Here is a 64843-nt window from a genome sequence, read left to right on the forward strand (position 1 = left end):
ATGATCCATGATCTGCAATGAGTTCATGTACTGCACCATAAATTAGGGCTGTGCACAAGATTTGGACAAATCTGAAATTCTGGACCACCGCCGCCTGATTCAGATGGATTTGCTCCTGGTTCAGCTTGGAGTGGAATGGCCAGATTTAGTCCTGGAAGAAAAGAAAGATAATTAATCAATTAAATCGGGAACAAAAAACCAGACGGACTCAAATTGTGTTAGGCTGCTGCTTTCTTGCTTTTGAGTTTAAGCAGATTTTAAAAGCACCCGGCATGCAAAACTTTGAGGAAATCTGACATTCTGCAGGTTTGGTCCCCTCTTTATCTTCTGGACATGATATGCATCATTGCTATACCACAAAAGTTATGCCCATATTGGTTTTCCAATATAGATCAATGGGAAGCTTGGCTATGTACCATCGAATTGAAACTGATGTATAGCAACTGTAAGAAGGCTTTTAAGATAAGTGAGATATTTAAGGAGGAGCTTTACCAGTTCCACTCCCCCGATGATTTTCCATGGCCGAGTGGGGATTTGAACCCTGATCTCCAGAGTCCTAGTCCATCACTCTATCCACTACATCACACTGGGCAGAATGGGAAGCTAGCGATCTGAATTTACCAGTTGGCTCACACTAGTGACAGAGCCAGATACCAAACTCGCTAAGTTATCCAGCTAGCTTTCTTCTGGGAAGACTCCCTAGCTTCCAGATCTGGCAACAACTCAACCAAACCTCTCCATCTTTTGGGATTCACTTTCAGTGGATTAGCCCTCGCCCAGCCCATCATAAGGCTGAAATGCCTGTCTAGATCATCTACAGCCACTCTGGATTCAGATGAATTGGAACGATAGAGACGAGCTGTTAATTAGTACTGGGAAGAAGATAATGTATTTAAATACATTGATAACTAAAGTGTATGGGGGAATGCATCCTTGATGAATCATGAGGACCTTTTCAATCAATTAAAACTAGATTCATCTAGTGACTGATTGACTGAAACATTTTTCTGAGTCAATTTTCTATGATTCTACCAAGTTGCTATACAAATATCTCTTTCCGCCACCTCTAGCATATATCCATTAACTCCATGGAGAGAATTATTGAAAAATCTAATTGCTTGGGTCTCAGCTGAAATACATCCCTATTTACTGGAGGGCCTGGTCCTTGTTTTCATTCCACCGCAAGCCAACGTATTTTTCCCTGCAACTCCACCATGAACTGTTTCAATATCCAGGACTACAACTGACACCGAAACAAGAGAGCTGACAGATGTAGCAAGGTTGATAGGATGGAGCAATTCTAACAACATCACCATGATCATCGCAAGAAGACAGCACAGCATAAATATTTTACTCTTCTGCAGGCCAAGATGCTACTTTCTTTACTGAGGATGGCAAACTTGGGAAGAAAATGTGATAAGCTAGGGAAAAAAAAATAGATTTTTTTACAGACTTGTATGAGGCCTGCAAATAAAATGTTCTAGCGTATTCTAGCTGACAGTCTGTCGCCAATCTCTTAGTGTCTTATCAATTCAGTCCTAAAACCATCCAATCTTTATCAGTTTGTGACAAAAACAAATCAGATTCATTTTTTTGTATGCAGCTTTACTCTTTATATTTAACTTTCCTAAGCTGGTTTCCATGCAGTATACCTTCTGTTTCCTTCAGAAAGGACTGCATTCTTGCAATCAGTTTTCCCAAATACAGACATTCTTGTACGCAGTGTTCTCTAGTGTACCTATTACTGTACACATTTTTTTGTATTGTGAACTGCATCCCAAAATTCAAGGAAGCGAGCAGAATGAAGGGTAATTGTGTTCCAGGAAATGTGAATTCAGTTTGCTAAAGAGTAAACACTAAAGATTCTCCAACATACCTCATAGAGCTATTTGAGGATGATGAAGAAAAAAATTCAGCACAATCTGAAAGAAGATGATGTATTTTTGCCCTGAAATATTTTTCTACTGTGCTGTATGATGCTACTATTCAGAGTTAACAGACTGATCCAGTCCTCAATATATTTATTGATATGAAACAGAGGAGTGGGTCATGCAACCCATGAGATGTATAAGACCCCCACCCCCAAGATCCTTTTTCAGGGAAACAGTGAAGGCTTGTGACTCCTGTTCCTCAAAAGTGGTGAGTCCTCTCTGGGTTTTAAGCTGAACTCTATAGGAGTGGTCCACGTTTGTGAAACACAACCCCCATACATTCAGTACCTTGGATAGCTCCTGGAAAGTTCAGGTTAATTTTGGCACAGATTTATCTCAACCTATGAAATAGGAGTTAACAGCTACTGCTGCATCAGAAGCCTCAAGCATTCCACTCCCTCTGTTCTGGAGATTACAAAAGGTGAGTTGATTCTTACAGAAGTCTCTGGGAACAGAGATTCTCCTTTAGAACAAGGCATGCCCTCCACCTTGTTCTAGCAGAAAAAGTTAAAAACGTAGGGGGAAGCCCACCAAACTGGTAATGGCATTATATCTGTGAAGATTCCCAGTCATCCAGGTGAGATTATCTGGAAGTTCAGTCATGGCAACTGGATGTCTTTCTTGTTAGGTTGAAACATTTCGCTCCTCATTCAAGTAGCTTCTTCAGTCTTCTTCCAAATGATAATGACATTCTGTTCAGATCTAGTTCTCTGTGGGGACGCCAGTGAAATCTCGGGAGAGTCCTAAGCAGAAAGTCTTCATAGACAACCAAAACTTGCTGGCCTCATTGTCAGTACTGAGGAATTTTTTTAAAGGTGGCATTGCCTTGTGGCAGTGAGCAGGGATTTGAATCCTTTCCCCCCCCCTCTCTCTTTTTTCTTTTACACAACTGCTCAGATTGGCAGAAGTGGTAACTGTGCTGTTTTGCCAGGTCACCATTTCATGTGGGGTCCAGTCCCCAGGATTCACATTGTTAAGGGGCATGGTGAGAGGAAAATGATGGCCACTACTTTTTTTAAAAAAAGGAAAATATAGGGAGAATGTTGAGCAGAGTCATCTTCTTTTTGAGGGGGGAAAAGATGGGAAAGAAAAATCTCCAAAGTCTCTGAAAAATGTATTTGGAGATATTTCGTCTTAGTAGCAATATGCACAACCCAACTAAATTTGCCAGCCAAAACTCTATCAGCCTAAGAGCTGATGCAAAAAATAAACCAAGCTCTCTTGATTTCCCTTTTTAATTTGGAAGAGATATCCACAATTTCCCATGCTGTCCTCATCTTTATTACATTCACTGAGTACAGCTACTTGTCATACCTTTAAGGGAGGTTACATGTGAATTTGTACATTAATAGATCCAATTATGTTGCAGAATCCGCCATCCTGTTTAGCTTGATTTTGCCCCAGATATGCAGGCCCGGATTCACCTCAGTTTGGCCCTGGGTGGGGGGGACCAAGAGGAACAAAATGTTGTGGGCACCACCAGAGGAACTGTGCAGCATCAGTCTCCTAACATCCTGAAACACAAGATCTTTTAACCTTGTCTGAAAGGTTATAACAAATATTTTCAGATTTTCTCATTCTTGATGGATCTAAATGTCGGAAATGGTTGACTGCCACACTGTGAGATTTCCCTACCTTTTTTTCCTCTTGGGCTCCCACCCAAGAGGAAAAAAAAGACCCATGCTATTTTTGACAGCAGCAGCAACTGCACTAGCAAAAGAACACCTGTGTTTTGTACCCCCAAAAACCACCAAACCAAACAAAAAATTGCTTGAAATTTTTGGGTGGTGTGGTGTTTTATTTTGTTTCATTTGCATGAAATACAAGATTTCCTGCACCAAAAAAAATGCTCCCACATTTTTTTAGCAGGAAATCTGCAAAATGTAAAATTTTACAGTAGCTCCCATGATTTTAATGTTAAGTGAAAAATTTCAACAGGTTTCAGGGAGAAACCAGTTGAAATTTTTCACTTAACATTTGCATTGCTAGTCAACTTAGTTAGTTAGTTAGTTAGTTAGTTAGTTAGTTAGTTAGTTAGTTAGTTAGTTAGTTAGTTAGTTAGTTAGTTTGTTTGTTTGTTTGTTTGTTTGTTTGTTTGTTTGTTTGTTTGTTTGAGACTTTTTGTACCACTCCATTTAGTGAAAATCCACTGTTCTGGGTGGTCATACAAACAGAAACCATTCCCTCACTACCCACACCCACCCTCAAGAAATAAAGAATAAAGGAAACCAAACAGGTAATGAAAACTCAAGCTAATGACTAAATGATGGTGATTATCTTCTAAGATCCATGTCGTGGGTCAAATGGGCCCCGGCTCTCCTGCCTGGAGGCCCAGTAGGGAATCAAACTCCCAAACTCTGGCTCTTCAACCAGATCCCTAAACCACTGATCTACAAAACACCTCACTAAAACTATTGGATTGTGGGGGATATATTTCCAGTTCTCGTTCCTATCTGCAAAAATCCACCTAGTATGTTAAATGACCAATTTCCAGCCCAAATGTTAATCCACATTCAAAATACCTGTTCTGTTCCTTACAAACCACTATGCCACTATAAATCACATTCCCCTTTCTTTATCTTAGTGTCTGATTATCCAGACATTTTGAATGCCATATCACATTTTCCTAGGTACAAATTATTGCTCTTTTCAACGCTTAGAAAATTTGGTGTCAACTCTAATGTGAACAATTATGATGCAGGCTTCTTTTCCTGTAATGACTTTAACCTGTCAAATCACTTTTCCTTGGCAGGAATAAAAGCTTGACTGTACTATGTATGTTTACAACTGGAAAACTGAAAAGCATCACTCCCTTCGTGTCTGTGTGACAGTAGCTTGACAGTAAAGCATCTTTTTTTATATAGGATCATACATCGTGCACAAATAGCTACCTGTCTCACACTGTAAATACTGCCGTTATAAAGCCAGCTGTAAAACCCAACTATTGTAGATATTGAAAAGCCAAGTCCTCTTTCCTTTCCACATGTGTTTCAATTTGAAAATTCATCTCTGGAAAAGCACCAGGAAGGGAATGGAATCCGTTGTGACCAAAGTGAAGCACTCATGTGTCAATGTTGACTATATCTGCCCCAGTTGTTGCAAGGTTCCTTCTTTTCCATCTGAGTTCACATCCCTTGGATGTGATCCAGTAGGCCTGGGATAAGAAACCTTAGGCCCTCCCAGAGTCTTATTGTAATCCATTTGAGTTTCCCCTGAACATCATCATTTTGTAGTTTCCTAGGTTTTGTATAGGCTTACCTCTTCTTCTAAGGTCTGCAGAGTCAAAGCTATGGTTTTTCCAGTAGTGATCAATGGAAGTGAGAGCTGGAACCATAAAGAAGGCTGGCCAGTAAAGAATTGATGCCTTTGAATTGTGGTGCTGGAGGAGGCTCTTGAGAGTCCCCTGGACTTCAAGGAGAACAAACCTCTCCATTCTGAAGGAAATCAACCCTGAGTGCTCCCTGGAAGGACAGATCCTGAAGCTGAGGCTCCAATCCTTTAGCCATCTCATGAGAAGAGAAGACTCCCTGGAAAAGACCCTGGTGTTGGGAAAGTGCGACGGCAAGAGGAGAAGGGGACGACAGAGGACGAGATGGTCGGACAGTGTCAATGAAGCGACCAACATGAATTTGACCCAACTCCGGGAGGCAGTGGAAGACAGGAGGGCCTGGGGTGCTGTGGTCCATGGGGTCACAAAGAGTCGGACATGACTTAACGACTAAACAACAACACCTCTTCTAAAAGATGGAGATGCCTCTCCAAAGAGTCATTAGAGAAAGAGCATTATGCTAAAATACAGTGGTGTTCCTGGCTGAATATCTCGTGGTTGGCCCCTCTTGCCATGGGAACACAGCATCAAAACTTGAAACAAAAGCCTTCCTGCAGAGACTCCTACCTGGCCAGCCAAAGTCTAGCCATGATTTCTCTGCACGGTGGAAGTAGAGCAATAAATGCTAAGAACAGGACATTTAACATGAATTTGTAACATCCCCATGCAGCCATGCATTAATATAGCCAAAATACACCCACACATCTACACCACATAAAATAGGGAGGAATCAACCCTCTCGTGGGAAGTTATAAAATTTGCTGATGTACAAAGCAAATTGCTAAAATAGTGACGGTGCAACTTGCCCAGTTGATGACTGAGCGATAGTTATGGTTATGCAATGCCGAGGGTCTCTTCTAAACAACAGGGAAGAGACCTTGAAAACTGAAAGGGAGAGAATGAAGAGAACATGGCTCAGTGAAAGCCTAAACAGAAGCTCTCCAAATGGCAAATTTTTGCTGCAGTTGTATTTAATTACAATAGGAACTAAGGACATGGTGGCGCTGTGGGTTAAACCACAGAAGCCTCCATGCTGCAAGGTCAGAAGACCAGCTATTGTAAGATCGAATCCACGGGATGGAGTGAGCTCCCGTCTCTTGTCTCAGTTCCTGCCAACCTAGCAGTTCGAAAGCATGTAAAAATGCAAGTAGATAAATAGGTACCACCACGGTGGGAAGGTCACAGCATTCCATGTCTAGTTGTGGTGGCCACATGACCACGAAAACTGTCTTCGGACAAACGCTGGTTCTACGGCTTGGAAACAGGGATGAGCACTGCGCCCTAGATTTGGACATGACTGAACTAAATGTCAAGGGGAACCTTTACCTTTACCTTACAATAGGAACTAACATTTTATTCTGCTCTAATGAAGTCATTGAGAATCTTTCATAACTATACTATATGCCTGTTTCCAAATATCACACATCCTCAAAGACCCCATCAAGGGTGTCCCCATCATTCATGACATCACAAGTCAACATCCCCATGTAAACGGCTGTGTTGTCACAGAACACAGGCTTATAGAATGAGGAAGAGATGTCCAGCTTTTTTGGGGGGGGAGAGAGGGGGGAGAATAAAAGCTATTTGCAGCATAAATATCTTGGCAATCCATTAGGTTGAGAAAAGAAATAACAGAAAAAACTTTATGACAGTTTAATGAGGTTTTCGGGCAACACGTAGTTTTTCAATGGCGTTTGAATGACATTGTGATTCTCGGTGTGTGCGTGTGGTTGATTTTTTTTCCAAGGGAGGAAAAATATAACCCTCTGAATTCCCTTAATTTAATCGTCTTTAAAAGTCTGCATCTGTTTTGCTCAGCACAGCAATCTGAAAGTTCACATGTCTGATTTTATAATTGAACATGTAGAGCAAACGGCATCTCAACACCTGTCCTGGAAACTGCCTTTTATAAAGACACGTCTACGGAGATACGCCTGGAATTTTAAAATCTCAAAGCTTCCCCCGACACACACACACATGCATGCAGACACACATACACCTTTAATCTTTTATTAATGGCTTGTGTTCCCACTACTCCAGTTGAGAATCACATTACAAGGAGAGGAAGTGCTGCTCACGGTGTACAATCACTCGCACTTATTTGAAAATCAGGGCTTTGGGTTGATTAAAACTGGCACATCAGACCCTGGGGCTGGTGATGGACATTTTGTTATGGAAAAGCAGTGCCATCACTTTGACAGCTGCAGGATGGGTGGCAACGCATGGAGCTACAAGCAAGAGAGTATCTTCTTTCTGTTTCCATGCATCAATCAAGAGAAGATTTTTCAGACCAAACTGTCATTTCACCACACTTTACCAAGTGTGGACAAGCCAGCCTTCCCCGGCCTGATGTCATACAGATGTGTTGGGTCAGATCTCCCATCATCTTGTGGGACACCGTCGCTCATATTGTCCAAGAAACTTTCTAAATGAGGCGTAAGAGGCTTGCAAAATTGACGATTAGCCATGGAGAATGAAGAAGCTGGCAAAATGATGAAACTGAGGCTGTCGCACTTTGGGCACACCATGAGAAGGTAAGACTCTCCAGAAGAGACAATACAATTAAGAAAAGGTGAAGGAAGCAGGAAAAGGGGGAATCCAAATGTTAGAAAAGGGGGAATCCAAATGTTAGAAAAGGGGGAATCCAAATGTTATTCACAACCTTGAGTTTACAAGAGCTGAGCAGGCCATTCTTTTGTAGGGTTGCCATACGTTGGAGGCAACTTGACGGCAGGTCACAACCATGGAGAAGCTCATCAAGCACATCACTGTCAGGCAGGACATGTCTGAAAGCACAGGGTGCCTTTTCCAGGCACCATGAGACAACTTACCACCCCCACCCCACATGAAGACTACACCACACCAAAAAGTGGATCGTAGTGAAAAATGACTCTATGTTTTGTTTTGTTTTCATTTTTTAAAAGTTTAAAAGGGGGGCTGCAACTGTTTAAGAAATGAACTGCCTTTCCTAGAAGCCTCCAGAACTACACTGGAATGGAACACTGCCTTAGCAACTGTAGACCAAAACTCAAAGAACCATCTTCCCATAGAGGGACCCAGGGATGTTGGGAACGAGATGGGAACCAGTCCCAAGTCCAACTTTGAGTCTTTGGTACCAAGTCCCAAGTCCAAATCTTGGGTACCAAGTCCCGAGTCCCAAGCCCGAAGTCCGAGTCCCTATTAAAAGCAAGCTTTTATTCCCCAGGAAATACAGAGAGGTGGGCGGGTTCCGAGTTGCAAGTTGAGTCCAAGTCAACATAGTGATAAAGTGATATAGCGCTATACTCTGCCTTTTTAAAATATGCTTCTGGGTCACATTTTCCTACCACCAAGCTCATTCTGCCTGGGTCCTGTAGGTGTTCAGAGGGTGGTTAAAAAAAAGTGAGACAGACATAATTCAAAGCTGACCTAATCAGTGAACCGTGAACTGCTACTATACCAATACACAGACATGAACCTCTTCATATCTTTAATACTACTTGTGGGTCTTTAAGACTACTTACATTTACCAGCTCTCAGAGTGGTATGTCTTTGTTCCTTTTAATATTTATACACATGCTGTTTTTGTTTTGATATTGTCTTCTAATGATGTAAGCTGCTTCTTTATCCTCATGGTTCTTAGCTTTAAATATTGTCTTTTCATGATATAAACTGCCACCGTATATTTGTTTTCAGCTTTAAATGTTGTCTTTCAAGGATGTAAGCTGCCTTGGGTCCTTTTTATGGAGAAAGGCGGAGTAAAAATATTTTAAATAAGTAGATATTTGAAAACAGAAATATGCTTTAAAAAAAAAAACCTACGACAGAGCAAAAATTTAATGGCCAGAATGCTATGGACAGTATAAGGTTGCTTAAAGGAAATGTGTACGTCTGGCCAGCAAATTGCCATGCTTCGCATGGCGTTGAATGCTTTACCCAGTGCCCACCTGATCGTGTTCAGAATCACAACTGGGCACATGACCAGGAACACAACCAGCACTTCATTTATTCATGGCAATTTGCCACGAAGGCTGACATGCTTCCCTTAGTAATTAGTAACAGGATTCTGGCCAATGACTGAATGTGCTTGTTGGTTTGTTTTGATGTTGGTTGTTGGCACAGCCCTGGTGACATGTTATGTATATTGTTAGAGCATCTCTCTTTAAGATCTTCCACCTTGTTCTTCCCTGGATTCATTTTTGCAGGTGGCCACCCCAAGGGAGGCCCCGAAAAAACAACTGCTAAGAACAGGGCCTTCTCAGTGGTGGCTTCAAGACTTTGGAACTCATTGCTTGTGGATTTTCTCCAACCTTCCTCCTTTCTGACCTGAGGAACTGAGTTAAATCTGAGCTATTTAAAGAGGCTTTCAGGAACATCCTCCTTTCATAAGAGATTTATCAACCCACTACATGGAAACATTATGTTTAAGCTATCACCTTGGAAGCAGGGGGGTTGTCAATATTTCTTCTCCTTAGTTCAGTGGGTGGGTGTGAACTTTTAACTGTTCTAAGCCACGTAGGCTAGTCGTGGCTTGCCACAAGATGGGTGGTATCTAAATGCAATGGATCAATCAAATATACTGACAGGAATGGGTGTGGGTCCAGATCAGCTTTCCTCATCCCGTAGCAGAACAGCCCACCCTTCTCCCAGTGGTAAGCTTGGGGATAAGTGCTTACTGCTCTGCCTCAGGCAGCAGTATTTCTTGGGCCAGCTCTGAGTGAGGCAGTAAAGAGCAATATACTCCACCAAAGCAGAGTTATGAGGTTTTGAGCAGCCTATCAGATGGATTAAAGACATTTTAATGAGAGATTTGGCCTCCTTCGCACAGACTATAAACTACAGAATATAAACTCAAGGTATATTATATCATCTCCTGTAACTCCTCTGTCATCCTCTGTTTATATTTTACTACATGTATTTATTACCCCTGCACACGTATCCGTGATAGTCGTGCTTTTCACTATGTACTCCGAAGAAATGATGATAAATAGTATGATTAGATGAAGTTGGTATGACTCCTGAAACAAATGTTTGGAGATTAGCTATTGCCTTCTATTTTTCTAGCATCTGTCTCCTTTTTTTCCCTTTTTCTTTCTTTCTTTTTTCCCCCTTTTTCTTTTTGAGTTACAGCCCATAAGTGAAAAACGGAAGTGTCAAAACGAAGTAATGTAGCAGCAACATGATGTTCTAATACTCACTGGAAGGACTCTGTACGATGGCGCAACCAACAAATGATTTATTAAACACTACAATATAGATACTTGATAAAGTCTTAACACTGCGAGGAAAAAAATGACATATGCACAGCATGAGGAAATCAAAATGATTAATTGAAGAACGAGCATGTTGCAGTAAAAAAAAAGAAGAAGAAGAAAACGGGGGGGGGGGGAGAAAGACCGGTACTTTGCAAGGGATAAATAAAGCAACGGAGACAAATCATTTCTAGGCTCTCAGGCATTGGAGTCCCCAAGCGTGGTTAAAAAGCACATTTCTAATAAAAGTCCCTTAAAAGCAGCTTGGCCCAGAGCATTGTTTGGGTCTACAATAAACCAAAGGTGTTCCTATTTTTTCCCCTCTCTGTCAGTACACAGATCAGTTATTTATTTATTTATTTATTCAATTTATATGCCGCCCACACTACCCAGAGGTTATGGTTGTTGTTTAGAAGTGAATGCTATTTAATGAAGTAGGGAATCAGCTCTGTGTGTCTCCATACATACGCTTGTGTGTGTGTGTGTGTGCGTGTGTGTGTGTGTGTGTGTGTGTGTGTGCGTCCGTGTGTGTGTGTGTGTGTGTGTGTGTGTGTGTGTGTGTGTGTGTGTGTGTGTGTGTGTGTGTGTGTGCGCATGTGTGTGTGTTGCATTGTGATTTGGATCCAGTGGGTGAGTGTTATGAAATTGAGGATGCGGGTGTACATTCCAAACATGAGTTTAGCCCTCAATGCTGCCTGCCCTCCCGCCCGGCTGGACAGCTGGTACTGTTTTGGTTTGTTTTTAGTACGAGTCTTCTTAATGGATCCTGTAAATCTTTGTCAGTCGCAGGGGCTGGACTCCATTTGAATAGCCTAGGCTTCTCAATAATGGCCAGAAGATTAGTTTATCCTGCTGCCATCTGAAGGTCCAAAAAAGAGAGAGAGAGAGAGAGAGAGAAGAGAAGAAAAATAAACATTTCATTTATGGGTTACCAGAAGAGACAAATAAGTGGATTCTAGATTAAGCCAAGACTGAGATTCAGAAGGGCAACTAAGAAAGAGCTGGAAAGATCCTGGAGTGTAAGGATGTGTCCATGAAGATTTAAATGATCGATACTAGGATAGTCCCAATAAATATGTAGAGATAGTAATGCTTGACAATGAAGTGAGCCAATTGGATGGGGGAAATGTTACATTCGAGGTGAGGCTCAGTAGGAGAACTTTACAAATCCTGTGGACTACCAGAAAGGCAACTACAGTGGTGCCTCGCTTAACGATTGCTTCGTTAAACGACAAAACCACTATATGATGAACAGCGATCGCAAAACGATGTTCTAATAGGAAAAATTCACTTTGCGATGATCAGTTCCCTGCTTCGGGAACCCGATTCTTCGCATTACAACAATTTTAAAACAGCTGATCAGCGGCTTCAAAATGGCCACCGACTGTGTAAAATGGCTCCCTGCTGTGTTTTTGGACGGATTTCTCGCTTTACAGGCAGCGAAAATGGCCTCCCCTATGGATGATCTTTGCTGGATGGTGAGTTTTCAGCCCATTGGAACGCATTAACCAGGTTTTAATGCGTTTCAATGGGCTTTTTATTTTCGCTTCATGAGGGTTTCGCTCTACAGCAATTTCAGTGGAATGGATTATCCTTGTTAAGCGAGGCACCACTGTATGTGGATTTCTGTTTAAATCAAACCAATTCCAATCCAGGAACCAGATCAACTAATTGCACTCAGAGATGAAACTGAGCAATGCAGACAAGATGGTGCCAGCCATGGAAGATAATCCTTTTTCTAGTAATCATCGTGCTCTCAACCATTTTTAGTTTCAGATATGTGGCACAGTGGTTAAACTGCAGCACTGCATCCAAAAGCCTTTGCTGTTTTTGCTGTAATAGACTAGCAGGGCTATTCCCCTGAATATTATTGCCACATCCCAGTTGCATATAGGTTTGTGGGTACAGATGGGCATGAATTGCCAGTTCAGCAGTTCCCGCTGGTTCGTTTGCCTGCCAAACAGGTGTCCAGCAGTTCCTAGACCCACCTCCTCTGGCAGGTGGCCACTTGGAGGCAGCAGCATCCAGACTTCCCTGCCCTGCCTCCCCCGGGCACTGCCTCTTAATGGCCACCCCTCCCAGGTGGACTTTTTTTCCTGCATTTTCCCCAGTGTATAAATTTTAAAATGTATCTAATAGATAACAGACATCTGTGCTCATTTTTCAAGCATGTTTTTTTCAGTGTGCCTTTTTTTTTCAAACCAAAAAAAAATTCAAATACTCAGGACTTGTGTACAAAGTCCAAAAGCACAGGTGAATAATACCTGAACAACACCTCTGGAGCATGAAAAACCAAGTGTGCTTTTTGAGTCTGTCCGCTCCACTGCGCCCAGCCCGAAAGATCGTCTTGCTAGACTCAAAACTCTTCGCCGGACTTTGGATATTTTCACAGGAAAAATGCAAACCAAGGGTTCTTCCCTCCCACCTCTACGATCGGCAGAGATAGAAATTTTATTGCCTTTGCTCCATTGTTCATGAGACGTTTGACTCTCCATGGAATCATTGAGTACATCAAGCTGCCCCTCAGCGCATGTACCAAAGTGACCGCTTGTATGTGGAAGCAGGATTCAGCTAGCTTATAATCTGCAAACTTTCTCTCGTCTTCGCAGAGATTTTTGCACCTACAAAACCCCTGTGTCTCCAGGGGATCTGAGCCTGTTGTCCCCTCTGGGTCCGAGGGCCTCAGTCTGTCTGTGATTATGGATGGGTTTCCCTGCCTGCTTTTTACTTAATTAACTATTACCCCACACTCTCATATTTCTGAATCTAGCTAATTATCTGAGTAGACCTTCGCTGACCCAAAATGATCTTAGGCATTTTGGGATATTAATTGGAAATCAAATGCTGCCATCTGGTGGTCTCCTTTCAATTTTTTTAATATAAAAAAAAATCAAACTCCCACCTATTTCAACATTCCTTAACACTGCTCAAAACTGCTGAAAAATTAAGTATCTGCTCCACAGCTTAATATTAAGATGTACTTAACCACTTTGTTTATTCCTTTAGGCATTTTAGGATCTTCTTTTACAGTTTCTCATGTCTTATTTAGATGAATAACGTCCCCCACATCTGAAGGTAAGTAGGATGGTTTCCTCAAATGCTTTTTGTTTAAGGGATTTTTCCAAACTCTCAGAAAGTTTTCAGGGGTTCTTTAAGGGGGGAAAAATCACTAACACCTGACAAAGATCTTCAAAAGACCCCTGGCTTGACTTCGGTGCTTTAGGTTGAATATCAGGAAAAACTTCTTAACTGTTAAAGCAGTTAGAAAAATGCACATTTCCTGAAAACTCCCCAAGAATCCCAGAATCATGGAGTCGGAAGGGACCTCTAAGGCCATCGAGTCCAATCATCTGCTCAATACAGGAATCCAAGTCAAAGCTGATCGGACAGGTGGTGGTCCAATTTTCTCTTGAACGCCTCCAGTGTTGGAGCGCTCATCGCCTCCCACGGTCATGAAACGTGCATTTTTCTAAGCAACTACATAGAGATATAAGATTCCCAGTCAGGTGTAGTTGACAGAGTGACAGACTAGGACTCTGATGAGGATGGTTCAAATCGCCGCTCAGACATGGAAATTCACTGAGCGAGTGGAACTGGTCAAACCGCTCCTCTTCTATATCTTATTTTACCTTGAAAGCCCTATTTGGGCCACTATAAGTTGGTTCTGACTTGATGACACAGAACACACAGAGACACACATATAAAAAATATAAGAAAAGAGCATGATTCTATTATGGCTCCTTGGAGATTTGTTTCAATGTGCACTTCCACAGGTTAGAATCCAAGTTTTTCAGAAATGATAGTTGAAAGTGGATTGTAATCTACAAAAGTTTGTGTTGAAATATATCTGCTAATCTTTGGGGTGTCACAATAATTCTTTTCCTTTCTTTTTCTTTTTCCGAAACCTGCCAAAACAGACGAAGGCTACAACAATACTGGCAAGCCAAATCAGAGTGATTTGGGTTTGCTCAGACTTGATTCGCAGCCTATTTTATGCTTCTGTTCGGATTAGATGATCCTCTGGAGACTGTGGGTTGTTTCAGTGCCAGAGTCCACCTTGGCCCCTCAGTCTGATTTTCACACCACAGCCTATAACCCTCCTTCTTTTGATCCTGCCCTCTGGCAATCCCTGGCTTCTCTTTCATAGTTCATTATAAAGCCAGTAGGGTGTCTAAAGTTTTTCGAAGTTCCCCATAATGTGCAAACGCATACACATATACAGCAGAAACATAATTGCTGCAGTTTGTTAGAGTTGTTACTATGTCACATCAATCAATTTTTTCTACCCTCCATGCAGAGGTGGTCTACTGCTAAACTAGTACAGTGATGCCTCACTAGACAGTTACCCCACATGACAGTTTTTTTCGTTAGACATTGACTTTTTGCAATCGCTATAGCGATTCGCAGAACAGTGATTCCTATAGGGGAATTTCGCTGGACAATGTTTGGTCCATGCTTCACAAACCAATTTTCGCTAGACAACAATTTTGACAGCTCCCTCCGTGCTCACAAAACAGGTGTTTTCGGGACCTAAGCTTCACAAGACAGCGATTTAAACAGCTGATCGGTGGTTCGCAAAGCGGCTTTCCTATGGCCGATCTTCGCTAGACAACGACAATTCTTCCCCATTGGAATGCATTAAACAGGTTTCAGTGAATTCCAATGGGGAAATGCTTTTCGCTAGACAATGATTTCGCTAAACAGCGATTTCAGTGGAACGGATTATCATCGTCTAACGAGGCACCACTGTATATCAGTGTAGTGAGAAGGTGATTTAGTGCTATACTCTGCTTTTAAAAAAAACATTAAAAATACTTCTGGGACACATTTTTCTACCACCAAGCTTATGCAGTCTTGGTCCTGTGGCTGGTGGAAGAGTGATAGCACAACTGAGACGGAAATACATCACAGCTGATATAATAAGTGCTGTGAACTGCTACTATACCAGTAACACAGCCATCAGCTTCTCCATATTGTCTAACATTTGTTTTGTCCAGAGTATACACCCTACTGTGGTGAAAGTAAGGAAACTGCAAAATAACAAGGAAGCAGTTACGGATTCCTCAACGTTCATTAAAGCAAGCCATCAGCATCCATCTCCGAGAAGTTCTCATTCGAATTCTAACTCTTCTATCAAGCCTGGTTCTCTTGATAGAAGTACCCTTAGAGCTAAACCTTCTTAAGCACTGACATGGAGGATGACAGGCTCAGGAGAATATATCTGGAGAGGCATTACGTTTACGAGATCCATTTCATCGCTTTCCCAGACACAAGTGCACAGGTTACGAACAGGCCTGCCTTAGGAATTTTTTGACCTATTTTTGAACTTTGAAATGGACTCGAAGGCTATTGTTGAGAAAGTGTCCAATGGGACAAATGCTCTCTGTCAGGAGAGAGCTCGACGGATTTGATGGAAGGTTGAGCTTGTCCAGCTAAATCAGTACAAAAGTCTCTCAGGCTGCTAATGACAAAAGCAAGTAACCTGAAAAGTGATGATGGCAGAAGTGATTGGCCTCCCACTTGCAGCTACAGCTGGATCAGTTGTTGTTCCGGCTGAAGGCTACATGGAGTTGTTTGAACCACTTGCAGCAAAGTAGAGAACACTGAAGTTTGAAGAAAATGGATGTATCACCAGGACAAGCCTAAGGCATTGTTCTGCTTGAAGTAGGACAACAGGGTTATCAAAGTTGTTTGGGTCACCAAACACATCTAAAGCCAGATTGAAATAGGTCTGACTTATTATCTCGAGAAATATCCAAAGCTGTTCCATCACCATACTGACCACTGTCCTGACCAAGAAAGGAGTATTTGGAATGGAAGGGAAGAGTCCTCTTCAGGAGAGGGTACACCACAAGCCCTCCAAATGTGGTAGATACTTCTCCACTCCCCCAACGTAGTGAGACATATATCTAATTGAAGCAGTTCAATTGAATTGGATTTGGACATCTCTAAATGGCCAACTTTTGCTTTAGAATGTGGAAATTATAGATCCAAAGCAGCAGCCGGTGCCTCAGATGATTCAAGGGTGACTGGCAGCTGGCCAACAGTGCCTAGTGAATGCAGGATGGATTCATGGAAGGGTGGGAACTGGGCAAGGAGTAAACTGCTCAAATTCTAGTGGAGGGAGGGAGGAAAGGACGGAGATTTACCTGCACATTGCAGGTTGAACAGTAGTTGATGGCACTGATTTTCACCTCCCATGCCAGTTCAGATGAGATTCATTCATTCATTCATTCATTTTCTCAATTTTTCCTCAATTGTCATGCTTTTTTTTTACTATTTGAACACACACAGATTTGTACAATATTTCATTACAAATTGAATCAGACAAGCTACAAATAGGTTCCAGGTGAATTGGTTGCTATTTGTAAGACAAATAATTTGACATGAAATGAACCTATTAAATAACATAGGGAAACATGGCATTTTTTCTGAGAGACAATAACATGATCAGTATCATCTTCTGAAACTAGCCTCAGGAAGGATATAAGCCTTTCTGAGGAGAGACCAAAGCCACAGATCTCTGTCTCCAATATTCATCCTTATCACCCGGTCTTCAAGGATGTTACGGTCAATGTTATCAAAAGCCAATGAGAGGTTGCATGGAGCCTAATGTCTAAGTCATAGATTATGCATATTTATTTTTGTTGTTGCTTGTTTGTTTTGTTCAATTTGTCGCATTTATATCCTGCTTTTGTTCAAAGAGTTACTCTTCTCCCTTCACTTGATCCTCAGAATAGCCCAGTGATGATAAATTTAGGATGAAAGACTGTGATGGACTCAAGGCCACGCAATGAGTGCCTTGGCTCAATGGGGGCCTGATTCCACCTCTTTTGAATCATAGCCCAAGGTTGTCAGCTTGTGCACAGGTAATCTTTTTTAGACAATCAAGATGAACATACAGGTAGAAGACTGCAGGACTAACCTCAGGAGATGATGTTTGGAGTCAGACCAGCAGGACAGCCTTGTTCCTGCTTCCTCATGCATTTGTCACATGCAAGTAGCGTGTAAATGCAGCTCTAGCGATGTTAAAGAGGTGTCTTGAAAGTGAGCTGGTGGGGAGCAGATCTGAACTCAAGTATTCCCAGTCACTCCTCAACATCTTATACAACAACCGAAGAGATATCCAATTAGGTTTTGAAACATTCAAACCTCCAGTCAAGGGAATGTGTCAACACCTTCTCTTCTCATAGAGGTGAATATTTAGTGAGTCTCCTTTATAGAATACATCATCTTTTCAGCTAGCCAATGCTTTGCACAATGGAATCTTTAAACCAAATTGAATTGAGCTACAATGTAACGCTAGTGGTGTCCCCTCGCCCTGAATCTCTTTTAACATCCATCGATCCTTGCCCAGGCTCTCAATGGTGGGATTAATTAATTTATGAACTTGTCATTACAAGCCATTGATTAAGATGTCTTCCCTTAAAGATTTAATTATGCCCAAAGATAAAAGATTTGCTAATTATTGTCTTTTATCTAATTGAAGCTTTGTATTACAAATAAAGTTCAAAGGTTTAAGACAGTTGCCCTTTCAACCATTTGGGCAAAAGATGAGAATTTAATTAGAGGAGAAACTATGTCCTCTCTCTCTCTGGCCCCTTCAAATAGAATCTGGAAGCCATTCGAGGAACAGAATTGATGACAGCTCAATATGAGAAGACCCAGGAAAATCTTTTAACCTTTGTTGTCTTTCAAACGTTTTACAACACCCAGTTGACTCCAGATCTATGGAGAAACTGAATAGCAAGGATCAAGTAAACTACTGTAGAACATTGTATCAAAATCTTTGCTGTGCCTTCACCTAGGTCTCCTGGATTTTCTGGTTGCTCTTGTTAGATATCATGAAGTCACCTCCAACTTATGGCGAACCTATGAATGAATGATCTTCTAAATGTCCTGCCCTCAACAGCCCTGCTCAACTCTTGCAAACTGAGGCTTTACTTAGGGAGTCAGTTCATCTCGTATTTGGTCTTCTCCTTTCACCTTTTCCCAGCATTATTGTCTCCTCCAGAGAATCTTGCCTTCTTCTGATGTGCCAAAAAGGTATGACAGCCGGGGTTTTATTATTCTTGCCTCCGGAGAGCGTTCAGGCTCAATTTGATCTAAGACCAACTTGTGTGTCTTGCTGGCAGTCCAGGGTATCTTCAAAGCTCTCCTCAAACACCATTGTTACCAAAAAAAAAAAAATTGTTTAAACTTATACCCCACCCATTTAGTTGACAAGCCACTACTCTGGGCAATGTTCAGAAAGTAACAAAAATATACAGCTTTTTTTTTAAAATGAGCATATTAAAAACAAAAACCCCTTTGGTGAACCATAGACCAGCATAAACATTCATATTTTAAATGAAACATTTTGCCCCATCAGATTTCATTACTGCCCGACTTCGCACCCATGCATAGTGAATGGGAATACAAGAGTGTGGATTATCTTCGTCTTGGACTCCAATGACAAATCCTTACACTTGATGACATTTTCCAGTCCCTTCATTGCTGCCCTTCCGCATTCCAGTCTTCTTCTGATTTCTCAGTTACCCCCTCCATTTCAGCTGTGTATATAAGCATTGAAAGCGGTCAGTGGATTATTGTGCCTGTGGAAAACACCAGGGTTTATAGGCGTCAGGTTTCATGGATGTGCTTTACATTTCTACTAGAACCTCAACCTTAACTAACCTAACCAAGATGGAGAATTGTGCCTCAGGGGAAAGGCTGTCTCTTCCATACATTCAAAATTAAGGATCAGAGGGCTTCCAAGCACACACTCAGCCCAATAATTTATTTCCATTACCAGGACATGTGGGCAGAAGAGAAGTATTTACCCATTTATTTTATTGCCTTGTTTTATTCTTTAATCAAAGAAGCCTCCAGGTTTTTGAAGCCTAAGAAAAACCTGTTCAAGCAGGGCAAGATCGATACAGTCCAGAAGAGTTCCATCATACCATTTCATACCATCTAACAACGTATGGTCAGCTTTCAGACTCTACAACTCTCCTGTAAAATGGAGGATGGCATGTCTCTGCTAAGAGAGAGAGAGAAAAACATCTTGTACTGGATAAATACTTGAAGGAAAGGTACAGTGATATTTAGAAACCGCAATTAGATTTCCTCTAACGTTTGACAAACGTGTATATCCCCATCCCAGGTGCACCTAATGTGGATCTGATCCTCAGAACCGGCCTGTCCACTCATGCGCTGCCGTGCCACCAGCATCCCACTCCTCCCACCAATCACGGAAGGAGCTCCACTATCTCCTGGCTCGGCTGGCCACTCCAGACAGGGGGTAGGAGGACGGGTCTCCCTCCACAGCTGCTGAGTGGTCAGTCGAGCACAGAGATGTTGAGCTACTTCCGTGATTGGGCTGAAGAAGCAAGACACTGGCAGTGTGGCAGCACATGAATGGACGGGCCATTTCCGAGGGCATGGCATGCATTCAGTGCACCTAGAATGGGGATATTCGTATTTGTTTAAGAATGTGAATATCCCCATCTCTAACTGTGACATACTGAGGTATATTCTGTCAACAGGAGAATCAGTTGTAGTTGAGAACATGGTGGGCTTTTTTGAACCAGATAGGGAGGATTCGCAGGCTGAGATACAACGAATTTGTAGATCCAGTTAATTAATACTTTGTTTGTTACCTTTTATATGTGATTTCTCTCTGTGTGTGTATGCCAATGAAGGCTCTGGCTGACAGTCCTTTGAGGCATATTCTTGATAACAGCGACGTTACGCTTAGGAAGGTGGGAAAACTTTATGCCAAGTCTGGGTGGAGTAAATCACAAGCTTGCAAATGTTCAGATTTCCCACTGGAGTTTGTGTTTGGGTCCAGGAGGTGCAAACTGGAGCGATTCAGGTCAACATTAAGCAGAAAGAATTTCTCACCCATTCCTCCAGTTGCTTACATAGTTGTTTCATGTCCTTGAGGAGAGGGTCTTTCGGGTTTCTTCGCTCTCTGATATAGACAAAACTGTACATCATTCATTCAAGGTTACTAATTCCTGAGGACATTATGATGGCAGGACCTCCCCCATGCTATCCGATAAGATAATGGCGTAAAGATTCTACATGTGGGTATCCCATCTGGATCTAATAGGACATCAGTTGCTACCGTGGCATCTTTTTAGCTTTCTTTTTTGAAACTGTCAGTGTTTCTGCCACGGACGTGTTTGTACTTGTTTATCCTTTGTTGTCATTCCCTTATCCAATCTGCCATTTGAAAATCTGTCATCTCAGATCACATCAGAGAATGGATTTTCATTTTCATCTGTGATATTGTGGATTTGGGGATGGTCTCACGAACAGACAAATCAAACAGAAGTAAATGGAGGTGAGCCAAGTTATTCATCCTGCATCCGTTCAATAGAGCCTTACAATGGATTTTTTGTAGACACTTTTCTCGGTCAATATTATCTAACGGGCAGATGTTGGCTTCCAAATTTTGACTTTCCGCTTTGTTTTCTGAAGTAGTTCCTAAGAAACCAGTGAATCTTCTCAGTCTGCCTCAGACGTCCCTAGAGAGCACTGTCTTTACTTGCACGTTTTGAAATATAGTTCCTTGGGGAAAGTATCCATTTCCCAGTGATATATATTTACTGTCATTCTCTAATACCTTCAATTTTTTTTCTAAAATCTGCTACCCATGTGTCAGTGTGTGAGCTCTTAACAACGCCCATTAAATATGAAATGCTTGTTCCGAAATTACAAAACATTCTGAGTACATATTTGGTCATAATAAATGCTCACTCTACTACTTAATGAAATTGCTTGACATTTATGGGTATAATTAAAACAAGTATAATCAATCAATCAATTTATATACAATCCATTCAAATGGCACTTTTGTAAATCATTTGTGATTTATGCCAGAGTTTATGAAACTAGAATATTTAACCATTTCGATGCTTTGTTTTTTAAAAAAGTAAAGCAGCACACTTTATTTTTCACCATGACCACTTTGCAGAAGAATGTCTGTTAACAAAGAAGTTTTTTTTCCAGAGCCTTCCCTTCTATTCCCCCCACCATATTTGCAGTCTAATGATAATTCTAAGCACTCTCCACCCAATTTCATTTACCAATAGTGATAAGGAACATACCATCCACCAGACATTCTACCATCCCTCATTATTGGCTACGTCAGCGATACTTCCACTGTGTCTCATGACTGGCTATGATAAAGAGACAACATCTTGAAAATCACACATCCTCCACACCTGAATTATTAGTTGCATTGGGATACATTCTCAAGCACATTGCCAACCTGAAAATCATATACAGTGGTGCCTCGCTTAACAAGTGCCTCGCTCAATGATGAATTCACATAACGATGGCCTTTGCTGGAAATTTTGCCACCTCACCTAACGATGTTTCCTATGGGGGATTTTTGCATTTTCGATGTTTGGGACCTTGCTTCACTTAACGATGACAGTTTTAGGTCCCCTGTTTCGCTTAACGTGTTTTTTTTGAAAGCCCTGTTTTCGCTATTTAAAAAATATTCTAAAATGTTTAAAAAATGTTTAAAATGCTTGGAATCGTTAGTGCACCTAATAAAACCTTCGTTAAAGTAATTTGGCTTTGTTCTGAGTCTTTTTGAATTTTTGGTGATTTTTTTTCACCAGTGAAATGTATTGAATAGGCTCCTATTGGAACGGATTAACCGGTTTTCAATGCATTCCTATCGGAAATGGTGTTTCGCTTAACAATGTTTTCACATAACGATGTTTTTAATGGAACCAATTAACATCGTTATGCGAGGCACCACTGTATCTCATAGCTGGTAAAACTTCCAACTATATTGAATTTTAAAAGAAGCCATAGTCTTAACGAAGTTTTGCTTCTCAATCTTAGGCATCATCACACTGCTAAAATATCAGAGGTTGAAACACAAGATGTTCTCAAGGCCAGACTGATGAGAGGCAAGTGATCTCTGATTGAGGCATCATTTTTCATCAGTGGGCATCCCAAAAGAACTTGTGATACTATAGGATCTTAGAACTGCAAGGTCCCTCTGGACCCTCAAGTCCAGCCCCTGTCAGGGAGGCACAGAAGGGAATCAAACTCCCAAGTCTCTGGTTCCGCAGCCAGAGACCTAACCCACTGAGCTATCCAGCAGTTCCTTTCCTTCAGTTCCCTCCACTTCGTCAACTCCCCAAAATGCCCGGAGGTTGCTAGTTGGCAACTGTAAATAAAATGTTCAACAGGTGATTGGACTCGATGGCTTTTATGGGCTCCTTACAACTCCATGATTCTATGAATTTTGTGATGATGTCAACTGAAATTATCTTTAGAAAAAGGAAATGAGAAGAACTGTATGCCGCCAGCTGTTAAATACAGAAATAGTTTACAACTCTTCAGGTGACACTAAAGTCACAGAATTTCTACCTTATAAGTCTACTTCTGTGTGGCTCCTTCAACAAAATATGGCTCGAGGGGACTAAAATGTACCGTCCCCAATGTAGAAACCGGTAGAAACCAAAATATGAAATCATGATGATCAACACCACAGTAGGAAAGAAGAGATAGTGTTAACGTTTGGGGAAAAGCTTTCATGCGTGCATCCAACTCAAATTGCATCTTAATTAATCAGAGGGGCAATTTTAATCACAAGCACAGCAGAGGGAAAATATGATAATACATTATATGTATACATGTGTGTGTGTGTCTTTGTGTGTGTGTGTGTGTGTGTGTGTGTGTGTGTGTGTGTGGTTTCACTTATCTGCGGTGAATATTATTAAAAGAAAAAATGTTAAAAGAAAAAAAAATCAGAAACATGTCTTTTGATTATGTAATTACCAGAACAGGCCACTAAAGGGAGCCAGAGACCACGGTATGTACAGAATTCACTATTATCCATGGTTTTTGGAATGGGGGGGTGGAGAGTGAGAAAGAGAGAGAGATTTATGTAATAGCAATGACTAGTAAATATTTTTAGCTCAGTGGTAGAGGAAATTACTAGCATGTGCCATTTAAGATCTTAGTTTCACTCCCCCAGATTTTTAGCTAAGGGGCATTTCATAATAAGACTAAGAAAGCCCCTTGGGAAAAACTGGCACTTGGAACTTTAAAAAGTAACTTTCTGAGCTTTGAATAAGAGTAAAGTAGTGCCTTTAACCTTAAAGTTTTCATCTGGTTCCTCTAGTGGGTCATGGAAAGTCATATCGGCCATCATTTGTGTTGAGAGAAATTTAAAAAAAGAGAGAGGGGGGCCTAGTTTGAGGAACCATGGCACAAGGTCATAAAGTCTTTCCAATTTGTTAAATAGCATCAATCAATAGCCAATGAGTTGTGTGCAATAGCAATGACACTCAGAAGGTCAGCAATCAATAATCAGGACAGTTTCAAAGTCCCTTCTGGAAAGGGATAAGAGACAGAAAGTACGGCAAGCAACCTTATAGATCTCAGAGAAGTCTGCTGGCTAGACACATCTGTATCTGGACAGAAACAACAACAACGATAACAAGAACAAGAAAAACTGCAATGAATATGTGATCCAGTTTTCAAGTCTTCCCTACTGTGTTGTGTGCATTTCCGCCTGCAGGCTCTTGCACCTCCCTCTTGCCTCTTGTGTCCAGCCACTTAGCAAATTTGTTGGGGGAAAAGATTATACAAAGTGTTTTTTCCTAGTCATTTCGCTGCTCTGCCTTGGGTAATGCAAACGAGAAGAGCGTAGTTTCTTTGCATGATAGTTCTCCTCCTACCTGTACTGTTCTGCTATACAGTGGTGCTTCGCTAGACAGTTACCCCGCATGACCATTTTTTCGCTAGACATTGGCTTTTTGCAATCGCTATAGTGACTCGCAAAACAGTGATTCCTACGGGGGAATTTCACTGGACAATGTTTCGTCCCTGCTTCGCAAACCGATTTTCGCTAGACGACGATTTTGACAGCTCCCTCCGCGCTTGCAAACAGGTGTTTTCGGGACCTAAGCTTCGCAAGACAGCGATTTAAACAGCTAATCAGCGGTTCACAAAGCGGCTTTCCTATGGCCGATCTTCGCTAGAAAATGACAATTCTTTCCTATTGGAACGCTTTAAACAGGTTTCAGTTCATTTCAATGGGGAAATGCTTTTCGCTAGACAATGATTTCGCTAAACAGCGATTTCAGTGGAATGGATTATCATCGTCTAGTGAGGCACCACTGTATTACCGTATTTTTCGCTCCATAAGACGCACCTTTCCATAAGACGCACCAATTTTTAGGAGAAGAAAACAGGAAAATATAATCTGTTTTCTTCGCTCCATAAGACGCACAGACTTTCCACCCCCATTTTGTGGGGGAAAGTGCGTCTTATGGTGCGAAAAATACGGTATTTTTTCCTTCTCTGTTACTGTTTTATCAACATTTTCATAAATAAGCCTAAAAGTATTTGCTTATCTATGTAACGGGCTTGTTCTGCTCATGTCCCATGCCTAGATCAAGAAGATGATGATGGTATACAGATGCAGGTATAGCTATGAGAGTGTCCCAGAGGGCATTGCTTCTCTGGCCTTAGCTGATTCAGGGAGCAGTGGCCTTTAAATGTTGCACACAGATGGATGGACGGACAGACAGACACATTTGGATGTATTCTCCCAGGGTCTTGCTGGATTTCATGGGGGACTGTGAGAACAATCTTACCACTACTTACCAGGCATGTGTTTTGGTTTCAGATATTATTTGGAAAATGAAGGGAAACAAGGGGATCTGTCCGTTTGCAAACCAATCCTAAGCAAAGTGAGGAAACTTGAAGCAACAGTTGAATCAAACTGGAGGTCTCCAAAGTGGTAAATATTGATTTAGCACTTCAGGCGTTTTAAATGGTGGGATGTTGGTGGGGTTTCTTTTTTCTGAATTCTGGTATTTTCCTGAATCCTTATCGGTTCTTCAGTCCTGACTTCTGGCTTGTTCGTCTCTCTTCATTTCTTCTCTTCTCCTTTATTTGGTCTTGGCTCCAGATTTGCTCCTCCAAAGTTTGTCCTTCAGTTCTGGTGGCTGGCTTCCTTCTCAATTACTGGTCTCCAGTAGAGTAGACCCATTCAATTAGACCCATTCCATCAGCTACCAAGAACTTGTGTGCATCCCATTAAATCAATGGCTGAAATCCTGTTTGTACAAATTCTGGGGGTGTAAGGCTGATTATGACAATAAACCAGAACAATTATTGGGTTTTGTTTTGTAAAATTATACATTTCCCTATCCCATTTCGAGGCCTTTATGGGTCCTGAGAAATCAGTTTCATCATCAGGAACCTGAATCATCCAAGGGGTAGAAGGAGGAAGTCTTTAAACACTGAAAATCGCTGGCACTGGCAAAGTTCTCCCAGCTAGGATGGAGTGCTTTAATATTACCTTGTTTAATAACTTTTTTAAATGGTTTATGTATTTTGTTTTATTTCCTGTTTGTTTTTCACAATGTGTGAGCCTCCCTCCACTAGGAGAAGGGTGGCATAATTAATTAATTACTTAATTAAACTATATTCATAAGGCAAATTTACAACGGTCATTCATAGGGAATACAAACATTATTATATTTACTGTTAATATTTGTTGGTGTTCTTTTAGTTCTGTTTTATATTTCCTTTCTCTCTTTTTTTTAGTTCAATTAATTTTGTTATCTCTCCTTTTCATGTTAAATCTGCAAAAAAAACAGAAAGTTAAAATTAATTGACGAATTCACTATTAAACATAGCTGATTCAATGGTCCTACGTCAGTGTGACTTGCAATGCTAAACAGAATTTCAGCCAGTGTCTCCCTAGAACTATGGAAAGACAAGTGATAGAGATGGATGCAAATAAGCTTCTTCAGAGCAGCTGTTTCAGAACCAAAGGGCAATGAAGCAGGCCTCCTGAGACGACAGGCACGCAAACAATCGGGGTTTACATTTCACAAAAGCATGGTGGAAATATACAGTGCCGAGAAAGCCCTATTCAGCAATATTTGCAAGCTGCATAAATCAATACAGAGGACACTTCCGATCCGTTCCTCCTCTCACCTAGACCGGCGTAAATCAAGAGCAGAAGCAATGAAATTACAAAACAGGAGCAGAATCTGACCCATAAGAGAATGCAAGAAAGGAAGCCAACAGGACAAGGCAGCTGAATGAAAGATGCGGAGGCGTAGTGGCAGATATCTTGATGGCATAAATCACATGAAAGTGTGTGTTGATTCTTCTTTCTTTCATGAAGCAAGGGAACGCCTTAGGCAGGCTACCGAAGCTCCATATTGGTGCTCAGAGACCACTTTGATTTAGTACGCTAGTGAAGGGCTACTGCCAAGTGTCCCTACATTTCCTCTACAGTAACATATAGCATGTGCAAATTCATTCATGCTTATTGTTCTAACAGATTCCCAAAGAACTGGAAGTAACTCTGTGGCTATCTTCCCAAACTTGAGATCAGAAGCCGTGAAAGGGAAACGGTCAATTTGTTGAAGGTGTTGTAAATAGTGTCATAGGTTCATAAGCAGCTCCAATGTCAGTCCCCATTTTGCTATCTCTTATTGCAGGCAACTTCTCATTACACCCATGAATGAAAGGGCTTTCATCCACCAAGAGTTTATGTTGCAATAAACCTTAGAGGCCATGTCTTTGGCTTCCACTACAACAGTGCGGTCCTACCTCAAAGATGCTCTAGTTAGTTGCTGGAGACTTCTACTATACCTTAGTCTTTTCTGCTGACCGAATTCCCTTTTTCCTAGCAAACCTCAGAGGTCAGATCTCAAACTGCCTCAGCTTTATGGGGAAAAGGAAGGGCCGGGCTCTTTACACAGGCTTTTCATACTCCTGCTCCTGTGTAATTTAATAATTTTCTTTCGTCTTAATCTCTCTAAATTTTGATTATTCTTGAGTTTTCATGGCTGATGGCTGGCCATGAAATGTCGCCATCATGTTATCTTATAATAGATTTAATTTAAGTTGGGGTTTTCTCTACTTTTTCTGTTTAACACCTTGGTTGTTGTTTATTATTGAAGCTTGCCTTGTGGCTGCGGATGTATTTATTGTAAGCTGCCCAGAATCATGGCCTGGCTGCTAGATGGGCAGGGTAAAAACTGAATGGAATAAAAGTAATTCAGACAACAGAGCAATCTTTCGGAAAAACTGTTCTTTGGTGAAAAGCTCCAAAAAAAGGGGGTGAAAGGACAGAGGGAGGGAGGAATTGAATTAGATCACAACCAAACCAAACCTCCTCCACACCAGATAGGGAGGGTGCGATCAGAGGAGGAAGTGGCTTGAATTTTGGACTGCTCGTGGCCTGCTCCCATGTGAGTTAAAGGTAAAGGTAAAGGTTCCCCTTGACATTTAGTCCAGTCGTGTCTGACTCTAGGAGGGCGGTGCTTATCCCCGTTTCCAAGCCGTAGAGCCAGCGTTTGCCCATAGACAGTTTCCGTGGTCACGTGGCCAGCGCGACTAGACACGGAATGCCCATGTGAGTTATTATCCAGCAATCCCACAACCCACAAGAGATTGCAAACCAGCTTGATCCTGCTCCGTGCCATAGCTGGGTCTTTCCTGCAAGAATGAAATCTTGGACAATCAATGAAGATCTTCATCCCTTTAGCCCTTTTGGACTGTGCTCTTACACTCCTCCACTTCTGCACATTCACCATGCGTCCGTTACACTCTTACAGTGGCTTGCCAAACAGCCCAGTGGAAAGAAGGAAAAATTAGTCCTGCACCATTACTGATTTCAGGAAGTCCCTTGTGGAAATCTCACTACTGTAAGGATGCTTGTGAGGAGGACTTGAAGACTGAGCATCCTATTACAGCCTAATGCCACGGTCATTTTAAGTGATCATGGAGACGTATTGTGTTCAATGCTCTGGTCAGCCAGCCATGTGCTCTTCCAGATATTTTGTTCTGCTTACCTCTGACACATTTTTCTGCCCCCATCCATAAGCATTCTTTAGCTCAGGACCATGAACAACACTCACTGAACTATTCTCAGACTCTCCCTTTTGTGTATGTGCGGTAGCACTCTTTTTGTGCTTCTAGAAACTTACTTTTTGGGCTGAATAAGCCAGGACATTAAAATCCTGGACACTGGGCACATAACCACCTCGCTTCCTTTTGAAACAACAGAGATGGGATACTGCTCCGGATTTCCATTAGGAGAAAATGCAGAGCTGTGCACCAACTTTGGATCAATCCCCAGTTCTGAACCAAAACAGTCTGATTTGGGCCAGCCCATATGAAGTACAGGTCAACGTGGAATGGCCAGATTCAATTCTGGGATGAAATGAAGTTTTTTTTTTAAAAAAAGTATCCAGATCATAGCTACAATTGGATGAGGCACAGATGTCTTCAGCATTTATCTTTCTTAGTTTTGTGTTTTCTTTTGTTTTGTTTTTTTGAGGGGGGGGCAATGTTCAATGCGCCTAGTATATAAGCACTTTAAACTAGCTATTTGACATTTGGCAGGTTTACTCTTCTCCCATCCCCTCCATAGGGTCTGTCACTGCTGGATAGCTCAGTGTTTTAGATACCTGCCTGCAGAGCCAGCAGTTGGGAGTTCGAATCTCCACTGAGCTTCCTGGGAGAAGAGCCAGCCTGGGTAGCCTTGGGCAAGCTGCACAGTCCCAGGTCGACCCTAGAAGAAGGGAACTGTAAACCACCTCTGAGTACTCGCTACCTGGGAAACCCTGAAAAGGGTGACCATAAGTTAGAGCTGACTTGATGGCACATTGATGATGATGATGATGATGATGATGATGATGATGATGATGATGATGATGATGATGATGATGATGATGATGATTTAGGGTTTATCATGTGTTTATCCATGGGTTTATCCATGGACAATTAAAACCCATGACAGCCGTTTTGGTTTTCCAACATAAGCCAACGGCTGGGTTACAAATCACACATGGCACATATTGAACAGAACAAAACAACCGGTCACTCAGAACCAAATCAGGATACATCCCAAAGCCCCAAATTGCCTCCGGATTGGATTGTGGGGCCAGTGCACAGGCAGGGAAGAAAGGAGATTTCTTGCCACGTTTTAAAAGCTGGATAGCTCAGTGGCTTAGGCATAGGGTTGGGAGTTCGATTCCCCACTGTGCCTCCTTGACAGGGATTGGACTCAATGATCCATAGGGTCCCTTCCAGCTCTATAATTCCAAGATGATGATGATAGAATCATAGAAAAGTGAACTTGGAAGGGGCCGACAAGGCCATCAAGTCCAATCCCCTGTTCAATGCAGGAATACAATCAAAGCATATCTGCCAGGTGATTATTTAAGTTTTTCTTGAATGCCTCCAGCGTTGGAGCACTCACCAACTCCCGAGGTCACTGGTCCCACTGTCGTACTGCTCTAACAGTTAGGAAGTTTTTCCTGCTTTTCAACCAAAAGCTGGTTTCCTTTAACTTGAGCCCCTTATTGCGTGTCCTGCACTCTGGGATGATCAAGAATGGATCTTACCCCTCCTCTGTATGACAGCCTTTCAAATATTTGAAAAGTGCTATCATATCACCCCTCAGCCTTCTTTTCTCAAGGCTAAACATACCCAATTATTTCAGCCTTTCCTCATAAGGCTTGGTTTCCGTCCCCCTGATCATCCTTGTCGCTCTTCTCTGAAATTGTTCCAGTTTGTTAGCATCCTTTTTGACGTGCGGTGTCCAAAACTGGACACGAGACTCAAGGTGAGACCTAACCAGTGCTGAATAGAGGGGGACTAGCACCTCATGGAATTTGGAAACTATACTTCGATTAATGCAGCCTAAAAGAGTGTTTGCCTTTTGTGTAGCCACATCACACTGTTGGCTCATATTTATGATGACGATTAAAGATGATGCTACAAACAGCAGTGCATTTGAAGCATATTTAACAATTTGCTTGAGGAGTCAACACTCACAAAGAGAGCTTCTCCTGTTGTGGATATAAAAATAAATGAATAGAAGTACCTTCTGTGCTCTTATTCTAATTAGCCAGTTCCAACATTGGTGGCTAAAAATCAAAAGACTATGTACGGAATATAAGCGCCCTTACCAGAATTAAGGGAAGGAATAAATACACAGTTGAAATTAACAGCCTTCGGTAATCAGAACTGTTTAGAGTAGCTTTGTTTAGTACTAAATAAATTCATTAAAGTGCAGTTATCACTATAATAAATGTAGAACTCGCTAATTGCAACACTACATTTTAAGTGCAACTTGAGTGTCTCAAGAGGCGTGTGAAGTGGTATAAAACCCCAGCCAATTCAAATTTAATTAAAACTATCCATATGATTTAGTTTAAGTTTCCCGTCGAAACTGGGGAGGAAATCACCGTAAAACTCTTGTATGTTCAACCACTTCTGGCCCCAATTCCCCCACCCTCTGTGGTGACAAGGTTAAAACATTATGTCTGAAAAACCCATTCAGCTCTGTGTCAGCACATGAGCAGACCTGTAGGGTCAGACTAGTTCCTGTGTCGTTGCTGCTACTGTTTTTGAATGCCATCAAGTCAGAATGGACTTGCTGTGACCTTCGCAATGTTTTCAAGGTAAGTGAGATATTTAAGGAATGGTTTTACAAATCCCATCCCCCAGTGAGTTACCATGGCTGAGCTGGGGAATTGAATCTGGTTCTCCTTAATCCATTAAGATACACCTTATGAGCTCTACATCCATCTTTGAACAGGTACATCTTCCATGTAACCACCTTCCAAAACTTCTTACTCCCATATTCTAGTCCCAACCTTGGGCAACCCAGGTATTCATGGACTGCAACTCCCAGAAGCCTTCACCACTAGCTGTGAGGGCCAGGGGATTCTGGGAGATGCAGTCCAAGAACAGCTGGGTTGCTCAAGATCGGGAATCACTGCTCTAGTCAGATTCCATCTTAGCCTCCTACTTCGTATGAGCAAGTTCAATGAGCACTGAATCCCACCTGGCTCAGGTGAGCAGAAAGTGAGATGAAGCAGGGTGGAATGCAAGGTTTTTGATGTTGCCAAAGCAAAGGGCATCGTCTCGTTCAAGGTAGTGTTTGTAGCAAGACCAAGACAAGTGCACCCTACCATTAAACAGATAAGTGGATAGCTCAGTTGACTTTTGTGAACTGGAATTGCAGGGGAGTCGATTTTGTCCTTCGCTTCAAAGAGGAAAATCTATTTGGCTTTTCTTAGGCAAGTCACGGGGAATTATCAAGCTGTCTGAAGAAACAGAGCTTAGGCAAAGAGAGGACGGTCAATCATGGTGTTCTTCCTCCATCTGAAGGTGGGTGAGGTTCAAATCCATGGCCATGAATATGTTCCAGCACAAACTTTACCGCTGTCCAAGGTGCAAATCAAGGAATGTGGTGGTGCTGCGGGTTAAACCACAGAAGCCTCCGTGCTGCAAGTTCAGAGGGCCAGCCATCGTAAGATCGAATCCACGTGACGGAGTGAGCTCCTGTCGCTTGTCCCAGCTCCTGCCAACCTAGCAGTTTGAAAGCATGCAAATGCAAGTAGATAAATAGGGACCATCATGGCGGGAAGGTCACAGCGTTCCGTGTCTGGTCACGTGGCAACGGTCTTCGGACAAAACGCTGGCTCTATGGCTTGGAAAGGGGATGAGCACTGCGCCCTAGACACAACTGGACTCAATGTCAAGGGGAATCTTTACCTTTATCTAAGGTGCATACCTTTGACCAAACTCCGGGAGGCAGTGGAAGACAGGAGGGCCTGGCGTGCTCTGGTCCATGGGGTCACAAAGAGTTAGACAACGACTAAACAACAACAACAACAAGGTGCATACCAGCTCCAACATATAGGTTCAGCAACCTGGATAGCTCCTGTAACTATCATAACTCAAATCCGGTATGGATTTTACAACCTCTGCAAGAGCAGAGTCACCAGCACCACTGACAAAGGTAGAAACTACACAAACCTGACAAACACACCCAGTTTCCGTCCCAGTGGTCCATGCAGCTCTTTGGCACCTGAGAAAAGAGAATGAAGGATCCAAATAATACCTATATCATAGATAGCTCCAGACTTTTTTAAAAAAGGATTTTCACAAATAAATGCATTCTATGCAGTTATTTACCCAAATGAGGATAACAGTTTAAACATTAAATTATTGTTGAGTTTCTGGGCTGCTATTTTTCCCCTCACAACAGCTGCTGGCATGAAGGATAGTGGCACGGAAAAAAAAAGAGAAGAAGAACACCAAAAAATTATTTTGCATTCATGTAGATGAGGTGAGAGAACAAACCATTCCTAAATGAAGAACTTAAATTTATAAGAAAGGAGCCTATTGGCAATAATCAAAATAATTCATCTTGGCATAATAAAGAAGGCAGTGCAGCTGGCTGAATGTAGATAATAAAACAGGCACCACTGGAAGCACAGCCATTTAACAAATAAAAATAAAAATCAAGCGACTACTTTCCTGACGCTTACCTTCCACAATAAATGGGAGAAATCAAGGACGATTTGAAGAGCTGGCTTTTTTTGCAATCCTCACGTTTTCCACGAGATCATACTTGTTGGAACTACCCAATTGAAAACAACTTTTTTGAAAAGTGAAGTACAGTATAATAAACTTGGAGCCAGCTTGCCTGCTTGCAGCCTAGTAGTGTTATCATGTCCCAACACAGAATACACTGTATTATTTAAAAGAAACGGAAGCAGAAACTGATTTTATATGCCTTTTAATCCAAAATGACCTGGTGCCACAGCTTTGTAGCACCCCACAAGTCTAAATGCAGTTCTCTTCCAAAATTTTCTCCTTTCTGAATTTTGCCATGGAGTTCTCCAGTAAAACAATGCAAGTAAAAATGAGTAGATTATTACTAGTATTTTTACAATCTCGCATGCTGTTGATAGTAGGTGTGGCTGAGAGGGAGCTTTCTGGACTGGGTGAACTGTCAATCTATCCAGCACTAACCAATAGTTCATTCCCAACTCTGAATTAAAAGAGAGCCAGTCTCTCTGCTGGATGCTTCTTGCCCCCTCCCTGTTCAGTTGTCTGGTTGCTGTTGATCTGTTTACAATAGTGAGAAATTGAAAATTTTTTATTGTTTCACCTACAAATGTTTCAGAGTGAGCTACTGCGACTTTCAGTGCCAGTTAATGAGAAAAGGGTGGACTCTGGGGAACCTGTAACTCTTCTCTGAGTCTTTCACTTCTAAAGGTAAAGGTTCCCCTTGACATTGAGTCCAGTCATGTCCGACTCTAGGGCGCGGTGCTCATCCCCGTTTCCAAGCCATAGAACGAGAGTTTGTCCGTAGACAGTTTCCGTGGTCACGTGGCCAGTGCGACTTAGACACAGAACCCCGTTACCTTCCAACCAAGGTGGTACCTATTTATCTACTCACAATTTTTGCATGCTTTTAAACTGCTAGGTTGGCGAGGAACTGGGACAAGCGACGGGAGCTCCCTCCATAGCGTGGATTCGATCTTATGATGGCTGGTCTTCCGACCTTGCAGCACAGAGGCTTCTGCAGTTTAACCCGCAGCACCACCGCGTCCCTCTTTCACTTCTACTGCAGAGCAAAAAGAAATTGCACTAGAAATTCAAAACTCTGCAACACAGATTACGGTGAATCATCAAATCATAGAATCGTGAAGTTGGAAGGGGTCTACAAGGCCATCAAGTCCAACCCCCTGCTCAGTGCAGGAATACAATCAAAGCATATCTGCCAGGCGATTTATCTAAGTTTCCAAAGGGGGGAGGGAGTGCATTCTGAACATTCCGCATTTTTGTCTGTACTTTACCAAGAATATCCATGTCACTGGACCTGTTTGGGGGATAGAATTTAATTCTTTTAAAGCGCAGGCCAAAACCTCAGAGTTCAGCGCTCTCAACCCTGCTGGCCTAACCTACCACACAAGGTTATTAGGGGCACAGACCAACCCTATGCTCTGACAGCCTTAACGGATGTGTGAGATAACTTAGAACACAGTAAGGAGAAGAGTGAACGGGTTGCATGAAGGAAGCCATGCCCCTCTAAAGTTGGGCGACAGAAAATCAGAGCCGACTGGTAAAGCAAGCATAGAGGCGGAAAAGAGAGAAGCTGCTATCAAGTGAGAGCAGCACAAATACTTTCAGAATTCCCATCTTTTCCCACTTTAGCATTCAGGGCCTGGAGACAGCTGCGGCTCTCTGCCTCATGGATCATTGGGCTATTGACAAGGCATCCAGGAATCCATTTCAGATTCTGCAAGGACCCTCATGAATCATGCTCCAAGCAAAGGGAGTTTGGAAAGGCACGCACCCTTATTTACATTTCGGTTACTTAGGAACCAAGATTTCATTTGCTTTTATTTACACCCAAACCGGTGGAAGCACTTCGCAGGCTCAGAAAAGCAAGTAGGGGCTGCTTTTGGCCCCCAAACCTGTTTCTTTTCTTGTGAAAGAAGGTACCCATAAGGCTCCAGGCTTCTCTCAGATGTTGAAACTTTAAGTTATGTATTCAGTTGCACAGTGCCCTTGGAGCACCAGATTTATTGTGACCTTAAGTCCAGAGATTTCTGTGTCAGTGTAGTGCTTCTTACAATCATCATCGACAACAACTTTGAACAACAGAGCTGGAAGCTATTCTCGAAGGCTTTCAGGGCTGGGATCCAGTGGTTGTTGTAGGTTTTTTGGGGCTGTTTGGATGTGTTCTGAAGGTTTTTCTTCCTAATGTTTCGCCAGTCTCTGTGTCTTTGTGCAGTGATCACCGGTCCTTGTGGCTAGGTAGAGTTTGTTGACCTTTTGCAGGCTGTAATTTTCAGTGCTGGGAGTCAGGTTTTGTTGAGTTTTAGACTTTTGTTGAAGCTTTTAGTAGAAAGGCCACAAGCACCTGTGATCACTGCACACAAAAGACCAGCTAACGACACCCATCAATCACAGTAACAGATCATCTCCCCTCTTATGACAACAACACACCCATAACAAAAAAACAACAACACCCTGATCACCATAATCACCCAGTCTCCTGAAAAGGACAAAAAGCTGATCCCACATCCATAAATACTCAACATCCCACAAACTACACTAGAACACAGAGTTCTAACTCCTGTCCTCTGAAGATGCCGGCCACAGAGACTGGTGAAATGCTAGGAAGAAAAACCTTCAGAACACAACCAAACAGCCTGAAAAACCTACAACAACCTTCAGATTTGGAACGGATGGGTCACTGAATCCGGCTCCTGTCAAGGAGGCACAGTAGGGAATTGAAATCCCAACTTCTGGCTCCACAGTAAGATACTTAAATCATGGAGTTATCCAGCACTTCACCTAGTGGCACATACAAAGTACATACATAGGCTGTGGTGGGATTGGACTGGATGATACATTTAATGCGCGAGCTCTCAGAGAGTTGGAGAACGAAGCCCAAGCATTTAGAGGTTCACCAAGTTACAATAACATATGAAGGAGAAATTCAGCTAGTGAAACTGTGCCATGTCATTAGAAAGCCATACAACGCTATACAAATGGACATCGTTCCAGAGGAATTTTATGCTATTGACTTTTTTTTTTTTTAACGGAGCATGAAAAGGACTGGTTATGATTCCAACAGTGACTTAAATGGGACTTCCTTTTGCATGCATTAATTATGTTCTGGTTCTAATTATATTACAATCATTATGTTTTTATCCTGCCTCTATTGTAAAGAGTTTTGTTTTGCACAACAGAATCAATTTGATCTTTAAAGCATCCCTGTGAAGTTTAAGCTTATACCTTCCAAGTGTTCTGATTTTACCTGAATTTTCATAGGATGGCTCATGGAACTCTGTATCTGATGAAATTTTAAAATTCCTAAGCTTTCTTTCCTTTTCTAAAAAAAAAAAGTAAATCACTAGCATTTCATAGAGGCTAATGTAGGAGGTGAAACATGTGACCACTTTTCCATCCTATTGTTCTGCAAGAAACGAAGTAACTACAGCATGTGGATCTTGCAGCAACATCAATTGAGATTCTTGGGGCCCCTTAAAGACAGTTGAATGGAGAAGCAGTCTGCAGTCCACAACACCTTACAGAAGCTGTTGCATCTTTGTGTGCCGTGAGATTCTTTGTTGGCTATCTCTAAGTTGGTTTCTCTCATTATGAGCCGGCTCAGGTGTTAAGATCATCAGGAGGCCTTTCTCTCAGTCCCACCACCTTCACTTTGTGGAGACATTTTTGCTGTCCTTCTGCAACCGGACAATGAAATTTGTCTTTAGGCAAGCTTTCCCTGAGTGACTGTCTACCTGAACATGATTTTTAGATGGATTGTTACACGTTACTGCTTTGACTGTGTTTTTTTTAATACTGCTTGTGCTTACCATTTCTCAGAATGATATTTGTTCCTTTTTAATATTTGTACACTTATTGTTTGTAGCTTTGATGTTGCTTTTTTAATTATGCAAGCTGCCTTTTTGTAATTATTCTTAGGTTTAAATATTGTCTTTTAATGATGTTAAGCCACCATTGTATACTCATTGTTTATAGCTTTAAATATTGACTTTCGATGTAGTAGAGAAGCAGCCTTCAGCCCTTTCTAAGGAGAAGGCTGGGGTAAAAATATTTTAAATAAATAAATCTTCTGCAACCCAGTACAAACAGCACTTTTCCACAGGTACGCTTTGGGTCAGAGTGTGCCCATTATTGCCACTGTTATAGATAAGAGTCGGTTGCCACCTTCCTCCTTATTCTCTGTTTGCTTAACAGGAATAAAAGTTAGTAGGACATGAAATATTTATTTCCACAAAGCACTCTTTGGGCTTATTGCCCTGATCAAATAAAAAAAAAAGGGTGCACCGTTTCTGCTTTCCAAGCGAGCTGAGGTTATTATCAATTTGCTCCTGATATAAAGGAGTGATTTCTATAGCCTTACATCTGCTCTCGGAAGGGGAAAAGAAAATGGTCCATAAAATTCCATTAGCATACAAAAGCAGAAGCATCTGCAGGGAGCCCAGCGGTTCTTATTGCCGGCACTTAATCAGAAGAGCCAGCAATGACTTCGATCACCTTTGCCCTCATCAAATACTTGCTGGTCCACCTTGGCTTCATCACAGAAGACATTCAGGGACGGGTTGAGAATTTTACCAAACAAGCCCTTCCTAAAAGTAAATTAATTCCTGTGCAGTTTCTTTTTTTTAAAAAAAAGTTATCTACTAATTAACCTTGACTGCATTATTTATACAGGCCTTTCTGTGGGCACAACTGAAAGCAAGCACAGCATTGCTTCCACGGAGCAGGAGAGACACCAGACAGTGTTCCCTTTTATCAAGTTAAAGGGAGAATCAAGTTACTCCTTCAGACAGTTTATGTTTGTCTCTTTTTCAACATACCAGTAGCACCATCTAGAGGATAAGATGGAAGCAGTTCAGAGCAGCTCCTTACCCATCTTGTGACTTGGGATGAGAAAATCTGGGTCTGTTTCTCCGATTCAAGTATTTAAAACTACCTACAAGTTTGTTCTGAATATGAAGAAACTTGGGCACGTTGGCAAATGTATCTAAAGCCAACTCTGGACAACACATTCCCTGGGCCAAATTGAAAAAAAAAACACACAATTCTTTTCAGAATGGAGAAGACACTGTTGAGTCAGCCTGCCATTCAAGTGCCAAAGATGGCATGTTTCGCCAATAAAATTTTATTTCAGCTGTAACCTGGTTGAACACACAAGAATTCAAATTCAGAATTTTACACACTGTATATTCCAAGCCCTGGAACTGGATGAACCAATGTGTCATTGTTGTTCAGTCCTTAAGTCGTGTCCGACTCTTTGTGACCCCATGGACCAGAGCACGCCAGGCCCTCCTGTCTTCCACTGCCTTCCAGAGTTGGGTCAAATTCATGTTGGTCGCTTCAATGACACTGTCCAACCATCTCATCCTCTGTCATCTTCTTCTCCTCTTGCCTTCACACTTTCCCAACATCAGGGTTTTTTCCAGGGAGTCTTCTCTTCTCATGAGATGGCCAAAGAACTGGAGCCTCAGCTTCAGGATCTGTCCTTCCAGTGAGCACTCGGGGTTGGTTTCCTTTAGAATTGATAGGTTTGTTCTCTTTGCAGTCCAGGGGAATCTCAAGAGCCTCCTCCAGCACCACAATTCAAAGGCATCGATTCTTCGGCGGTTAGCGTTCTTTATGGTCCAGCTCTCATTTCCATACATCACTACTGGAAAAACCATAGCTTTCACTATGCGGACGTTTATCAGCAAGGTGATGTCTCTGCTTTTTAAGATGCTGTCTAGGTTTGTTATCTCTTTCCTCCCAAGAAGCTGACATCTTTTAATTTCATGGCTGCTGTCTCCATCTGCAGTGATCATGGAGCCCAAGAAAGTAAAATCTGTCACTGCTTCCATATCTTCCCCTTCTATTTGCCAGGAGGTGATGGGGCCAGTGGCCATGATCTTTTTTGATGTTGAACTTCAGACCGTTTTTTGCGCTCTCCTCTTTCACTCTCATTACAAGGTTCCTTAATTCCTCCTCTTTCTGCCATCAGAGTGGTATCATCTGCATATCTGAGGTTGTTGATATTTCTTCCGGCAATCTTAATTCCAGCTTGGGATTCCTCCAGTCCAGCCTTCCACATGATGTATTCTGCATATAAGTTAAATAAGCTGGGGGACAATACACAGCCTTGTCATATTCCTTTCCCAATTTTGAACCAATCAGTTGTCCCATATCCAGTTCTAACTGTTGCTCCTTATGCCACATATAGATTTCTCAGGAGGTAGATAAGGTGGTCAGGCACTCCCATTTCTTTAAGGACTTGCCATAGTTTGTTGTGGTCCACACAGTCAAAGGCTTTTGTATAGTCAATGAAGCAGAAGTAGATATCTTTCTGGCACTCTCTGGCTTTCTCCATAATCCAGCGCATTTTAGCAATTTGGTCTCTAGTTCTTCTGCCCCTCCGAAATCCAGCTTGAACTTTATTACTAAAGCTCAAACATTAACATTCTTACCAAATTCTCCTAGAAGGTGTTGTTGGTCAACACTGCCTGTGTAGGAATGCTTTCATGGTGTAGACAGACTACATCTAGGAACATTTCTTACCGTGTGCTAGTTCCCAGAAAAAAAGAGGGAAGTGTTAACAAACTCCCTCCCCATTTTTCCTGGGGTACAGCAAATGAGATGGGATCTTCTTGTCTGTATTGATGGAAATACTATTAGTACTAATATTGGGAACAAAATCCCCTAAATACCAATTCTAAAACTTTTTTTTTAATAACAATAGGACTCAGGACTATCAGAGATACAGAGAGGGCCTTTCTTCTCTGGGAATACTGATGATGCCAGAATCAGGGCTTGGAAAAGTTACTTTTTGGGGGGGCTAGCCTGGGGAAGGCTTAGAGGTGTTTCAACTACTGTCTAGGAGTAAAAGCAAGAACTTGTGCTTATGACTTTAGGGCAAGCAGATGTTTAATTTAAAATGATGTTCTTTAAGTCTATTTGTTAATTTTATGACTTGATAACTGTTTATTATTTCAATGTGATTTTGTCATGCTTTTTGGATTTCACCACCGTGTTCCCCGCCCACAATAATGTTGCGCACTAATGGGGCGATATATACACCCTGGCAATCATCATCATTGAACTGCTGCATACATATATACATATAATATACATACCCACAACTGTGGGTCCTGATGGTAATTTTAATTGTATTTTAATCATTTTATCGTTTATTGTATTTTAGTTGAATTTTAATTGTTGTAAGCTGCCCGGAGACCTTTGGGTTAGAGTGGGCGGCATATAAGTAAAATAAAAATAAATAAATAATAAATACATCTTTGCAGCGTGCATATGTGTGTCTTTTAATCTAAGCTAAAAACAACTTGGAAAAGGTGTCAATGAGGTCTACCTTTACATATATGTTATAAATTATATAAGTAATTACTATAATTTATAATAATTTATAAATTATAAACTGTATAAAGACACACATATGCATGCTATATGCACACACACATATATAATGTGCACGCTATAAGAATGCATGCAGTTCCACCACGATGATGATGATGATGATTCCCAGAACAGCTTCTAAATCACATTTATTTTTGAGGGGGAAAGGGAGATCTGTCCACTGTTTAAGAAATAAATAAGAAATATGTATATATTTTTTATAAAAACAAAATTAAACATTACTCGCTAGCCCCATTTCATCACATCTACCCCATTTAATCCAAATTTCCCTTCCAGCGACCCAGAAACTGCTCCCTAATGACTATCTCATGCACAGACACGCCCCTAATTCCAAGCCCCGCCCCCTGGTGGGGAGGGGGCTCTCCCGGCCCTCCTCCGCACTTCCGGTGCCCTCCTCGCCCGCCCGCGCGCCACGCCCCCTCCTCCCGCACTTCCGGGGGAGGCGTTCCTTAGCAACGGAGGCTTCCCTAAGAGACGCGGTTTCGGGGCGCTTTCCGGCGGCGCGATGGTAGGAAAAGGGGGCGGGAGAAGGGGCAGAAGGGGGGTTGTTTGTGAGAGTCCCCCCCACTTTCCCCCTCGCTATGGGGAGGAAGGAGAGGCCGGGGGGGGGAAGGAGGGAGGGGAGGAGGAGGAGGGGGCTGCTTTGGGGAAGCAAATGTGGGGGGGAGAAAGAGAGGGAGGTTGACGTGGAAATTTGGGGAGGGGGACCTTAGGGGGGGCGGTGGGTGCAGGGCAAAGCAGGGAAAGCCAGGGTGGGGGGTGGGTGTCAGGATATCCTGGGTTGGGGGGGCTGAACGCGTGGGGCGAGGTCCCCAAGCAGGGTCGCCGCCTTCCCTCCCCCCCCGCGAGCAGGTTTACTCGCGAGTAGACGCTTTGGAAGTGGAGGGTTGGAAGGGGGAGAAGCGTCTCTATTCCCCCCCCCCCAGCGGAGGAGGGCATTTAGGATTGCAACCTGAAACAATTTTGGAATGAGGATGATAGGGAACAGGACTTTGACATCTTAATATTAAAAAAATAATAATAATCATCTGCCAGTCTCTGAAATAGCACCATCAGAGCTGCAGCGATAATAATAATAATAATAATAATAATAATAATAATAATAATAATAATAATAATAAACGAAGAAGAAGAAGAAGAAGAATATAAAGGCTTTGGGAACAATGTCAAGAAACTTGACACAGTATTATAAGCTGTTGTAGATCTCAGAAATCGCATCATCAGAGCTACAAAAAAACGGCAGTATTTGGGACAGTATACATGCTGCATTAATATTTAAGTTACCGATAACTTAGGGGTTTTTTTTTTTGTAAAAACTTGTTTCTGTTCCATAAGATCCATCAAAGATGGTGTTTTGTATTTTCAGATCATAGTAATAATGAAGGCTGTGTTGTTAAATAGGAGAAATAGGCAGAGGATCTTCCCCCACCCCGACCCCAATCCTGAAGAAGGGAATGGTAAATTTCTTAGGTATGGTTCTTTACCTGGAAAATGTTGGAAAGGGTTGCCATAAGTTGGAATCCACTTGATATGTAAACTGTTGTTGTGAAAATTCTGCAAAGCTTTGCAAGCTTTCCTTGAACATGATGGGACTTTGGTGCATGTAGGAGAGAGGTATAACTCTTTGGCTACCACGGTAGCCAAAAGCTATGGTAGATCTTTAATCTTTACATTTTCTTAAATTCCCTTCTGAATTTCTTGCAGCAAACTAGCAGAATCTGCCCATGATTGCATAAGTACAGTAGTTCCACTGTGGTTTAATGGGACTCACCCATGGATAAGGTGCATGTAGGATTTTAGCATTCTAGAATAATGGAGCAATTTTATATCAAGACCGGCTTCCTTATCGGTGTCTCAGACCTTAGGGTTTTCTGCCTCTCTTGCTGTTAAATCCAGTGCACCTCTCCTACTGAAATTAATTATACATCTTGGCCACTATTTCTGTACCTCCCATTGATTTCAGTAGGTCCACTCTAGCTGCCATTTATTTGTTTTCAATCCCTTTATCTCTGATATCAATGACTGCAATTATTTTACAGAACTGTTGGTAAGGAGTGCTGTTAAATAATGCATGTAAGGTGCTTACGAGGCTTTTATAAACACATTTCTCATTGTTGTTACACAATAAACATGACAACATGGGAGATATTGTACGGTTTTCTGGTAGGGAATACAACTAGACAATGTATGTAGACTGCTTTGAAACCCTCAAAGTATTGTACATATTATTATTATTATTATTATTATTATTATTATTATTATTATTATTATTATTATTATTATTATTATTATTATTATTATTATTACTACTACTACTACTACTACTACTACTACTACTACTACTACTACTACTACTACTACTAAATAAACATATATAAGGTTGGATGAAATACAGTAGTAATAATAATATTAAGTGGTCTTTAGTCCACAGATTGGTCTGCTATCTTTAATCTTTCCGATCTCTTAAATTCCCTGCTGAATTTCTCGGAACAGACTAGCATAATCTCTCTGGAGTAAGAGGATGATCATGATAATATTATTAAGATCACACCGTCTACTCAGTAACAAGGTGAAATACATTAAATAAATATTTCTACAGGATGATTCTTTTCTTAGATTTAGTCCATTGAGCTTGGTGGGGTTTAATATGTATATAATGTACAGTATATCTACACTGTATAGGCATAGCATAGTTTAATATTTTCAGTTGAATTTAAGTCCTTGCTTAATGGGTACAGGAGTTGCAGCTTCAGTTGTCAATGTGTCTCTGCTTCTGGACCTATTGTTTATTTTATTAATATCTAGAGGTTTCACAACATATGGGGTTTGTGGGATTTTAAGGTTTTACCCTGTAAATTGCCCAGAGTAGTGCTTGTACTAATGGGGCAGTATAGAAATCAAATAAATCAATATCCAAGTGCTACACATAAATGAAAAATACAAAACTCCTATATCCCATTCCTATGCATGTTTACCCAGATGTAAGTCACAGCTTGTTCTGTGAAATTTACCTCTGGGCAAATATATCTAAATTTAAACCTTTAGCGACCAAAAAAAGAAAAAGTGATAGTCATAAGAGACTATTCAGCTTGTTTGCTGGTTTGAAGGCTATCCAGTAGAAGCTCCAAGACAAGTTACATCAATGACTTGCCTTCTTTGATAGCTTCTTAGCTTCTTCTGAAGTCCCATTTGACTCCTTCCTCAACGATGAATACAACATTTTACTCATGGAATGGTGGCCAACAGGGAAAGGGTACTGTATTACATATGTGAGGCAGGCCTAGAGGAAAACAAAACCTTTTTTTCCAATAGTATGTTTTTTTTCCAGTGAAAAGAAATGAGAGCCTTCAGGCAATATTGGAAGAGAAATTCAGATAAAATATGTCTTTTGGAATGAGAGGAATGCCTTTAAAGACTGGTTATTACTCACTCCAAATACCAGGAACTATAAAGCATGAGGATTTGTATATGAGTCTACAGTATTAGAGAGTGATAATTCCTCTCTATACTGTGGACGTATACAATATGTAGATCCACAATGAATTTTTACACCTAGCAGATTCCCAGACAATAAGGGGAGAATATGGGGTAGCTTCATTCCTTGTGGATAGTTACTTGCTTTCTTAGCAAATATAATGTGGCACCTTTATTAGACCACTAATAATCAAACAATGAATGTAGGCTTTCCTGGAATAAAAAGCTACTTCTTCTGGAATACAGCAGTAATTTGTGAGTCATGCAGAAAAATTATAAATGAATCTCCAAAATTACAGGCACAATCTTCTTAAGATGACCTTTGCTCTAGTCTGGTGGAAAAAGTCACAGTCACACATTCAGTTTTTCTGACACACTAAAGTAAGTTTCGATTTGATATGAAAATGAGTTTTGCATATGTTTCTGGTTTTTGCCAGAATTTCCATTTTCCCTACAGCTTTTTTTCCCCACCATAGCTTCAAAATGTGCGGAAATTTTATTTATTTATTTATTTATTTATTTATTTATTTATTGGACTTATATACCGCCCCATAGCACTACAAGCACTCTCTGGGCGGTTTACAATTTTAATTATACAGGCTACACATTGCCCCCCAGCAAGCTGGGTACTTATTTTACCGACCTCGGAAGGATGGAAGGCTGAGTCAACCTTGAGCCGGCTACCTGGGATTTGAACCCCAGGTCGTGAGCACAGTTTTAGCTGCAGTACAGCGTTTTAACCACTGCGCCACGAGGCTCATATATTTCTTGGAGGCAGGAAACACACACATGCTGGTCACAATTCAAAGAATGGGGGGAGCAGTGACGGTTCTCAGCCTTTACATTTTGAAGGGAGATAGAAATTGATCATTGTCAGACTTTAGCTCACCACAAGTAATTATCCAGACATGGCCTCTTATATACCAGTGTCCTTCCTGCATTGAGCACATTTTTTGTCTAACTTCCACTATTCATCTGGAACACTCCTTTTCCACAGTGACATCAGCGTCATTCTCTAGGTGTATGTGTTACTCTGAAGCAGAACCAAAACAATAGCATACCGTCTTCAAGGCTGCTCCTTTGCTGCAATTCATTGGCTAGTTCCATATTCTGGTCAGAAGGAAGAGAGTCACTTGGAAATGTGTGTCAGCTCCTCTTCAGAGTATTCATGCTTTTTTTTTTTAAACAGGCAGAAGTAGAAGAAACACTAAAGAGGATTCAGTCCCATAAAGGAGTTATTGGAACTATTGTTGTAAACGCAGAAGGTAAATATTGGCCTTTGCCTATGCAAAATAAATAAATAAAAGTAACCAGTGCTTTTCTACAAAAGTATGTCAATTGCAATTTCTGTTTTATATCTGCTATTTTTAAGAAAAGGAAAAAAATCCAATAAAAAGAGACTCTTGAGTCTAGTAAGCTTATAAGATGAATTCAATGCCTGGACTCAAAAATAAGAAAGGAAATCAAAGATGTCTGTTTCATTAATTGTGTCTGTTATATTAATTAAGTTAAATATAGGATTATGTACTACTAGGAAATTTATGCCATATATGGATTTATGGTCTGACTTGGGGGAAAAGGGACTGTAGGCATACCAGTTTCATACTACCCAGAAGTGAGTTGGTTAAAATACTCTTCAACACACCCCCATCCTCATATTCAAAAGAACATTATAGGGTTCTGGATTCTGTTGTGTATTCTACAACATTTTGACATGTTCTTTTCCGACTGTCATAGTTGCATAGTTTTGCAGTTAAGATGGACAGAGATTTGCTTTAAGAAATAATAATATTCCATATGGGAATAGGCAGAAACCATTTCAGGGTCTGCACAGAAATCATAGCATACTTTGCAACAGATCAGCAAGAAAACTCAGATTTGGTTTATTGTTTGTTTGGTTTGCTTTGGTGTTTCTTGTTGAAACGCTTACACAGACTAACACGGCTGCAACGCTGAAAACTACGACCAAAAGGCATTTCCCCATAGCAAGATCTTGTCTCTCCCACATCTACATTAGGCTGCTGAAATGAACCACACTTGTCAGAATACCAGGAATAGGGTTGGGGAGGGGGATTGCTATGAAATTGCTTATAGTCCTGGAACGTTGACCTGAGCTTCTATGCTGGTACACTCTGTTTCTTAGTTCTAAGTGCACTTACTCCAAGACCCATTAGCCTCCATCTGGTTCGGGCTGGCACACCTTATTTGTTCCTTGCTTATTTATTACATTTGTATCTCATTTTTCTATCAAATTATACTCAAACATTATATCAAATGATGGTGTTGAAGATGGCCATAGAGTTTAATATTTTTTTTTTTAAAAAAGTTTCTTTTTAAAGTAGCACCGCAAATCTGAAGTATCCCCGGACTTTCGTGGAAATGTTGGCAGTTACGATTAAGGAGTATGCCATGGGCAGATGATACACGGGCTTCGTTGCCTCCATGTATCCAGTTTTTCAATTCTTAGCCATGGCCTTCTAGTTTGCACCTATTTTACGCACCCGTGTACATGCGCCCTCTCCTTTCTCCAAGCATTTAAGCTGTTGCAGTCCTATCAAAAGCACTTAAAAAGTGAAAGTAATTCTCCAGGCAATTGCATAACGGCGGGGTCTCGAACTAAAATAGTTTCCAGCTGGGTTGATTTCGGCAAAGCATGTGGTTTGTTGCACCTGACAGACTGTTGCATCTGGCAGCGCTTGAAGCCCTGTCTTTCACTCTTGCAGAAATCCTGCTCCAAAGCTAAGTGGGGTTTTTTTTGGGGGGGAGGGGGTTGCTTCTAATTTACCAGTGGGAGCTCAAAGTTGAGGACCAGTTCTGTTTAAATCCGTAGAAGTCACCAAGGTGAACTGATTATTTCAGCCTGTACTGGCCAGACATCTCTCTTTCCTTCAGTATTCAAAGGATGATCAATGGTTTTGGTTTTGGATCTATGAGGCCTCAACCTTCAAGTTTACAAATGCTGCACTTTTAGAAAAGAAAATTAAGAAGCCATTTTGGCCATTATAACTCACTGGACTGCTTTCTGTCCTTCTGAAGTCAGTGGCAGATTTCCCATTCACTCAACAGAAACCGGGCTTTCATCCAATATGTGATTCCTGCAATGATCTCTAATATACAACTGCCTGAGCCTCTTTATCCTTCTAGGAGCTACTTTTCCAGTTGTCCAAAATAGAGAAATCTTATGACTTGGAGACTATGAGGAAGAATTATCTTCCCTCGGCAGTAGGTTTTACCTGCTTTTGTTTCAGTACAGACATCTTGAGACTGGCACTTAAGGCCTGATGGATAAATAGTCATGTATGCAGCAAACCTGGTTTGAAGGGGAATGATTTTAAGGTAGAGAATCAAGAATTACATTCTTGTTCTTTCATAGAGTGCTTAAATCCCCTTGAAATGCATCAGGTCTAGGCAGCCCAAGCTGGTGGTCCTGAGAAGCATTCCTGAGGATGTATCAGAGACACCCTTTCAATGTCATCAATGACATTCTGACATCTGGGGGAAGGATCCTATCTCCATGCTTTCCTGCAAGCCCCACCCAGCTGTTATAGAGGATCCACAATGATTTTTGTTTACGGCCAGAACTTCCAGCCCCATAAAACAAAAAGTGTGCTACTTATACACCACCCCATAATGCTTAAAGCATTTTACAAGTTAATTATGCAGGCTACACATAGTTGTCGTTCCTCCCCCCCCCCCCCCCGTGAGCTGAGTATGCATTTTACTGACCTCGGAAGGACAGAAGGCTGAGTCAACCTTGAGCCGGCTGCCTGGCCCCCAGGTTGTAAGCACACTTTTGGCTGCAGTACAGCAGTGCAAACACTGCGCCACGAGGCTCCATAAGGCAAGGCAAGGTAAAATATGCCTGTTCTTGTCCCCAGACAGAATGAGTTTTAAATGCAGATCAGAATGCATTTAACCTCTTTCCATTGCTTGTAGAGGAAGTTTTCTCAGTGGCAGAAAAACGAGCGCTGCAGAACGGGAAAGAACTGAAATTAGTTCCACTGCTGTTTCTATCCAACTGACACGAGCGTTGAATTGGACTGGAGCCTCTGAGATCAGACAGTTCTATCAGGATAGTTGAGAGTGGCTCCTTAGATGCTAATATTTTCTGGGTTTCTCTGTAATAAAACAGTTCTTAAGCTTTCTGTTTTCAGATGATCCTTTGCCCGTATTGTCTTCTATCTGTGCCCCAAGTATCTGCCCTAAAACTCACGAAAGTGTGTTTGCAATTTTCTAGAGTAGGCAACTGTGTCTGACACTGCAAACCAAGGAGACAGAAGATGAAATGTGATGTTTGGAAGGGGAACGGCTGGTGTGAACTCAAACAATGCAAGTTCTACATTGAGCTGTTTTTTGGGATCTCCTGATCTTCATTACTCAGCTTTAAAGCAGGATTTTTTTTTGCAAGAGTGAAGGACAGGAGATGCAGAATGGCTTTATTTGAGTTGTTAGCATTTCCAGTTTCAAAAAATCATAGACAGCTGGGATTAGCTATCCTGACTCTCTGCAAAGCTGTTGGCAGTTCAGAATAGATAGTACCAGCTGGATGTGACACTAGTCTGTTCGTGTTGTATTGAATAGCTTAATAAGGTGCCTTTGCTTCTTTTGCTACGTTAGGAACAGAACAACTGGGTTAACTGATGAACCAAGCTTTGGTGAGAAGTGGGCATTAGAAAACAGTAAATGAGCTAAGAGAGAGTCCCAAGTTTTAGGAATGGATGGGCATAATATAACACAACTAGCATATCACCAAAGCTCATGTTTTACAAGATGGAAATTGAAGTGGATTTAGTAGCATATCTGCAGGGATCTCGCACTTACATTGAAAAGGATGGGTTGTGTCTATTGTTCGTTTTTTATATTTCTGTCCTTTTAAGAAATATCCTTAAAATACTTAGTATTAAGCTGACTAGGCTTTTCTGACTCTTAAAGCAGCAAACTACTTGATTTTTAGGCATTCCGATCAGAACAACGCTTGACAACTCCACTACAGTACAGTACGCAGGCCTCCTCCATCAGCTCACCATGAAAGCAAAGAGCACAGTGAGGGACATTGATCCCCAGAACGATCTAACCTTTCTGAGAATTAGATCAAAGAAACATGAAATCATGGTTGCCCCAGGTAATAAACTGCACAAACAAAACATACTCTCTCTGTTTGCTTTCGTTTCTCCAAAGTTGCCCTGAAAAAAACTATTTTAGTTAGAAAGACATAAATATAAACAATGTGCTCGCCATCAAATCCTTTAAATAGAGATGGTGGAGCTTGCTGGATAGCTCAGTGGTTAAAACATCTGGCTGTAGAGACAGAAGTTGGGACTTCAGACCCCCACTCATCATCCTTAGCACAGGCTTTATTCAGTGATCCATAGGGTCCCTTCCAGCTCTGTATTCTAGGATGATGATGACTGGTGGTTGTTCTTACTTAGAAGATGATCTGCTATAAGACCATTTCCTAAGAAGAACAAAACCCCTTGCTTCACCAAGCTGGATTTCGCTGATGAGCATGCATAATACTTGCAGCAAATTATAATTACACTAATAGTTTATCAGAAATATCATTCAAATTTTCATTCAGCTTTTAATATTTATTTGTAGATAAAGGTGGTTTTTGATAACGTTTATTTATTTATTTATTTATTTATTTATTTATTTATTTATTTATTTTATTTTATTTATATCCCGCCTATCTGATCAACGGACCACTCTAGGCGGCTTACAACAGGGATAAAACAATAGCAAATGCAACTTATATAAAAACATATTCAACAATTAGATCGAACGCAAGGGGGGGAAAAAGAAAGGAATCAGAGATTGGCTGGGGGGGGAAGGCCTGCCGGAACAGCAATGTTTTTAGTTGTTTTTTGAAAATACCCAGCGAGGGAGCCGCGCGAATATCAGGAGAAAGGTTGTTCCAGAGGCGAGGAGCCACCACCGAGAAGGCCCGATTTCTTGTCTTTTCCTTCCGGGCCTCCCTCGGCGTTAGGCTCCTCAGCCTCACCTCCTGGCTCGCGCGAGTGATACGGGTAGATCTTGGTGGCAGAAGGCGTTCCACCAAATATTTATGTTTCCTTCCCAATTCTGAAGTGTTTCGTTTTGTTTAATATGAAGGGGATGGTACAGTGAGTGACTTTACAAAGTAAATGAAGCACCTAAAACTGAGTGCTTTATCCCCTTGTGTGGTGCCATGCAGATGTTTTGGACTTGGTGTGTAGCACAGCCAGTGGTTGGGGTGCTGAGAATTTTTGGAACATCTGGAAGGCACCACCTTGAGAAGGTAAATCAGCAAATTAACATCCATGATGGAAGACCTTACATAGAGGGAAATGACAGTGGAGCATAGAAGTATTTTCAAACACGATTACAGAATGCATTCTAAAAATAATAATAATAATAATAAATGAACTCATTTGAAGCCTATATCACATTTTATTTATTGCCTTTTCTCACAGATAAGGAATATCTTCTTATCGTCATTCAGAATCCATGTGAATAGACCTGCCACACCAACTGATGGGAGCGACACTACAGTTTCTTAAATAGCTTTTATCTTCCAGAAACCTGTCTAGTAATTTCCTGGATATCAGAACCTTTGAAAACCAAAATGTTTTTTCTGTGTGTGCAGCTTTGCTTTATTTGTATTGGGACTAATGAAAATGTTTGCCTTAACTGCTTAAAGAACAAATAAACCCAAGAGCTTAAAGCATTTGTTACATTGATGATGTTGTATGTGGTTTAAAAAAAATTGTCTTCAAACATCTAAGCCTAGATCTAAAACTAAAACTGAAAGCCTGTGGCGGTTTCCCTGTGAACTCTGTGATAAGGAAAGAATGCAAAACTAATGTTTACAAGTTGACTGTAGTCAAACAGGATTAAATCAGTTTGATTTCAGTGGGATTATTTAAGCAGATGCTCATGTTTTCTATCTTTGAGTTGATTGTGCCTATGGAAATTCTAGTAATAAAGTAGTCTCCTTACAAATGTAGAGAATCCCATTCTTCTTTTGACATAATGATTAAAAGCAATGCATATCAAATTCTCAAAAACAAGTGTGCCTTGTCTTGTTCTGTTTGTGTATTAACACAGCTTAAAAACCCTTAGTTGGCATCTCAATGTTCTTTCTTTTCTGCTCCCACCCCTTCACTCCTTTCTTAGTAGACATTTAAAGTTTCTTCTCGTACTGTTGTCCACTGCCTGTCCCACAAATGACTCGCAGAGCAGCTTACAGAAATTAGTATGAAGATGTTGTGTTCCCTCAGACACAAGATGTTCAAGAAAAAAGGGTTGTGCAGGAGGAAAGAAGGGAGCACATGTCATTGTCCAAGTGCATCATTCCACCAGGGGAACAGAAACATGCTGGTGCATTAAGTGGCCCGCTTCCTCAGCACATGGGGGACGGGGGGCTCTGGAGCAAATTTGGGGGTTTACAGAAAGTTGGAGAAACCTCCGATATGCAGATGATACCACTCTGATGGCAGAAAGTGGGGAGGAATTAACCTCATAATGAGGGTGAAAGAGAAGAGTGCAAAAAACGGTGTGAAACTCAATATCAAAAAAATTAAGATCATGGCCACTGGTCCCATCACCTCCTGGCAAATAGAAGAGGAAGATATGGAGGCAGTGACAGGTTTTACTTTCTTGGGCTCCATGATCACTGTAGATGGAGACAGCAGCCACAAAATTGAAAGACGCCTGCTTCTTGGGAAGAAAGCGATGACAAACCTCGACAGCATCTTAAAAAAGCAGAGACATCACCTTGCTGACAAAAGTCCGCATAGTCAAAGCTATGGTTTTTCCTGTAGTGATGTATGGAAGTAAGAGCTGAACCATAAAGAAAGCTGACCGCCGAAGAATTGATGCTTTTGAATTGTGGTGTTGGAAGAGGCTCTTGAGAGTCCCCTGGACTGCAAGGAGAACAAACCTATCCATTCTAAAGGAAATCAAGCCTGAGTGCTCACTGCGAGGACAGATCCTGAAGCTGAGGCTCCAAGACTTTGGCCATCTCATGAGAAGAGAAAACTCCCTGGAAAAGACCCTGATGTTGGGAAAGTGTGAAGGCAAGAAGAGAAGGGGACGACAGAGGATGAGATGGTTGGACAGTGTCATCGAAGCAACCAACATGAATTTGACACAACTCCGGGAGGCAGTGGAAGATGGGAGGGCCGGGCGTGCTCTGGTCCATGGGGTCATGAAGAGTCGGACATGACTAAATGACTAGACGAGGAGAGGGGAAAGGGAAATTTCTGTTGTCCCAAACACTCATGTAATGTTGGCTTTCTCTTAATATCTATAATTATTTTTCATAATTGTGAAAAATAATTATGTTTAGCACATCTGTTTAAAACAAACTTCTAATAGCATTTGACATAAAAAATGAAGTTCAGAAACAAGCTGAAATCTCAAAGGAGCCATAGACTCTAAAATGTATGTGTAATCCTATTGCATTGAATTCAGTAGTGCTTGCTTCTTAAGAGTCCACATTGGCATGATGTGGATGGCTCCTGAGGTTAGCAAAAAGGACCGAAGGAAAAAAGAACTCAAAGGAAAGATATGTGAGCATTACAAAACAAGAGGAAAACAGGAAGGATTCATGCAGAGTGAAAGAAATATCTTAAGCAAAAATATGGAGATTCTGTTTCATCACAGAGATATCTTTCAAAATAGAATGGTTCTCTAAGATGCAGAAGTTGAGGTATTAAGGTAGGAATGAGGCAGATGATTCCCCCCACTTCATAGGTCACTTCATTCAACTGAAGCAGTACAGAAGAAAAGCTGTTATTTAATAAGCTTTGTTAAAATGAAGTCTCAACAATTTCCTGCTGGCATGAGCTCTCAGTGTATCCTCCAGTTCTAATCATTTTATTAACATTTGGTGTTTATTAAAATACCAGCTTTACAATGTAATAATATTTCAGTTATTCCCATTTATTTGTTAAACATAACAGATCATTATGGGTTGTCTGTTAAAACAGGAGTCTGATAGAAGAATACATTTTTATGAAGAGACAGAAGTGAAATTTTAAAAATCAAAATTCACATAGTCTAGTTTCCAGGAAGTCAACCCTGAGTGCTCACTGGAAGGACAGATTCTGAAGCTGAGGCTCCAATACTTTGGCCATCTCACAAGAAGAGAAGAGTCCCTGGAAAAGACCTTGATGTTGGGAAGGTGTGAAGGCAAGAGGAGAGAAGGGGACGACAGAGGACGAGATGGTTGGACAGGGTCATCGAAGCAACCAATGTGAATTTGACCCAACTCTGGGAGGCAGTGGAAGACAGGAGGGCCTAGCATGCTCTGGTCCATGGAGTCACAAAGAGTCGGGCACGACTTGACGACTAAACAACAACAGTTTCCAAGCTTATATTTTCTTACATAATTTAAATGCCATTGTAAAAGCAATGTAACATGAGGTCCAGTTTGCAAAGATACTCCAGCTTTAGAATAATTATTATATATGCCTTGCTATGAATCCTAATATTTTTAGAACTACAGAGCAGGAAGGGATCCTATAGATCAGAGGTCCCCAAACCCCGGTCCATGGCCTGGTGCTGGTCTGTGGCCTGAGCCAGACTGGGCCACAGAGACAGACCTCTCGCCCCCCGCATGCATTCACCCCTGCACAGCTGATTTGCACATGCGCATGTGATCCAGCATACCCGTGCAAGTGCTTAGTCACCGTTTGCACATGTGCACGGGCACGCCTACGGCCACACAAACACCACACTGCCATTTGCACATGCTCATGCATGCTTGTTTGTGTGAGAGAGAGCATGCTCATTCGCACATGTGCACAAGCACGAGGATGCCCCACCTTCCGCAGCCGATCTGTGGGGTGAAAAAGGTTGGGGACTCCTGCTATAGATCATCCAAGTCCAGCTCCTATCTAGGAGGCCCAGTGGGGAATCAAACTCTGAACCTCTGGCTCTGCAGCCAGATGCCTTAAACCACTGAGCTATCCAGCAGGTCCTCTATAACCTACCCACAGCAGAGGCTTTTGTCTTCTTTTCACACCAGCTGGGCACCAACGAAACACACAGAGTTACCATCATAGCTTGCTTCTCGTTCTCACCCCATCAAGTTAAATATGCGTAGGACTGCATTGTGAGATGTCATCCACAAGCACATTTTTTCACCCCAGTTCAGTTCTTATGCAGAGTGGGGGGAGCCCTGCTGACTCTTCGAGGCTCAGCAAATTTCCAAAGGTCAGTAAGTGCCATTTTTCGGAGCATACCTGCAGCTCAAAAAGCACTTATCAGGACTTGTTTAGAAGCCAGTAATCTGTCCAGTCGAAGCATTCTGCAAAATGAAGTGGCACATGTTGTATTTGAAACTGGAGTTTGGTTTGGTCCTCTGTGCCTAACGCAGAAGGTGGCCTTACCTGTCCGTTACTGCATGGTATGGCAGGAGCCTACTGCCATGAGTTCAAGGGAATTCTATACACCACAAGCCCATCTTTCTGTATTAGCCTATGTTATCACCTATACAGCCTATGATACTTAATATGCAGATGTCATGACAGCTCTATCTTTGTGAAGGTGTGTCTTACTGTGCAAACGTACCAGAGACTCTACACAACAGAACTATGTAATAATGTTGAAACGTAAGAACAGTAAGACCCTAGTTAGTTAGTTAGTTAGTTAGTTAGTTAGTTAGTTAGTTAGTTAGTTAGTTAGTTAGTTAGTTAGTTAGTTAGTTAGTTAGTTAGTTAGTTAGTTAGTTAGTTCTAAGATTTTTACCCCACCTTTCTCCTTTAAAAAAAATGGCCCAAAGCAGCTCACATCAATAAAAGACAGTATTTTCAATACCTAGACAGAAGGATGATAAAAACCAGTTTAGGTTGTTGATTCTTCCCTGTCACTGAACTTTAAAATAGCTAAAATTGGGTCATTTTGATGCTACACTGCTCCATACATATTGAAAGCAGCAAACAAACGGAAGGGGGTGTCAGCATAGGGTGGCTTGATTTCCCTGTAGCCTCTTTATAGAATTTGGTATAAATTATATGTAACCAGTCGCCTTTGCCTAATGGCCTCCCAGAGTGCAGTGCACCATAGTTGATGAACACAGATTTGTGGCTTTAAGCATTGCCTGTTCTATTTCAGGAAAGCTAGGTTGGCAGCCATCAGCCACGCGGGTGGGTCCTCATAAACATCCACTGAAGAGAGGGTGAATTAATGGCAGGAAGATCCAGGGAGAGTTATCTATTCTACTGGTGCCCAGGAAAAAAATATATATAACTCTAACAAAACAAAAGCAGTCATTAGCAAAATGCACATTAATGGCACCATTAAAACCCAAGAGGTCTTCATTATTCGAACCACGCTGCTGAACCCACAAAGGTCTATCTAAACACCTGATTCCAAATGTCCAAATTTGTCTGGCTTTACCTCAGAAACATGCTTCATCTGTGTATTGGGCGAAGCAACTCCCGAATGGCCCATTTTCATTCTCCCGGACGGCTCTCTTCAAATTTGTAATTGGTCTCTCAGCACAAACTCCTGCTACTTCCCCCCCAAGGTAGGTTTTTCTACAAAGAGAGGAGAGAGAGAGAAAAATCTTCTCCAGTGCCTAGAAGCAGAGACATCCCACAGGAAGGATTTATATATTTGTGTCTTCACCCAAGTGCAGGTTTTGTGGAGGGAAAAAAAACTGTTAAAATAATTGGAAAAGTGACTATCTCTAAAATAATGTGGAATAATGATATGGATGAATACAATAGCCAGACTCTAAGTGATGGACATTCAAAACAGTTTTGAAGCCATCTTTGTCAAAGCATTCAGGTATCGTGTGTTTAATTCCCAAACGGCAGGGGTAACACAGAATGAGATGACTCTCTCCCTCAGGAAACTGGTTTTGTCTATTGAAACAGCACCAAATTGCAATTATCTCCTTTATTATTGTTGTCTGTACTGCCAAGGAAGGGGAAGGGTCATGTTCTGCCTCAGAGAGCAAAGTACGTCGGTGGGGGAAATGAAACAAAAATGGGGAAGTCCTATGTGGAACCGGTGCCCATCCTTACTTTTCTGTCCTCACCGTGCATATGTCAAGCTGAAGTGAACAAAGCTTAGCCAATAAGACAACAAGTGGACCAGCACCAAAATTCCTAGAAGTCCCAGTATTTAGTACAAAACATTGTTTCGCCTTTCTTTCCAGCAGGATCAATGTGCGATAGTTTCGGTCCTTCCACACAGAGACCAGTGGAATGATTCACTAATTCCACATGGACCTCCAGCTGAAGAAGCTGCCAGGAGGAACTGTCAAGGCACCAGCAGTGCAGGATCAGACACAACGCTGCCACCTGATCAGCTTGGTTCTTGGTTCTGCCCTCCTCCAGCAACCCTGGTACACATCCCGTGCTCATCTTCTGGGATTCTCTAAAGATAAAGGTAAAAGTTCCCCTTGACATCCAGTCCAGTTGTGTCCAATTCTAGGGTGCAATGCTCATCCCTGTCTCCAAGCCACAGAGCCAGCGTTTGTTCGTAGACAGTTTTCCGTGGTCACATGGCCAGCGTGACCAGACACAGAATGCCATTACATTCCCACCATGGTGGTACCTATTTATCTACTCACATTTACATGCTTTTGAGCTGCTAGGTTGGCAGGAGCTGGGACGAGCAACGGGAGCTCCCTCCGTCGTGTGGATTCGATCTTATGACTGCTTGGTCTTCTGACCTTGCAGCACAAAGGCTTCTGCGGTTTAACCTGCAGCGCCACCACGTTCTGGGATTCTCTAGCAGTGAGTAATTCTAGATGATAAAGTTGCTGTTGGAATTTGTGTATTGTATATATCTACTTAAGCTTCTGTTACAAAAAGCTGGGAAATTCAATTCTTCAAATAACTTCCTGTTTACAAATGTGGAATATTGTGATTATTATGACCATCCATTAGTGGTAACATGCTGTGCTTGTACAGAACATTTCAGGCCATAAACAACAAAGAAGGAGTGATGATCAGTAACTTTTTGTAGAAAAACAGCCCTTCCAAATGCTTTGTGTCTGGCTGCAAAGTGGTTAACTGCAGAAAAAAGGTGTCCAGTTCTAGGATTTTCCCCTACTTGGTGTTTCTTTATGAATGGTAGTGAGGACAAGAGGGTATCCTGTAGACCAGTGGCTCCCAAGGAAACACAGCCTTCACCACTAGCTGTGCTGGCCAGGATTTCTGGGAGTTGTAGTCCAAGAACTTCTGGTGTTCCAAGGTTGGGAACCACTGCTGTAGACCATCTTGACTGCTGATATAGGTGTCATCAACATTCAGATAACCTCAACTCCCCTTTTCCTTTCTGTCACCCCTCTTTTTAAAATATAAAAAATTAAAAAAACATTCAGACTGCCATTTGCTATGTAAAGCATGGGATCTTTTTTTTCCCTGTTGGCAACAAGGCATGATATTCTGCAGTCATATCCAGCCATTTCTTGACATTTTGAATCACAGAAGCACAATACCCCACATTCATAAAATGGAGATTTGTTTGAAGAATCTAATCTCTGACAGCTGCATTCCACACGTGTAAATATTGGGGGGAATATTGGCCATAGCATTTAAAAGACCCGTTTAAGGTGACAGACAGAAACTCAATGAGAAGCACACCCAATTATCTATCAGAATGGAAAAAACCAGAGTAAACTGCCAAATATAGTATAAAACAAATCAATGGAACATATGTTCATACATGGCTCATCAGCATAAGGCCTGTGAGATCCTGTAATATTCAATGTTCAGACATACCCACCACTCATTATACATGTTTACATATTGCTGTTTTAGAACTTGGAATTCATTTGGCCTGTTTATAAGGATTTCTTTTGTGAACAGCCTTGAGGGAAATGCATATTAATATGTTTCACTTCGTTAATAACTTTAATAGACAGAAAGGCATTGTGTTTGTTTTCATTTTAAAAAAAAGAAGAAATCTTGGTAGTGAACTCTACATTCGGCAACAAAGGGGGTGCATCAGTAAAAGCAACACAATGTGAATGTTGGCTAATAAATAAAAGACTTATGTTGCTGTTAAATATAGAAAAGGACAAAGATGAATCCCAAGCGGAGGAAATTGTTAATATTCTAGCATACAGGAAATCCGAGTGAATAGCTGGGGATGCATTATTCATTAGATACAATCCTTAAACGGTGATTCAGAGTTCCCATGGCTACACAGTATAATGCTAACTAATGCCTATAGTCCATGCTCTTTCAAGCCCTCTCATAAGAGGAGAACAATTCAAGTTTTGTTGTTTCACAGTGGAAAAACAAAGATAAATCACTTCACTCTATGGACGCATCCTGCTATCAAGAGCGTACATCCTAGGCATTCTCAATGTTTTCCTAAGTCATGCTCAAGACTCAAAAGACTGCCAATCATCAAGCAGCAAACCATGGTTTAGATGTTACTCTCTTTTTTTTAAGGTTGACTCCACTTTCATTATTCTCCAGCTGTCATGGCCAGTGCAGATTCTGTAAACCATAATCCAAATAATTAAAATGTTCCCCCTCTGCTTAGTGTCCCCCCAAACAATGACTCATATTAAACAACAGGAGGAGGAAGTATACACCAACCCACATCCACCTTCTTCTCAGGACCACAAAGAGCTCCACGTAGACTTCTCCACAAGATCAAAACAAAGAATTGGACTTTTATATTGAGTGCTTTTCCCCACCGTTGCAGAACTGAGATAATCAACACAACTTATCCTAAAAACTCACTCAAAGAGAATGTGATGTTATACACAGCCTCAAAAGCAATCCCAACATAGTCATCAAAGAGGGCGACACTTTAGTTTTCACCGCCAAACTCAAGAGGACGGGAGACAATTGTCCAACACTAAATTTGACTAGTGCCTAACCACAGACCAAGCCATCAAATATCAAAAGGAATTACAAAACCTTATGAAAAACCTCCCTGAAAACAGATGTGGACAAACCCTTGTTAACACACCACAAGAACCTCAAACAGGCACCTTCTACCTGCAACAACAACAAAAATACACAGACCAGGAAACCCCAGTAGACCTATTGTATTGAGCATCAGCTCCATCACTGGTGGGGTATCTGGATATTTGGGCTTCACCCTCAAACCATATGCCACCAATGCAGCTAGTTACATCAGAGGCACTGCAGACTTTCTAAGGAAACTTCCTTCTACACAGTCTCCCTGACAACATCATCCTAGCTACAATATCCGAACACTCTACACTAACATCCCACGCAGAGATAAACTATGGCCTGTCAAAACTACCATTCAAGACAAGGAGGAAGCCCTTAAAATCACCACCCTCTTTGACTTTGTACTCACATACAACTGTTTCACCTTTGACAATAAAGCCTACCTCCAGATCAACAGAACTGCAATGGGCACTTGCATGGCGCCACAGTATGTGAACGTATTTATGGCTGATATAGAACAACACTTCTTAACTGTGCCACCCAAGAACCACTGCTCTGTTTGAGGTACCTCCAAGACATTTCTAGACCCATGGAAAGGAATCTCTAGAGAAATTTCACCAGGATTTCAGCAACTTTTGAACATCAATTTCACGCTGGAGCAATCAATACAACAGGTGCATTTTCTAGGCTCCACTGTAAAAGTACAATATGGACATCTTAGCACCACACTGTACAGAAAAAACAACAATTTATATACCTTACTTGCATGCTTCCAGCTTCTCTTCTGCATACACAACAAAATCCATTGTTTATAGCCAAGCCCTCAGATACGATCACATCTCCTTGGACCCACAAAACAGGGACTCCAAACCCAAGGATCTACAAAATGCATTTCTCAGGCTACCGTACCTACCCAATCTGATTAAAGAACAAATTAACAAAGCAAAACAAACTAACATCTCCCCAATCTCAAGCAACTACTAATGCACAACGGACTACGTGACACTAACATGGACATGGGGATGAAACCCTGCAAAAATTGAGATACCAACTCTGCACCACATCTATTCTGGCAGCATAATTACAGGACCTAAGAGTGTCACACACAACATCGAAAGCATCTTTACTTCTTCATCAGCTAATGTGATCTATGCCATCTTTTGCCAACCGTGCCCTTCTGCACTCTACATAGGCAAGCTGGACAACCTTTATGCAAAAGAATTAATGCACACAAGTCGGGCACCAGGAATGATAATACACAGAATCCTGTTTCGAATAAAGCAAAAAGCAAAGTGTGCTGCTTATATACCGCCCCATAGTGCTTCAAGCACTCTCTGGGCGGTTTACAAGTGAATTATGCAGGCTGCACATTGCCCCCCTGGATACTCATTTTACCGACCTCGGAAGGATAGAAGCCTGAGTCAACCTTGAGCCAGCTACCTGGGATTGAACCCCAGGTCATGAGCACAGTTTTGCCTGCAGTATAGCGGTTTAACCACTGCGCCATGAGGCGCAGTCTACCACAACACACAAGATTGCTATACTAGAAAAGAAACACTTCAAATCAGAGAGAAACAGTTGAGAAAAATATGTATTCACATGATGGTGACACATGTTAATGGACTGAATATTAATCAAAGTTTATTTAGTCATTACCAAATGTAATAATTATATGGTTATCTATGATTTTTTTCCATCACAACTAGCAGACCCAGATTTTCAGAACAAGACTCTAACGTATAGTCTGCCAGAAATGTGCATGAGGATGATTTGGTTTGTTCCCGCACTTGTGTGATATGATCACTGTAAAAAAGGAGCAAACCAACCCATCCCCACAGGAATCCAAAGGGTGGGCTAAATGCCCATCTGATCTCACCCTATGACTCTGAACTCTGTCAGTCAACAGTCCTTTCCAACATAACTGGGCAGGGTGTGTGTGTGTGTGTGTGTGTTACATTTAGACAGTGAAAACACACCTTCCCCAATGCTTCAGGGGGTATCATCTGACATTTAGAAGATGATTTTCCCTCCCAGGGATGCAAGGAAAGGCTGAAACAATCCAGAAAAAGGCTAAAATAGCTTCTGGACCCTTAGAGGTAGCCCATCTCTGATTTAATTAAAATGCAACCTGCTTGCTATCAACATTCTCTCTTAATGCTTTGACACGCCAGTCCCTTTATTTTCCTGTAGGTTATGCCTTGCAACCATTCCTTTGGGCTTCTCTTTCTCTTCCAGCCATTATGCTTCTGTTCTTTGACTCTCTCCCTCCCTGCCTCCCTTTCTTCATCTCCCCTTCCCCCAGCCCTACCTCTTCTCCTGCCTTCTCTTCCCCCCCCCCCGCCATTCAGCCCGGCAAGCTTTCTGCATGCAGAAAAGGACAGAGTGACCTACCTCTGGCTCAGTTACGTAACAGTTTGAAAGCAGACTTAGTGTAAATTGACCCTAATCTGATGATAAGTTTGCAGCACATTGTTAGGCCAAAAATAGACGGCATTCAACTTGCTCAGCACAATTTGATTTCTCTTTGGGAAAGAATGGTGGATCTCAGTCTATTCAGGAATTCTTTTTTCAATGATCGTTAGAGTGTTTGGCCTGCAAGGTTCCATACGGAGCGCCACAATCTGTTTACTCTTCGCAACAAAATGGCAAAACAAAGGAACACTCTTCCATTGTGTCGCCCAAGAGTTCTGAGTCATATCCTCACAATGCTGAGCCTTTAATCATTGGGTCGTAGTCGCAGCCCTATGCCGAGATACACAACATGTATTCGCGAAGGCTTTCACGGCCGGGATCTAATGGTTGTTGTGTGTTTTTCGGGCTCTTTGGCCATGTTCTGAAGGTTGTTCTTCCTAACGTTTCACCAGTCTCTGCGGCCGGCATCTTCAGAGGACAGCACTCTGTGCTCTGGTGTCGTTGGCTTGGGAGTGGAGTAAACTACACCAGAACACAGAGTGCTGTCCTCTGAAGATGCCAGCCACAGAGACTGGCAAAACGTTAGGAAGAACAACCTTCAGGACACGGCCAAAGAGCCCAAAAAACACACAACAACCATACACAACATGCATTATAACCAGAAATGTGGTGGGGTAGGGGGTAGGAATCATGGGGAAATGGCTCCGCAGATTGACCTGAAGGTGAACAGGATAGGAGAGGTAGCTCTGATGCCATCGTTGAAGTAGAAAGAGTAAGACATGGCTTATTCATACAAGTTTAAAGTTTGCTAAGTCATCCTTAGCAGGTCGCGAAGTGGAGTGGTCTAACTTTTTTGCATAGATTTTGCTAGGGTGGGAGTTGTTGACCAATTTCTCCGTTTCACAGAATCTTTGGGAGAATGCTTGGTGCACTGGGTTCAACAGAAAGCTTTCTATGGATTGTTCTCTAGTACTGAAGAGTATATGGTTTTCATATTTTTTAAAAAATTAAAACACAGATGGGAGTACTTCATGCAATGGAGCGCAGAAGGCCTATTTCACTTTCACCCAGTCTGTTTTGACTGTCTAGTGGACTTTAAGGGGAAGAAAACAGGATGGAAGAGGCAGAAGGTGAGTGTTTCACATTAGGTAGAAGGTCCTATTAGCTAAAGTGGACTGGAAACAATAACATAATGCAGCTTTGGCTTAAGTTGTTAATTGAAGGTTTCCATATTCATTCAAGCTCTGGGAAATGCTGGGAAATTGCAGCTCAGTGGACATGTTGGTAAGTGACGTGCTAATAAAATATGGTACCCTGGGCTTCAACCCTAATCTAGCTCAGTGGTTTAGCTATCTGGCTGCAGAGGTTGGGAATTCAATTCCGCACAGGGGCTCTGGGAGAAGAGCCAGCCTGGGTGACCTTGGGCCAGCTGCACCGTCCCTCAGAGGAAGTGAATGTAAACCACTTCTGAGTATTCTTTAAAATACACAAGAGTCACCCTATGCAAGGCACTATTCTATGCTAGTATTAAAAACCTCCATAATTTGGAGATAATCTTTTTCCATTAGTTTACACGAGAGCCACTTTCAGTGCACGGATCCGCCAGAATTAACTATCTGCCCTGATGCATTGAGAGAAATCTACCTACTCAGTTCTATAGTTCCAACAAGTCCTGTATAGTTTGGCCTCACGCTTAAAATTCCGAGCAGCTGTTGGGATCGTTTTCACTCTGACAAAAGGAAACCTCTTTTTAATGAACTCTTTCGGACTTAAATGTAGATCAATCACACTGCAGTTAACTCCTTTGCAAGAAGACAATAGTAAAACACAGCTTTATGTTACTATAGTCAGCTCTGGACAAATACACAAGGAAAAAGAAAGAAAGCAAAGACAGTGCCAGACGATGTGGCAAATAAGGGGTGTGTGGTGTGCACACACATGTATGTTCTGTGCCTTGAAGTTGGACTCAACTTATAGCAACTCAAATAGGGCTTTCAAGGAAAGCGAGATATTTAAGGAGTGGTTTTACCGGGTCCGCTCCCCCAATGAGGTTTCCATGGTCGAGTGGGGATTCTGTCCCTATTCTCCAGAATCCTAGTCCATCACTCTATCCACTACACCACCTTGGGAAATCCAGGAAGGGTTAGAAAGGTCTATATATAATATTACGCCTCAATATAGAAACAAATGGCAATGACTTAAAAAAAATGAATGATAGGTAACATATGTGTGAACAAATACTGGATTATGACTAAAATCCAAAGGGACCAAGCATTTCCACAGTACAGGAAACACACCCTTATACGCGAGTATCAGATTACTTCATATGACAACACAGAACTAAGTAGCAATGATCCAAAGAGCCATTGTTACCATTATTTGTCTACTCCACACTGTGACCCAAGGATGTCCTTCTCTAGATTTGCTCTCTAGAAAAAGCATTATTTCTTGGGAATCTAAAAATCCAGTTCTTCATTCCCGTGTTTGTGTTGGAAGCAGAGAGCCTGCTTCCTCCCTTCGCATCCATGGGGTTATTGAACTATAGAACTGGAAGGGATCCCAACCATCATTAAGGCAGATCTGCCAAACTAGGAAATCCATAACTGGGCAGGTGGTCTTTCAAACTTTGCTTAAAATCCTCCAGAGAGGATTTTTGTTGGCAGAAAGTCCAACGCCGTCCAAAGCAGTACGTTTTCTGCAAAACAGTTGTAATGCCAGAAGATTGGTTCCTAATGTTGACTCAAAATCTCCTTTCTTGTAATTTGGATATCACCCTCTGGGACCACAGAAAATCAGCTTGTTCTAGCTTGCATGTGGCAGCCTTTTACATATTAGAAGACAGCATCGTCTCTCAGTCTTCTATTTTTCAGACTAAATGCACCCAAATCCCTCAACTGTTCTCCTTAGGGTTTACTTCCCACATCAACCTCCATCTTGCTCACCCTCCTATATATATGTATGTTCCAGCCTGTCGATTTCCCTTTTTCTATTGTATGTTATTCCAAGGCGGATTTGAATAAAGCAGAGTAGAACTGTTACTTCCCTTGATCCCAACACTACACTTCTGTTGATGCCACCTATTAGAGGTTTTTGGCTGGTACCTAGTTGATACTTGTGCACCTTGTGCTCTGCTAAGGCCCTGTTTTTTACAAGGGTCTTAGATTATTATGATTATGGTGTTGATTCCAGAGGATGCCAGAGTTGAAGATAAAGAACTGGAAAAACTGACAAAATACAGAGATCTGGCAATCGAAACATCTTGCTTATGTATGGAACATACTTCATTGGTGCCCTTAGTCATTAGGGCTTTGGGAATAATATCAAAAAATTTCACACAGTACTATAAGCAGTTACAGATCTCAGAAATCACACCATCATAGAAAGCATACATACCGTGCCGATATTTAACAGATCCTTACGTTTTTGGATAAAACTTGTATCTGGTACATAGTACCAGTCAATGCTTTTATAATTTTGATTGACTGTGCCTGTTTTTTGTTTTTTTTTTGTTTTTTTTAATTTTTATTTTTATTTTTTATTATTATTATTATTATTATTATTATTATTATTATTATTATTATTATTATTATTATTATTATTATTATTATTATTATTATTATTATTATTATTATTATTATTATTATTATTATTATTATTAAAAAGTTTAGACAACAGACCATGCATTTCTGATAATAAACGATCATCTAAGGGGCAAGGGACCCAGTAATTACATGCCTTCCAACAATGTTTCAACTTTTCACAGGAGTACTTGCAAGATCAACATATACCGTATTTTTTGCACCA

General features: G+C 41.5%; 1 protein-coding gene and 1 long non-coding RNA gene across 2 annotated transcripts; one reads left to right on the forward strand and one right to left on the reverse strand.

Moving 5' to 3' along the window:
• Positions 1-25086: 25086 nt before the first annotated feature.
• LOC144584411 (uncharacterized) lies at positions 25087-41776 on the reverse strand. The gene is made up of 3 exons (XR_013538635.1): positions 41759-41776; positions 32316-32367; positions 25087-26104 (listed from the first exon to the last, which is right to left on the reverse strand). It is a non-coding gene; the product is annotated as an uncharacterized LOC144584411 (long non-coding RNA).
• Positions 40631-50797, forward strand: DYNLRB2 (dynein light chain roadblock-type 2). Its single transcript, XM_020801709.3, has 4 exons — positions 40631-40782; positions 44938-45013; positions 48703-48870; positions 50201-50797. Exons 1-4 carry the CDS (start codon positions 40780-40782, stop codon positions 50242-50244), a joined length of 291 nt encoding a protein of 96 aa, XP_020657368.1. The 5' UTR covers positions 40631-40779; the 3' UTR covers positions 50245-50797.
• The last annotated feature ends 14046 nt before the right edge of the window (positions 50798-64843 follow it).

Source organism: Pogona vitticeps, chromosome 10 (genome assembly GCF_051106095.1).
Source record: "Pogona vitticeps strain Pit_001003342236 chromosome 10, PviZW2.1, whole genome shotgun sequence".
Classification (NCBI taxonomy): Eukaryota; Metazoa; Chordata; class Lepidosauria; order Squamata; family Agamidae; genus Pogona; species Pogona vitticeps.

What these genes read in the sequence shown, in the direction of transcription:
- DYNLRB2 (XM_020801709.3), top strand. An exon ending in TATTGTTGTAAACGCAGAAG is followed by an intron (nt 45,014 to 48,702) that starts GTAAATATTGGC and finishes CTTGATTTTTAG; the next exon opens with GCATTCCGATCAGAACAACG. An exon ending in TGAAATCATGGTTGCCCCAG is followed by an intron (nt 48,871 to 50,200) that starts GTAATAAACTGC and finishes CTTTTCTCACAG; the next exon opens with ATAAGGAATATCTTCTTATC.